General features: G+C 35.4%; 1 protein-coding gene across 1 annotated transcript; it reads right to left on the reverse strand.

Moving 5' to 3' along the window:
- Positions 1-5616: 5616 nt before the first annotated feature.
- On the reverse strand, positions 5617-57813 carry C2H14orf39 (chromosome 2 C14orf39 homolog). Its single transcript, XM_030854458.1, has 18 exons — positions 57765-57813; positions 57611-57667; positions 56486-56612; positions 52635-52724; positions 35209-35396; positions 35074-35116; positions 33263-33383; positions 32229-32320; positions 30648-30781; positions 29297-29373; positions 24722-24807; positions 24577-24632; positions 21477-21538; positions 20245-20417; positions 18840-18845; positions 18413-18551; positions 14471-14528; positions 5617-5816 (listed from the first exon to the last, which is right to left on the reverse strand). The coding sequence occupies exons 1-18, from the start codon at positions 57811-57813 to the stop codon at positions 5617-5619; spliced, it is 1758 nt and encodes a 585-aa protein (XP_030710318.1).
- Positions 57814-72089: the final 14276 nt, after the last annotated feature.

The following is a 72089-nucleotide window of genomic DNA, read 5'->3' on the forward strand; positions in this document are numbered from 1 at the left end:
TGTACCACAGACATAAATATAAATACAAAACTCTAAAACTTTTAAAAGAAAACATAGGAGAAAAATTTATGACCTTGGGTTTGGCAAAGAGCTTTTAAATATGACACCAAAAGCATGTTCCAATTATAGATTGGACTTTATCAAAATTAAAAATTTTTATTCTGTGAAAGACACTCTTAAGAGAATAAAAAGATAAGCCACAGATTGGGAGAAAATATTTGCAAATAAAGGACCTGTGTCCAGAATACATAAAGAATTTGCATAATTCAACAATAAGAAAACAAACAACCCAAATTTTTAATGAAAACAGATATTCAGATGGAAAATGAATATGGAAAATGATATTTCAGATGGAAAAAGCATATGAAAAGATGTTCAACATCATTAGACTTTCGGGAAATACAAATTAAAACTACAGCAATATACCACTTTATACCTATTAGAATGGCTAAAATCTTAAAAACTGATAATACCAAGTACTGAAAAAAATGTGAAGCAACTGGAACCCTCATGCACTGCTGGTGGGAATGCAAAATAGTACAGTCGCTTTGGAAAAAGTTTGGCAGTTTCTTATAAAGTTAAACATATACTTATTGTGCAACCCAAGAATGCCACTCCCAGGTACTGACTCAGGTGAAATAAAATTTATATTCACATAAAATCCCATACATAAATGTTTATAGCAGCTTTATTCATAATCACTAAAACGTACCAAAATGCCTCTCAACAGGTAAATGAATAAACAAACTGTAACTACATCCATACAATGTAATACTTAGCAATAAAAAGGAACAATCTATTGACTTATGCAACTACATGGATGAAGCTTAAATACATTTTGCTAAGTGAAAGAAGCCAGACCCCAAAGGCTACAAAGAATATATTTACACTTATATGACATTTTGGAAAAGACAAAACTATAGAAGCAGAAAACAGGTCCACTGTTTCCAGGCTTTGGAAGTAGAGAGAGGGGTTGACGACAAAGGGTCAACACTAGGGAACTCTAGGGGTGATGGAACTGTTCTGTATGGTTCTGTAATGCTGGATATATGAAACTCTATTTGTTAAAACCTGCACATCACTGCACACCACAAAGAAGTTTTACTTCTTAAAAATCAATCAGGAATTCAGATAAACTCAAGATGAAATGCAGATGACCACAAATGAATCTAACTGCTTTATAAATGAGTGACATAATCACAATCAAGGGGGTAGGGAAGACAGGAGCTATCCTAAGTAACTTTGGAAAACAGTGTTTTGACTGCATACTCTAATACTATATACTATATAATAGGCTAGAAAATATCTCCCCAAAGATACCCAGGTCCTATCCCCTGGAACCTCTGAATGTTACTTTATATGACAAGAAAAAGGGGGAGGGTCTTTCAGATGTTATTAAGATTTTGAAATGAGAAGATTATCTGAATTATCCAGGTGGACTCTAATACAACGACGTGTTCTTATAAAAGAAAGGAGAGGGAGATTTCACACAGAGAAAGCCTTGCGAAGGCAGGGCAGAGAGATTTGAAGATGCTGGCTGTGATGGTTAATTGCATGTGTCAACTTGGCTAGGATTTAGTATCCAGTTGTTAGGTCAAACACCATTCTAGATATTGTTGTGAAGGTATTTTTTAATGTGATTAACATTTAAATCAGTAGACTTTTCAGCAAAGCAGATTACTCTGGCTATGGCTTTATCCAATCAGCTGAAGGCCTTAGGAGCAATGACAGGTTTCCCAAAGAAGTTTTGGCCTCAAGACTGTAACATCGAAACCCTGCCTGAGTTTCTAGCCAGCCAGGTCTCCCTGCAGATTTCAGACCCAAATTGCAAAATCAACCCTTACCTAAATTTCCAGCCTGCCAACTTGTCCTACAGATTTCAGAAGTGCAACCTGAATAATCATGAAAAACAGTTCCTTAAAATAAATCAAGATGATAGATGAGAGACAGAAAAGGGAGGAAGGGAGGAAGGAAGAGGGGGAGGGAGGAAAAAGGATGGTGCTATTGGTTCTGTTTCTCTGAAAACCTAACATAATGACCTTGGAAAATTGGAGTGATGTGGACACAAGCCAAGGAATATCAGTAGCCACCAGAAGCTGAAACATGCAAGGAATGGATTCTCCCATAGCCTCAGGAGAAAGCATGGTCTTGCCTCGATTGTGGCCCAGTAAAACCGATTTTGGACTTCCAACTGTAAGAGAATAAATTCCTGTTGTTTCAAATCCACCAAGTTTGTGGTAATTTGCTACAGCAGCCATAGAAAACTATTATGACCTATAATAAATTTCTCACAAGGTCTGAGTTCACAATCCTGAAACTACATGTATCCTAGGGTTGAACAGAAAATAAATAAGTTGTAGATAATAAAAGCCAGATTTCTCACTGCCAGAGAAAGGAGTTATACAAATAAGCAAAAGGGTAATACTAAAATGAGCCTCATGTTGCTGAAGTTATCCGTATAAGCTCATGTTTGTTTTGTTTTGTTCTGAGCATTTAGTCAGTTAGATAGACACATGTATGTACAGATTAGTAAACATTCATCTGTTTCCTAGCTCTGTCTACTGAGAGATCCTGGCTTTGTCCACTGAGTAGATACCCCAGTAATTATTGTGTGCTCCTTTGAGGATAAATCAGAGTCTTGACTGATTTTGGAATATTCCTCTCATCTACTGAGAATACCTTTCATAATTGTAGAGAAAAAATTATTCTAAACATATTAAAATAGCTTTTTTCTTAAACATGATAAGATATGCAGTGTTAGTTGTTAACTAAATGAGAGAGGGTTCTGGAACTGGACCTCATATTTCTGAAATCTTGTTGAGTAGAAGTAGAGACAAATTGCTGTTCTGAAGATTACAGCAGATTTCATCTATCTTTAGGAGAATACCGCTCTTTAAAAAATTACCTTTAGGGCTTCCCTGGTGGCGCAGTGGTTGAGAGTCTGCCTGCTGTTGCAGGGGACACGGGTTCGTGCCCCGGTCTGGGAAGATCCCACATGCCGTGGAGCTGCTGGGCCCGTGAGCCATGGCCGCTGAGCCTGTGCATCTGGAGCCTGTGCTCCGCAACGGGAGAGGCCACAACAGTGAGAGGCCCGCGTACCGCAAAAAAAAAAAAAAAAAAAAAATTACCTTTAGAAGGCTATTTGATCATACAAAGTTATTTTTGTGATCTGTATTAGAAACACTGCACTTGCCTTCACCAGTTGGAGGACCTGTGACATTCAAACACAACCAAATAACTGATTCCTTCCTCCTCTTACCTTATACCTAGATGGTATTCAATCAAATGTACTTAAGGTATACTTTTCCAATTTTAGGTGTTAGGAGTATCAAACAACAAGACAATGTTATTATCACCTGGAACTTAACACTGCATAATGTCTCCTAATTGGTTTAACTCTAATTTCTCCCAACTCTAACTGTATTGTCTGTTTAATCTTTCTTAGCCATTTCTTTTTTCTTGCACCTCTGGCATTTAAGATTAAGTTCCTTATTGGCCTCAGAAATCAAGTCAAAACACTTGAAGATCCTCTACAAATCAGTACCATATCTATTAAACTCAATTTCCTACTACGTATTATTCTCCACTCCAATTAGGCCTATTCTTGAATTTCTTCCACATACATTAAATTTGTGATTGCATTTTTCTTCTGCTCATCATATTGTCTCCGTTACGTAGAAAGTGCTCCCTGCCTCCTTTACCAATTCAGTTCAACTCTATAAATTCAACAAGCATTTAATGAAATCCTACTAAACACTAGCCAGTGAAGTTAAGCAATAAAAAATGTAAACTAGAAAAGGCATCAACCTTATACTCAAGACTTTTATCATCTACATACTTTTAAAGTCCTAATTCAAGTCCTACCTCTTCAATGAATCCTTCCTAGGCTTTCCAGTCCATGATGGACTTTCTTTTCTAATTCTTAAAGCACTCAATCTCTTCTCTAGCAGAAACCAAGTTATAAGCTGTAGAATCTGATTATCAACTATTTTATTCGCATGTGCTTTTGTTTCCTAAGTTTTGTCTCCTCAACTAAATTATAAGTTCCTTGGGTATAAGACTGTATCTTTTGGCTCTTTTATATGCCCTCAAAATGTCACACACACTATAGATACTTTAAAAGCACTTATTTTATTTTACTTCTTTTATTGATACATGATAAATCTAACCATACTGGTTTGCTAGACATTTCTCTATTTAAGGTAAAAATAAACCACGGAATCAGTGGGTTTTCCAAGGCTAAAACCAGTTTTGAACCTCTTACTAAATAATAAGCCAGTTACAACATTTTTATCCTTTCTCATATATAGTAAATGTCTTTATTACATCAAAACTACCAATTAATTAAACCATAGGAACAATAAAATTAATAGTTGGTATAAAAAGAAAAATTCCAGGTTTTTAACTGAAATTTTCATCTTTCAACCAGCTGTTGAAGGTTTTTTAAAACACAATCCAAAGTTTCCTTAAATTCTTTCTATCATTAGTTACATTGACTTCTAAAAAGTTTGGGAAGGTTTACTTTAATACAATTGTGATATGTTATGGATACCCTGAAGAAGTAAGATTGATTCTCACCCAAAATTTGGTTTGGATATTGAGACTGATGACACCACACATTCCAATAGGGTATGAAAAAGTTATTACTCATACAATAACATTTTCTGGGGAGAGCAGACCAGGCCTCACAAGCTGGTCTGAAAATGGCTTGATAGAGCAGAGAAGGGAGACTGGTTTTGGGTTTTTATGGTGGTTAGGGGTGAGCCATGGCAAAAGTTCCTATACATGGTTTGAACTTCCCACTGATGCCAAAGAAGGAAACACCTGTGCTTTCTTACCAGCTTGACCAGATGTGGGGCAGAAGGGGAAGAAAACAGGGTGAGGCTCAAAATCTTTCAGCAGTCACACATCAAGATATGGATCAGACTCTTTATTTCTTGATAACTCAATACAACTAATTTTAAAAAGCACAAATACAAAGATATTGAGCAATTATGTTTATATAATTTCATCAAATTTTAATTATCTTCATTTAAGCTATATAATTGACAAGCAAATACTACACATAAAACATAAAGGTGAATTTTTTGTTGAAGACAGGAAACAAAATTTTAAATGTTCTTCAAAAAAGTTTAAGCAAAAATATTAATGGTATCACAATTAATGCAACCAACCAATTTTCAGAAATTACTCTAGCCTTTCACATTTAATTTCCTTCTACTAAAGCTATTAGAATAAATGATAATATTTTAATTTTTGTTGTATTAGAAGAAAATAACACATTTTATTCACTATCAATAACATAAATTCTTTGAGATCATTATTAAAGTACCACTCTTTTACTGCAGCAGTGAAGCATAGGTTCTGTATGAATATAACTTGCAAAATCAAAACCAAAATAAATAATGATAGTTAATGCTGCAAATAAAAACAAAAGTAGATGACACAGTCTTAATTTCCTTCAATATTTAAATAAATATAATCAAATAATGTTACTATGGTAACCATTTCTTTAATCAACAAAAGAAAGTGGTCTTCATAGTTTAAGTAATAATGTAAATTTCTGCCCTAGATGATTACAGAGTAGTAAAATAATTCAATAAATTAGTAACTAGTTCAAAATAAAGTAAATTGTGTGGTATTTTGTGAGGAGGATGAAAACTCTTTTTCAGAAGAAGGTGTTGAGTTTTGATCCTGTTCAAATGGAAACGCAAAACTAAAATCATCTCTTCTAGCTCCCAATGTATGAGTTGAAGAGTCCAATGGAAAAGAAAAAGTAAAGGTATCTTCTCCTTCTGGTTTCCCAAATAAGTTTCCTGAGGAAGATAAATATTACAATATCATGCTATTCATGTTACATAATATGATTAATTTGGTTATAATCTACCAAATTACAGTATACTGCACACAATAAATAGGGTAACATTGAATCATATACTTAACTGTTTTTCTCTTATGTGTAAAGCATTGTCCTTTGTACTGTGGAAGGTTAAACAGGTCCAAACTTAAACCCCACTTACATGTAATTTGAATTCAAGTATATAAAGAACTAGTATATAAGGTAGAAAGAGGAGTAATAAATGTCAAAAGGAGAGAATAACACAGAGGAACAGAAATAGGTGTACATAGGAAATATAAGGGTAACAGAAGTCAATTCAGCTTATCAGAACCATTGAGAAATAACAAAGAGTTATTAAAATGGAATTAATAAAGATGAGCTTGTAAAGACTGCTGAACTTCCAGCTATAGGATCTGGACTTTATTTGATAGATAAGATGAACTCATTAAAAGTTTAAAAGCAGAAGGGCTTCCCTGGCGGCGCAGTGGTTGAGAGTCCACCTGCCGATGCAGGGGACACGGGTTCGTGCCCTGGTCCGGGAAGATCCCACATGCCGTGGAGCGGCTGGGCCCGTGAGCCATGGCCGCTGAGCCTGCGCGTCCGGAGCCTGTGCTCCGCACGGAAGAGGCCACAACAGTGAAAGGCCCGCGTACCGCAAAAAAAAAAAAAAAGTTTACAAGCAGAGATATGACAAGATTTGAACTGCTTTATAAGGATTACTCAGGAGAGAATGTGTAGAAAGCCTGGAACAGGAAAATGTTTAGAAATGGGGCTAACAGGAAAGAGATGATGAAAGCTTGGCATTACCTACAATCATAGAAAAGGGAATGGAGAAAGAAATGCTAGATTTGAGACATACTGTATAAGTCAAATTTATTCAACTATTACTTATTGCATAACTACAACATACTGTTTATGGCATTGTTCAAGGAAATTGACAGAACAGTGAAAAGGATTTTACAGTTTTAAAAGGAATTTTTGAAATCAACTTTACATAAAGAATTACTTGGTTAATGATCCCCAGAATTGCCTTTAAGGAAAAATATTGTTTTTCATTCATTATATTATTTAAGACTACAATTATAAAAATATATTTTCAACATCTTAATTAGAATTTTTAATTACTATTAAACAATTTCAAATGTACGGTAATCCAAAGACTTACTTGAAATAAGTCTTTTAAAGCATCTATATTTTTTCCACAGAGAACCAATTCAATTAATATGTTAAGCAAAACAATTTACTTTGTGCCACTTTGAAATTTCATATATTTTCAAATATCTCAGTTATTTTACCCTAAATAAAGCTGAGCCAACCAGCAATAGGGTGGGTGGGTAGATGGATGGCTGGAGGGATGGACAGATCAGGATGGACTGATCCTTGGGTTCTTCCTCTCTCCCTTTCTCACTTCAGTACATATCCATAAGACTTAAACAAAGGAAAACAGCTATAACATAGCTATAGATCCAGAAAGAACTAAAAATCTTGAATCTCCCTTTGAAAAATGAATTTGACATTATTTTAATTTCAGAACAAAAGAAGTTCATATGAAGTCTTCATAAAACTCCTGTGATCACCTTAAATAAAATAATAGATTACTGTACAAGATTACTGTGTAGTCTAGGTGCTGTGGAGAATTCAAAGGTAAACAAGAGTCCCTGTCCTCAAAGAACCTATGATTAGAAAAGATTTTATATATATTCATAAATAATGACAGTATAATAATGGTATAGATACAAAAAAGTATTTTAAAAAAGACATTCAGGAAAGTGAAAGAGCTTTTTTTTTCAAAATAGAAAATAAATTTTATTTCTATGATAACGATGACTAAAAATTCAGAAAAATATCTTAAAAATTTATAATTTGTGATAGTATGTGCAGAAGTCATATACCTAGAAATAACCTAATTAAATATGGCTACTTTACTTTTACCATGTTTTAAAAATGACTAATGGAAAGTCAATTCCAATTGCTGTCTGTCTGTTGTTGATCTGGGAAGTTTTCATAGACTCAGTTACTTAGTCTTCAGATAATATCCTCTTTACTTTCTGTTAGGCAACCAGAGCCCCAAGTTGTACAGCTTGGGGAATAGTCTTCATCTAGGCCCTTTTAGGGAGAGCGCTTTTTGGAATGGAATGTCAAAGGGGAAAAATAAAAGGTTCTGTGGAAGAGAACTTGGTCTTGAAAAGATGGTTAGAAAGTGATAGAAGTTGAGGATTTCAGGAAGAAAAAGTGGGTAAGAAAGTGTGGGCAGATTTGGGATGCAGTGAGTTCTTCAGTATGGCTAAAGCACAGATTATTTTTATAGGAGAAAAGGTTTAGGAGCTAGGTTAGAAAACTGGGAGCATAATTTGCTACTCCAGGGGAGCCACTAAAGGTACTTATTTAACCAGGGCAATGAGATGGCCAACATTATGCATAAGGAGAGTAACTGGGGTATGATCTATAAGTAAGCTAAAAGGATGAAAAGACCAATCACAATGTTACTGCAATAGCCCAGGTGAATGGTAATAAGACTTTGAAATATAATGATTTCCATATAATGAAAATAGAAAAGAAAATAAATATTTCAGAGAGAGAACTAATAAAACTTGATGACTAGCTGAATGTAGTCACAGGCACAGAAAGAAGTTAAAATTAACCCTGATGTTCTGAGTCTTGGCAACTAGAATAATGGAGAGACCATTAGGTATATCAGAAAGAGAACAAGTTTGATTTCAGATATACTGAGTTTTTAATGTCAACAGATGCCTTAGGTATAAAGAGATATCAATTATACAATTATAAATAAGGTCCTACCAGACGACTTCACTGGTGAATTTTACCAAACATTTAAAGAAGAATTAATTGTCAATCTTTCTCAAGCTCTTCAAAGAAATCAAAGAGGGAACATTTCCAAACTCATTTTATGAGGCCAGCATTACCTTCGTACCAAAGCCAGAAAAGGACACCACCAGAAAAAAAACTACAGACCAATATCTCTGATGAATATAGATGCAAAAATTCTCACTAAAATACTTGCAAACTGAATTAAGCAGCATGTTAAAAGGATCATTCATCATGCTCAAGTGGGATTTATACCTGGGATGCAAGGATGGTTTGATGTATGCAAATCAATCAACATGATACATCACATTAATAGAATGAAAGAAAAAATCATATGATCATCTCAATAGTTGCAGAGACAGCATTTGACAAATTCAACTCATTCATGATAAAACTCTTAAAAAATTACATATAGAAGAAACTCACCTCAACATAATAAGTATAATAAAGGCTATATACGATAAGCCCATAGCTAACATGATACACAATAATAAAAGATTGAAAGCTTTTCCTCTAAGATCAGGAGCAAGACAAGAGTGTCCACTCCCATTCAACATAGTATTGAGAGTCCATGTCAGAGCATTCAGGCAAGAAAAAGAAATAAAAAGCCTCAAAATTGGAAAGTATGAGGTAAAATTATTTCTATTTGCAGATGGCATGATTTTATATATAGAAAATCCTAAAGACTCCACCAAAAACTTGTTACATCTAAACAACAAATTCACTAAAGTTGCAAGATACATAATAAACATCCAAAAATCAGCAGCATTTCTGTACGCTAACAAATTATCTGAAAAAGGAATAAAGGAAATGATCCCATTTACACCAAAACAATTAAATACTTAGGAATAAACTTAACCAGAGAGGTAAAAGACCTCTACTCAGAAAACTACAAGACACTGGTGAAAAAAACTGAAGACAGAAATAAATGGAAAGGTATCCCATGTTCACAGAAAAAATTGAACACAGAAATAAATGGAAAGGTATCCCATGTTCACAGATTGGAAGAATTAATATTGCTAAAATGCCAATACTACCAAAAGCCATCTATAGATTCAGGATGATCTCTATCAAGATTCTAATGATATTTTTTACAGAAGTAGAAAAAAAATCCAAAAATTTATATGGAACCACAAAAGAAAAGCCAAAGCAATCCTGAGAAAGAACAAGGAGGGAGGCATCACACTCCTGATTTCAAGCTATAGTAATCAAAACAGAATGGTACTGATATAAAAACAGACAAATAGATCAATGGACTAGAACTGAGAGCCCAGAAATAAACCCAAGCACACACAATTAACTGATATTTGACAGGGGAGCCAAGAATACTCAATGGAGAAAAGATAGTCTCTTCAATAAATGGTGCTGGGAAAATAGGATATTCATATGTAAAAGAACGAAACTAGACCCACTACCTTACATCACTCACAAAAATTAACTCAAAACAGAGTAAAGACTTAAAGGTAAGACCTGACACCATGAAACTCCTAGAAGAAACTATAGGAAAAAAGATCCTTGATATGAGTCTTGGCAACAATATTGGATATGACACCTAAAGCACAAGCAACAGAATGAAAAATAAATGGGATTGCATCAAACTAAGAAGCTTCTGCACAACAAAAGAAACAATCAACAATGTGAAAAGACAACTTACAAAATGGGAAAATATATTTGTAAACCATATATCCAATAAAGGGTTAACATCCAAAATATATGAAGAACTTATACAACACAACAGCAAACAAACAAATAATTCAATTAAAAAATGGGCAGGGCTTCCCTGGTGGCACAGCGGTTGAGAGTCCGCCTGCCGATGCAGGGGACACGGGTTCATGCCCCGGTCTGGGAAGATCCCACATGCCACGGAGCGGCTGGGCCCGTGAGCCATGGCCGCTGAGGCTGCGTGTCTGGAGCCTGTTGCTCCGCAACGGGAGAGGCCACAACAGTGAGAGGCTCGCGTACCGCAAAAAAAAAAAAAAAAAAAAAAAGCAAACAATCTGAATGGGCATTTTTCCAAAGAAGATATACAAATGGCCAACAGGTACATGAAAATATGCTCAATGTCACTAGTCACTAGGAAAATGCAAATTAAAAACACAATGAGGGACTTCCCTGGTGGTCCAGTGGTTAAGAATCCGCCTGTCAATGCAGGGGACATGGGTTCGATCCCTTGTCCAGGAAGATCTCACATGCTGTGGGGCAACTAAGCCTGTTCACCACAACTACCGAAGCCCGTGCACTCTAGAGCCCGCGCACCACAACTACTGAGCCCATGGGCCACAACTACTGAAGCCCGCGCACCTAGAGCCCATGTTCCACAACAAGAAAAGCCACTGCAATGAGAAGCCCGCACACCGCAACAAATAGCCCTCGCTTGCCACAACTAGAGAAAGCCTGTGTGCTTTCTCTGTGGTCTTTCTTCAACGAAGACCTAGTGCAGCCAAAAAGAAAAAAACAACAACAGAAACGCAATGAGATATCTTCTCATACCTGTTAGAATGACCATCATCAAAAAGACAAGAAATAAAAAATGTTGGAGAGGATGTACAGAAAAAGGAACTCTTGGGCTTCCCTAGTGGCACAGTGGTTGCGAGTCTGCCTGCAGGTGTGGGGGACACGGGTTCAAGCCCTGGTCTGGGAAGGTCCCACATGTTGCGGAGCAACTATGCCCATGAGCCACAACTACTGAGCCTGCGCGTCTGGAGCTTGTGCTCTGCAACAAGAGAGGCCGCGACAGTGAGAGGCCCACGCACTGCGATAAAGAGTGGCCCCCACTTGCTGCAACTAGAGAAAGCCCTCGCACAGAAACGAAGACCCAACACAGCCAAAAATAAATAAATAAAATTTAAAAAAAGAAAAAGAAAAAGGAACTCTTGTGCACTATTGGTGGGATTATAGACTGCTAAAGCCACTATGGAAAACAGTATGGAAGTTCCTCAAAAAATTAAAAATAGAACCACTATATGATCCAGCAATTCCACTTCTGGGAATATATCCAAAAGAAATGAAACACTAACTTGAAAAGATATCTGCGCCCCTATGTTCATAGCAGCATTATTTATAATAACCAAGATATGGAAATAACCTGTGTGTGAAATGATGGATGAATGGATAAAGAAGTTGTGAGATATCTAAATATGTATACATGCATATACAAATATTATTCAGCCATAAAAAAGGAGAAAATCCTGTCATTTACAACCACATGGATGGACCTTGAGGGCATTATGCTAAGTGAAATAAGTCAGACCTGTATGATCTCACTTATAAGTAGAAACTAAAAAATTAGAAAAGAAAGAAACCAAACTCCCAGAAAAAGAGATCAGATTTGTGGTTACCAGAGGTGAGGGTATGGAGAGGGGAAATTGGGAGAAGGTGGTCAAAAGGTACAAACTTCCAGTTATAAGATAAATAAGTACTAGGGATGTAATGTAAAACATGATGCCATAGTTAACATTACTGTGTTATACATATGAAAATTGTTAAGGGATTAAATCCTAAAAGTTCTCATAACAAAGAAGAAAAAAATTTTTTAATTGTATCTATATTTGATGATAGATGCTAACTAAACTTACTGCAGGAATCATTTCACAATATAAGTACTTCAAACCATTATGTAACGCACCTTAAATTTATACAGTGGTGTATGACAATTTTATCTCAGTAAAATAAAACGTGGGGAGAGCCTAAGAAAAGTAAGGTCCAGGAGTTTAAGAGAGTTAGGAGAAGTCAGGGAGGGAAGATATGTATTATAATATTTGAAAATGCTGAAGTGAATGAGTGTCAAATGAGAGTGTCAAAGGGGAGAATGTAAATAGATTTAATATTTTAGATAGTCGCATTTAAAGAATGTCTACAATTGCTGGATTCATTCTGGTCTTATGGCATTTAATAACCATTTATGACAATTCCAAAATTTATGTCTCACCCCAATGAATTCCAGGTTCATATATAAAATTTCCTACTTACTTTCACTCAGATATCTAATATAGGCTTTTCAGTGATAACACTTCTAAAATTAAACTCCTGTCAATCTCAAATCAACTTCTACAGCCTTCTATATTTCAACAGATGTTAATTCCATTCTTAAAATTATTCAGGTCAAAATCTTGGCATCATCCTTCTTTCTCTTAATCCTTACATCCAGTCCATAAGCAGATCCTTACAACTCTACCTTCAGAAAACTTAATAACCAAAATCTGATCTTTCTCACCACTTCCACTGACATCATCCGCACTATTATCAGTTCTCACCTGTACTATTTCAATAGCTCCCTGATCAATCTCCCTGATCTCCCCCACGTTTCCATATGGTCTGTTCTCCGTATAGGAGCCAAACAATTCTTTTAAAACCTGTCAGATCATTTCAGTCCTTGCTGAAAACTCTCCAATAGCTTCCCATCTCAAACAGAGAAAAAAACACCCCAAAGTCCTTAAATGGTCTAAGTGTCCCCTATAGTTTGCTCTCCCTCCAACTTCTCTGATTTAATTTCTTACCAGTTCTTCCTTCCTTATTTTATTCCAATCATATCAATTAAGCTGCTGTTCAATGAACACGCTGAGCACACTCCCATCTCAAGGCCTTTGAACCCTCTGCCTAGAACAGTTATCCCAGTAGCTTGTACCTGCACCTCCTTCAGGTCTCTGCTCAAATTGCTGCCTTTTAGTGATGCCTTCTCTGATTCCCTTGGAACACAGCAACTATCTTCCCAATCCAAATACTCCCTATTTCCCTTACTCTGCTTTAGTTTTCTTCATAATATTTAACCCCACAAGTGAGTAGAGTTAACATCAGGCCTGTGCTGATCCAGGCCCACCTGGAAGAATGACCTTGGAGTCTGACTCCTCACAGCACTGTTTTCTTAGAAAATAAGAATTAAGGTAAATGTATAATGATGTATTTGACTAGTCTACTGGGTGGGACTACACCTGAATTAGAGGACCTGTGACTTGGTATATAGTCCTTCCTAGCTTTCAGGTGGGAAACCAAGCCTGCAGCTTTTGTGTGTCAAGGTGATTTACCTGCATCATGCCTTTTGTCCTAGCAGCTTTACATATCCCATGTAGACGAGGTAGCAAAAGAAAGCTTATTATTTGGGTTGCCGGTGGGCCTCTCAATAAGATAAAGACGCTGTACATGCTGTTATCTCCTATCCTGTATCTTTCTATAAAGTTAAGTAAATCTAAGACTAGAAATTGTGACAGTGAGTCTGACTGCCAATTCAAATCCATATCAACTGTTTTTTAGTGCATTACCTTACATATAATCATTGTCTATTTTCAGTTTATCCCACTAGAACATAAACCCTATGAGAATTTTGCATTCTTGTCCACTATTCTATCACCAGAGCCAGAAGTGGTACCTGATATAAAATATACTATATATAAATACATTTATTTTTATATGTTGAATAAATGAACTAATCAACGGATAAATGAAGAAAGAAGGTCCAATAAAAAGTAAGCCCCAGCGAGACAAGACAAAATCCAAAAACTCCAGAAGGGAGATGGGAATAGTCAACAATATCAAATGCTGCAAAGTGACCGAATATGATAATAAAAATAAAATACTCATAATGTTTGATAATTAGTAAGTCATTAGTAATATTGGAAAAAGCAAGTTTTGGTAGAGTAGTGAGAGAAGAAGCTAAATTGCTAAAAAATAATAATAATAATTAGTGAATGGTGCAGAAGTAACGGATATTTTTAAAGAATAAACTGAGTGCCTAAGAAAATCAGAGACAAACTAAACACAAATGGTGAAAGTTAACATGGTTTTATATATAGCAAACTTCAAATCACTTACCAATTTCTTGTTGTGATGAGAGAAGATTTAAATTTCCTGCAGAATAATGTTCATGAAACTGAAAAAAAATTTCCATTAAATATTACTCATGAAATCAGTAGAACAGTAGGTATAGCATTTATATTAGACTCTAAAGCCTAGTTTGTCTAATAAGCATAATTAGAGTAGACAAAATTGCAACATTCTTTATAGCACATTATTGTAATTAAAAAGAGATCTATCTTCAAAACTATCATTGACTTATATTAAAATAAGGTTTATTGACTCTGGCAATAGATAAAATATTAATAGGCTATATATATATATATTATACCAAGGATACTTCCCACTTTGGAATATTAATATAACCTAAAATTCTAATTAACTTTGTTTTATTCTGAAGGCCTTTTACAAATCAGGTTGTTGTTACTGCTTTCCTGACTATAAAAATAATACAAAGTATTACAGCTTCATGTCAGTTCAAATAAAGTTTTGCTGCCAAAAGAGTCCATTTTCTCTGTAAAACAGGGTTTTCAAAAAATGGGATCATGAAACATAGTTTTCTCTCCTCTTTTTTTTCCTTTTAACATTGCATTATGAGCATTTTTCCACATAACTATTCTTCCAAAACCTTATTTTATGGCATTTTATTATTCCTCTAATATGGACATACAATATAGTTTCAATCATGCTTTTGTTTAAAACATTTATGTTGTTTCTATTTTTTTCTAATATAAATCACACTTGAATATATACTATTATGCACAGATTTATACTTCTTTGACAATTAATAAGGAAAGCTGATTTTCCCAGAGATTTTATAAGGCACTTGAATTTCTTTTTCGGTGAATTATCTATTCACCAAATAGACTCTGTCCATAACTCTATTGAGGCAGTAATTTTCTTGCTGGTACATATAAGCTCTTTATACAATAAAGACCTTAACTGTTTGTGATATTATTGCAAATATTTTATAACACATTATCATTTTGCCTTTAAATTTTTTTAACATATAAAATTTTGTATGTAACCAAACCAAAACCGTCTTTATTTTCTTTTGGCTCTTCTTCCACTGTTTTCATGCTTAGAGAATACTTCCTTCTCTTAAGATCTGGTAAATATTCATGTATATTTCTTCTGAAATATTTTATGGTTAACATTTTAAAATGTAATACATCTATAATATCTATTGGTGTACAGTGTAAGACAAATGCCTAATTTATCCTCACTAATTTGTGGTCCTATCTATATTGCATTCTAAATTCTTTTGTTTCAAGACATTTCCCATGCCATTGATCAATCAATCAATCCTTGTACCTTTACCACACTATTTTGATTGCTCTAGGCTTATAGGATATTTTAATATGTAAAAGTGAAGTTCCCCCTTATCAGTCTTCTATTTCATACTATTCTCTTATTATTAAAATCAGTAGGAGCCATAATAATATCCTCTCTTTCATTCCTAATACAGGTAAATCTTATCTTTTTATTTGTCAATCTAGTAAGTTTATAAATTTTGTCAATTTTTTTCAACCAACCAACTCTGGCTTTGCTAATTTTCTCTATTGTTTGTTTTCTATTTCATTGACTTCTTATTCTTCGTAGTTTTTCATTCTACTTACTTTGGGTTTACTTTCTTCTTTTTTTAGCTTTTCAAGGTGGAACTTTAGGTCACCGATTACAGACCTTTCTTCTTTTCTATTAATTTAATTATTTAAATGGTTAATTAAATTATTTAAAGTTATTTTGCTCTCGTTTTGGCAGCAACCTACAGTTTCTGATATGCTGAATTTTCATAACCATTCATTTCAAAATCTTTTCTAATTTCTTCTTTGATCCATGGCCTAAATATTTAGGACTTTCCTAATATCTTATTGATTTCTAATTTAATTCCATTATGATCAGATAACATACTCCGTATAATTTCTATCCTTTTAAATTTATTAGGAACCATTTAATGGCCCAGAATATGGTCTATCTTGGTGAAAGTACCATCAGTGCTTGAAAAGAATAAATATGCTGCAGTTGTTAGATGTGGTATTCTATAAATGTCTGTTAGGTCAAGGGGGTCGATGGGGTTGTTCAGATTTTATATGAGATCTTTCTTGATTGTGTTGCCTAATTCTATCAATTGCTGAGAAAGGAGTATTAAAAACCTCCAACTAAGTTTGTGTTTTTGTCTATTTCTCCCTTTAATCCTGTCAATTTTTGTTTCTACATACACATGTAGTTGAAAAGACCAACTACCTACCTGAAAATTTTTTCACACTGAGAATATATGAAGTTTGTTTAGAATTACAAAGCCAAATTAATTTTTAAACTGCCTTTAACTGCAATTTAAATCATTGCTATCCTGAGATTCTGTTTTATGAACTGATGTCAATTTGAGCCACCTGAGGTTGAAAACATAAAGATAATGGGGGAACATTGTTATGCTATCAATACTCAGAATCTTTTAAAAACTGCCTCTGCAAGTGGTATTGGGAAAGTTGGAGAACTACATGTAAATCAACGAAGTTAGAACACACCTTCATGCCATACACAAAAATAAACTCAAAATGGCTTAAAGACTTAAATATGAAACAAAACACCATAAAACTCCTAGAAGAGAACATAGGCAAAACATTCTCTGACATAAATCATACCAATGTTTTCTTAGGTCAGGTTCCCAATGTAATAGAAATAAAAGCAAAAATAAACAAATAGAACCTAATCAAACTTACAAGCTTTTGCACAGCAAAAGAAACCTTAAACAAAATGAAAAGACAACCTACAGACTGGGAGAAAATATTTGCAAATGATGTGACCAACAGGGCTTAATTTCCAAAACATACAAACAGCTCATACAACTCAACAACAACAACAAAACAAACAAGCCAATCAAAAAATGGGCAGAAGAATTAAACAGACATTTCTCCAAAGAAGACATACAGATGGCCAATAGGCACACGAAAAGATGCTTAATATCGCTAGTCATTAGAGAAATGCAAATCAAAAGTACAATGAGATACCACCTCACACCAGTCAGAGTGGCCATAATTTAAAAGTTGACAAATTACAAATGCTGGAGAGGCTGTGGAGAAAAGGGAACCCTCCTACACTGTTGGTGGGAATGTAAATTGGTGCAGCCACAATGGAAAACAGTATGGAGGTTCCTCAAAAAACTAAAAATAGAGTTGTCATACGATCCAGCAATCCCAGTCCTGGACATATATCCAGACAAAATTATAATTCTAAAAAATACATACACCCCTGTGTTCACAGCAGCACTACTTATAATAGCCAAGATGTGGAAACAACCTAAATGTCTATCGACAGATGAATGGATAAAGAAGATGCGGCATATATATATATATACAATGGAATACTACTCAGTCATTAAAAAGAATGAAATGATGCCATGTTGCAGCAACATGGATGTACCTAGAAATTATCATACTAAGCGAAGTAAGTCAGAAAGAGAAATACAAATACCATACGATATCACTTACATGTGGAATCTAAAATATGACACAAGTCAACATACCTACAAAACAAAAACAGACTCACAGATATAGAGAACGGACTTGTGGTTGCCAAGGAGGCGGGAGGGGAGGGAAGGATTGGGAGTCTAGGATTAGCAAAGGCAGACTTTGTATATAGGATGGATAAACAACAAGTTCTGACTGTCCAGCACAGGGAACTATATTCAATATCCTGTGGCAAACCATAATGGAAAAGAATATGAAAAAGAATATGTATATATATATATACAAAAATATATATATAACTGACTCACTTTGCTGTACAGCAGAAATGAACACAACATTGTGAATCAAATATACATCAATAAAAAATTTTTTAAATAAAATAAATTGCCTCTGTTTTGTACTGTGCTCCAAGGAAGTTTAGTTAAAGAATTAAACTTTTTGAGGTTTCAGCATACAATTTTTTTAGAAATAAAACTTTAGCTTCTCATATTACCTGATGTGATGAGATTTCTGAATCAAATACAGAAGAATCAAATAAATTCAATCCAGGAGATCTAGAAGTATAACTCATAAGAAAAGAAAATCCAGGGGATTCCTTTTGTGTTTGACATTCAGTAGCTGTATTTCTATTTCTGATACAGAGAAATAAATCATCAAAATGTTAAATACATATTATTAAATATTGCAGACTGGTAAGCACCATAGGCAATGGCATAGAGGTAAGAATTAGCATAGCAGGAAAAGGGAGGAAGTAGTTATTGAAGTGACAAACCTATGGAGAAAAAAACAAACCTATGGTTTTGGGTGGAGAATAATATTAACTAAAGTAGAATAATCAATTATGAAATGATAATAAAGAATTCCTACTAAGAATATACTGTCAGGCTCTATTCTATGTATTTTCATTATCATTAATTTACTTATTCCTCACAATAACCCTATGAGATATCTACCATTATTATCATCTCCATTTCAGAGAAGAGGATTTTGAAGCATAGGAAGATTAAATGATTTGCTCAAAAGAATGTAAGTGCCAGAGTTGGGATTTGAATGTAGCAACAAAGATTCAAAGTCTAAGCTCTTAAGTCTGATGCTATACTGTCCCCAAGATCTTGAAAGCAGTCACAAAATTTTAGTCTTAATGAGAAGCCAGCCATGACAGATTGCTTCATAAGGGAGTTAAGTTATAAAATGATTTGGGAAAAATAATTAGACAAGACAGTATATAACACGTGGTTAAAACATGAATTCTGGAGGCAGAACTGCCTGGGTTTAAATCTCAACTCTGCCACCAATGAGTTGTATCACCTGTGATTCTATTTCCTCATCTATAAAATAAGGATAATAATGTACTTGCATCTCATAAAGCCGTTGTGAATATGAAAGGAGCAATATTTATTAAATGCTTACACATAGTGTTATTAAGTGCGTGTTAAATAATAGAAGTCTGAAGATACTTCTATAACTCTCTCCATGACCATTAATGAGTCACTTTACAGATTGGTTTTCTCATCCATAAAGAGAGGTTTTAGTATACAATTGCCACATACTTTTACAGTTCTCAGATTTGATGATGAGTTCCACTTTGAACATGCTGTGTTTGAGTCAACAGCATGACATTCATATATAAAAATCTTAGTAGCAATTTAAAAGACAGAGAAGAACACAGGTGAGAGATTCCTGATGAAGTGAAATCTGTTTGACATACATTTTAGAAGAATCTCAGGGTTCAGATTTAAGAAAAGATTGAACTAAACAGAGAGCTTGAATGCAGCACTATTTTCTTGGCTGTAAACTACAAATCTATATTTTCCAAAGTTAAATAATGATGTTACAGATATTTATGCCTACTAAGGTTACTTAAAAGAATGGTAACTCTTGTTTTAGACACTATAACATTAAGGAAAAATGACTGCTGGAACATTATTCAATGATGTACACAACCTACCAAATGTGATAGTAACTTTTTAGCTCGACGTTTAAAATTTTTCCATACATTTTTTATTCTTCTGAAAATCTTAAATCTTATACTATTGAACTTGATAAGTACTCATGATCTAGTCCACCTTCAGCTAAATGTTTCAGGGAAAATGGGGAAGAGGATCTATGAAACGAGATGGCAGAATGTTTATAACTGTTCCAATAGAGTGATAGGTACATGAGAGTTCATTATACTTTCTCTCTCTCTCTCCTTTGTATATTTGAAATATTCCATAATAAAAACTTTTAAAAGTTACAGGTATTAGGCATTTTACTATTCCTATCAATTACTTACATAACTCAATATGTAGATTCTTTCATTATAATTACTAATTAAAATCTTACATTTCAAATGAGGGGGTTTTAGGTAATTTCTCCACAGAGTCAGGTGTTCTTACAGCTTCAGGAGTCCTTAAAAATAAAGGAATTTCAGGAGTTCGTGGAAAAATCTCAGCCCTTTCTTCTACTTCATCACTATTACTTTCTATTGGCTTTCCCAAATGTTCGGCATATGTAACCTGCAAATTCAAAGTAACAGAAAACTATAAAAATGAATGTTATTGCATTAATAAACTCATATATGTAAAAATATGAGGTTAAAAACATCCTATTAACATACGATGTTATCATTTCATAGACAAAATAAGTAAAATAATAATAATTGGTGAAAGTGATATCAAAATATATCTGTTCAAAAAACAGGAAAATAATTATTTTTGATTTTCCAATTTTTCTTTTCTTCCCAGCTCTATCTCACCTACCCCTACCTGAAAAAGTAACTCATAACCAGGACATACTCAGATTGATGAAGAAAAATGGTTAGGAATGATTTTTCTTTTAAAATTTCCACATCATGCTCTGGGTCAAGATTTGTATACGATATCCCCTTGAAAGAAAAGAGCAATCTTGCTCTCACTTCTTATGTTCTTTGCACTTTTTGCCCTAATAAATTCATTATACTACTTTCCCTGCAAAGATTGAGAACTTGAATACTAATTTTCCTTTATATCATTTTTGTAGGCTTAGGAATATGATTTCTCAAATATTTTGTTAACAAATCCCATTACGGAAACAGTTTGGGTCCCTCCAGCAAAAAAATGAAAATGTGCTTTTTACCTGTATTTCTTTACAGCAGAATACTACTCTTGTTTCTCCTGTCTTATCCCTTAGTAGCTACGGTACATTGCCTACACCTATCATCACTAAAGCTTTCCACTATTAAAAAATATTTTGAAGATACTTTTGTGGCAGCCTGGGCAAATAATTCAATCTTACCAAACAAAATTGTTTTCTTCAGTTATGATTTAGTTGTTGTGGTATCAATTATATATAGTCAATTATTAATGACAATTTTTTTGTGTAAATTTTCATGTAAACTTTTTGTGGCTTCATTTTTAAATCTATAACTCCTCCAAGGGATAGAATCTGTAACATCACAGCAACTTGATTACCAAACTAATAAGATCTAGACCTCACATAAATAATCTTCATTATACCAAATTGAAATTAAAATGGAAACAGAATACTTTAAATTGTAATATTTTGCTTAGAAATTAGAAACCAAACATTTGACTTACTTGTGAAGTACATTTTGATTCTCTCAATTGTTTTACCGTCTCTTTATCTCCACACTCAGCATCTGTTTGTTATATGAGAACAAAATATATTTTCTGTTTGTAATTTAATTGTAAATAAAACATATTAGCCAAACCATATGAAATTGCCAATATTTAACTATTTTGGGTCTATAAAAATGGAAATTTTAGGGCTTCCCTGGTGGCACAGTGGTTGAGACTCTGCCTGCCAATGCAGGGGACATGGGTTCGAGCCCTGGTCTGGGAAGTTCCCACATGCCGCGGAGCAACTAGGCCCGTGAGCCACAAATACTGAGCCTGCGCATCTGGAGCTTGTGCTCCGCAACAAGAGAGGCCGCGACAGTGAGAGGCCCGTGCACCGCGATGAAGAGTGGCCCCCGCTCGCCACAACTAGAGAAAGCCCTCGCACAGAAACGAAGACCCAACACAGCCAAAAATAAAATAAATAAATAAAATTTTTTTTAAAAATGGAGATTTTAGATAGTTCAACCCAATACATAAAGAGAATAAAACCTATATGAACAGTTTAACGAACGAAATTATAAAGAGAACACCCCATGTAACCACCACCTAGGTAAAGAAATAGAACATTATGAGTTCTCCATAAGGCCCCATATTCCACATATCTTCCTCCTCATCAGTAAACACTAACCTGACTTCTGTAATAATCAATACTCTGATTTGCTTTATACAGTTTTATCACCTAAGCAATATAGTTTTTTTTCCTGTTTTAAAATGTTATATGATGAAATAATAATACATTTGTCGTGCTTTTTTGTTTAGTATAGATTCGTTATGTATTGTTGCATATAGACATAGTTTGCTTCCTTTTACGGATGTATTCCATTGTACAAACACAATATATCTATCTATCCATTCTATTGCAAATGGACATTTGGGGTGTTTCTGCTTTGAGGCTATTACAAACAATGTTGTTAACATTCTTCTATATATATACTTGTATATATGTACTTGTATTTCTCTAGGTATATACCTAGGAGTGGAATTACAAAATATAGGGTAGTGTATCTTTCATTTTACCAGATGTTAAACTATTTTCCAAACTTTAGTTTTGAAACTATTCACCAATTTTTGTTGTGGCAGCTAGCCATCCTGAGCTATCCTAGGAAATCATTCGATTTCACCAGACAAAATTACTAGTTCCAATTATAATTTAGTTATATGACAATATATTTCATTTATAAATGACAGTCCCTACCAATAGTTATGAGAGTTCTAACTGTCCTACATTCTCATCAACATCTACTATTGTCAGACTTTCCGAATTTTGCTCATCTGATGGGTGTATAATATCTCACTGTGGGTTTATTTTTCAGTTTCCTGATTTGTTGAACATCTTTTCATGTTTATCTGCCACAAAAGTTTCTCTATTTGAAGTGCCTATTCATTTATTTTGCACATATTTCTTACTGGGTTGTCCATATTTTTATTCTTGGTTTGTAGAAGTTTTTTATACATTTTTGGAAACTAGTCCTTTGACAGTTTTATGTATTGGAAATATATTCTCTTGCCTCCCATTCTTTTCATAGTGTCTTTTGATGAACAGAAATTCTTAATTTTAATATAGCCAAATTTATCAATTTTTCTTTTATGATTTGGCTTTTTAATTCTTTTTAAGAAATTCTTTCCTATCTTGAATAAATGTTTCCCTATTTGGTCATCTGAATGTTTTATAGTTTTGTCTCTTGAGTTCAGTCACAGTACTATTTTCACAACATATTAACTTCTTCAAAAGATAGGGTTGGAGATTGTTGAAGAGTCTTTTCTTCTTGGAAGATAATTATATGCCTTCTTGGGTGTGAAGCCTCACCATACATGCTCAATGGCAACTAGGACTATGCCAGATACATGCATTTCCCCATATATCTGTATTAGGGGGTACATTGTTCCTAGAGATTATCTGTTCCTCCCTTGTCTAACACTCTGTCAGCTTAGCATATATAGAGGATTATAAACAGGTGAAATATATCACCTGGGCAGATAAGATATAATTCTTTTCTCCAGAAGAAAGCAGGAAGACTATCCATCTGCATTAAATAAGCATATTGTCTTGGTTGAATCCTATATTGAGAGTGAGAGGAATAGACTCATAGTATATTATATGACCATTCTGAATGTGCATATATTTGCAGAAAACTACACTGTCAGAATAAGCCATTTTTTAAATTTCAAAATAAGTCAGTAATCCACATGCTATAGACAAGAAGAGGTAAAGACTAACCTCAATGTTGTTAATGCCTAATGAATAGAATAATTACTATGCATTATTGGGCTACCAAAAAAATATATATATATACATATCTATGTGTCTCTATGATATATTATATATTTTATATATACATATACATATATGTATACATATACATATACATATATACATAGAGACAGAGAATGAGTCTTTGTCTCTCAAGGGTGCATCAAAGTTCCAATAGCTAGTTGATTCTAGGATAAAAAACTCATACATATATATTCTGTGACCTTTCTATGATTTTATTCAAAGAAAATAATCCAAGATAATAAAATATTTATATAAAAGAATATAGTAGCATTATTTATAACAGCAAAAAACCTGGAAATAACAAAATATTCACTGTGAGAGAATGGCTAAATAAATTACAGCATACCGATGCAAAGACCTATTATAAGTCATCACAAATAAAATCTATTTAATGGCATGGAAAAATATCCTTAACAGTACATCAAGTGGAAAGAAAAGGATACACAATAATATACATAGTATGCTTCAAATTTGGAGGAATAAACTAAAAGAACAAAACACAGATATGCATAGAAAAAAATATAAGAATATACAACAGTATTATGTAGTGTCAGTTATATCTGGGTGGTCATATTTTTGTTTCTTTTATATTTTTCTCCATTTTCCAAATTTTCTACAATAAAATGTATTTGTTTTATATTTAAGAAAAATGTATTTAAAAACCAGGCATGCATGGTCAGTTAACCAGAGATGCAACCAATACAAATAATTTATTTGACTAGTATAAAAACCTGATATAACTTGTTACTCCCATTTCTTAGGAAAAATATAAACAGCAAATACCTGTATCTCCCTTTTCCAACCATTGATTGCAATCTGATTGTTTCGGTGGAGTTAATCTAAAATACAATAAACAAAATTTTTATATTATTTACTGAGCAATAAATTATTTCAGAAAATAAAGCATTTTCTTATTTTTAAAGGTTACCTGAACTGCATAAAATTTTGTGAACTTTTAGAAGCCGTAACATGTGAACACTTTGAATGGTTATTCACAGCAGAGTCATTCAATACCTGAACAAAAGAAATTAAGCATTAGAATTGACTACACAAAACAACAGAATGTTTTGCTTGCCATGGATACTCAGGGCTCTCCAAGAACACTGTCATCTTCCTCATCCTCACTGTTATTATCAACATCAACAACAACTACAAACAAAACATTAAATTAAATGAAACAACTACATAGAAAACATTAAGTCAAACACTGGGAAACAAAAAAGGTTTAACTCTCAAGGAATTTGATGTTTTTGACAAGTATAATAACTATGCCTGATAGTATTTCTTCATTTAAGGTAAACTTTAAAATTTTTCTTCCTTATTCATGATTAATCAAGTGAATCTTACCATTTTCTCAACTAATAACCTGATGTCTGTGTCTCTCCATCCCCTATAATCTCACAAATTGACTATAGGAAAGGAAAGCAGTAGGTTAAAAGATTAAAGCCTGAAACTTTCTTTTTAAAATATGTATGACAAAGCTAATATTTCATTTTTAACTTTATTTAATACTAACATTATTTATTTATTTTAACATCTTTATTGCAGTATAATTGCTTTACAATGGTGTGTTAGTTTCTGCTTTATAACAAAGTGAATCAGTTATACATATACATATGTTCCCATATCTCTTCCCTCTTGCGTCTCCCTCCCTCCCACCCTCCCTATCCCACCCCTCTAGGTAGTCACAAAGCACTAATACTAATATTTAAATCGCTACTTTACTAATGTTTGTATTGTCTGTTTCAAGTCTTTCATTCTCCCTGAGTCACTCATTTTGAAGAGTCACTGATTTTTCTTATTTGACCTGAAATTAAAATACCTTTAATAGGAAAGTTTATCCATTTATATTTGTTATAACAGCCACTGGTCTTAATTCTGTCATCTTATGTGCCTTTAGATCATAAGAAAAAGAACTTGTCCCTCAAAGAACACTTGGCCCTTAAAGAACAAGTGTTGTTACAGTTTTGATGTATGTTTTTTTGTTTGGTTTTTTTTTTTTTGCTGTACGCGGGCCTCTTGTGGCCTCTTCCGTTGTGGAGCACAGGCTCCGGACACGCAGGCTCAGCGGCCGTGGCTCTCGGGTCCAGCCGCTCCACGACATGTGGGATCTTCCCGGACCGGGGCACAAACCCATGTCCCCTGCATCGGCAGGCAGACTCTCAACCACTGCGTCACCAGGGAAGCCCTTGATGTATGTTTTAAACAATATACATGTTTGTATATTCCTCCTGGTACAAGTATTTGTACAAGTATTTCAAGTAATTGTTTAGAGTAGGTGCCAAGAAGTGAAATTGCTGAGTATGTGCATTTTTATTTTTAATGAGTACTGTGAACCAGTCCTCTAAAGCAGTTGTCCCAAATTATACTCCCACTGGTGTTGACTTCACTAGACATTATCAAATGTTTTAATGTGTGCAAATCTGACAGGTGAAACCAGGTATCTCATTGGTTTAATTTGCATTTCCCTGTTCTCCTGAGGTCAGGCATCTTGTTATGTTGAGTGACCCTTAGTCTTTCCTTTTATGTAAGCTGACTTATCCTCTGACCATTTTTATAGTTTTTTAAATTAATTTTTAAGAATTATTATGTATTTCTTTGTATATTATACATTACAGATACCAATCCCCTAAGTGACAATTCTGTCGCTCTTTTAACTCTGTTAGTGTCTTTCACCATACAAAAGCTTTTTTATTTTGATATACTCCATTGATCAATTTGTCTTTTATTGTACCACACTGTTATAATAACTGCATTTTGATAATGTTTAAAAATGTTTGGGAATGATGAAAATGTTCTGAAATTACAGTGATGATGGTTACACTATCTTGTGAATATACTAAAAACCACTGAATCGTACACTTTAAAACAATCAATTTTATATGTGAATTATATCTCAGTAATGAAAGTTTAAAAATAAACATTTTAGGACTTCCCTGGTGGCGCAGTGGTTAAGAATCTGCCTGCCAATGCAGGGGACACTGGTTCAAGCCCTGGTCCGGGAAGATCCCACATGCCACGGAGCAACTAAGCCCGTGTGCCACAACTACTGAGCTTGTGCTCTAGAGCCTGCGAGCCACAACTACTGAGCCCACGTGCCACAACTACTGAAGCCTGCGCGCCTAGAGCCCGTGCTCCACAACAAGAGAAGCCACTGCAACGAGAAGCCTGCGCACCGCAACGAAGAGTAGCCCCCGCTCGCCCCAACTAGAGAAAGCCCTCGCGCAGCAACGAAGACCCAATGCAGCCAAAAATAAATAAGTTATTTAAAAATTAATTAATTAAAAAATAAAAAAAAACATTTTAATATCTGGTAGTAAGAGTCTCCCTAACATTCTTTTAAAAATCTTTATTTAAAATCATTTATTAAACTATTAATATAGGAAATCATATTGTTAGATTTTTCTTAATGCTAAACAATCATTGTATTCTTTGGGAAAACCAAGGTTAGTCACAATATATTACTCTTTCAATGTTACATTGCAAAATTTGGTTTGCTAGTAACTTATTTAGGATTTTTACATCTATGTTCATTCTTGAGACTTACATACCATAATTTTTCTTTTCTTTCACTATCCTTGTCCTTGCTATCTAATGGATTATTCATTTATAATTTGTTGGATAGTTTCCGACTCTTTTTATACTCTGGAATTGTTTGTATAAAAAGATTATTTAATCCAATGGTTCTCAACTGGGGGCAATTTTGCCTCTTAGGAGACATTTGACAATGTCTGGAGATATTTTTGATTGTCATAATTTGGGGATGAGGTGCTACTGGACTCTAGTGGGTCACAAGATGACCCCACAACAAAGAATTATCTGACCCAAAATGTCAACAGTGCCACTATTGAGAAACTCTGATCTAATCCTTAACAGTTTGGTAGAATTCAGCTGAAAAATTGAGTCTGGCGTGTTCTGAAGGGCATGTGTGGTGGAGGGAAAAGGGAGGGAAATAAGGGAGAAAAGAGGGAAATTGGTATTTATATACACTTCCATTTCACTTACATCAGTTTCTTCTAAGTTATTGATCTATTCATGTTTTTCTTTTTCAGTCTATTTAGCAATTTATATTGTGCTAAAAACCTGTCCATCTTACCTAAATTTTCAAATTTATGGGTATTTGGTTTTATAGTATCCTTTTAGGACTTAGAAAAGATGTCTTACATAAGTGTAGAGATATGCACCTTTCCCCCTTTTTATTATTTTCTTTTGTTGGGGGGGTATTCTCTTTTTTCTCTACACTTGCTGAAACTTATTAGCTTTTGGCTATATTAATTAACCCAACTTTCAAATTTCATTAATTTCTACTTTCTTTGCATTTATTATTTTATTTCTGTATTTTGAGTTAAGCTTTTCATACTTTGAGTGCAACTTTTCATACTTAAAGTTCAGCTAATTTTAATCTTTCTTATTTTCTAGTATATTTGTTTTCAAATATAAATGTCTCTCTGAGGACCAATTTGGCTACTTTTCACAGGTTTGGGTTTATAGTATTCTTTTAAGTAGTTTTTAAATTCTATTTTGATTTCTTCTATAACCCAAAAGTAATTTCAAAGTATGTGAATTTCTTTTTTCTCAGCCAGATAGTTTTTTGAGGAGAGGGCTATGTTTTCGTTTAACTTGTATTTTTTTATGCTGTGGTTAGTGAAGAGAGCAGCTTTTTAGAATTGGTTGAGATATCCTTTTTGTTCTAGTAAATAGTCAATTTTGGTGAATACTGCAAACAAAATTTAACTGAATTTTGTGTATGTTGGGTAAAAAGTTTGCTAATTGTGCTACTCAGATCCTCTACATCCTTACTTATTTTTCATCTATTTGATTTGTTCTTATGACAGAAACTGCCAGTTTTCTATCCTATCCAATATCTACATTTCCTTTGTGTTGTGATTTTAAAAGCAAACAAACAAAAAACCCATCATATTTCTCAACCTTTCTGCAGATAGAGGTAGCCATGTTACAAAGTTCTGGCCAATGAAACATTAACATAAATTGTTTAAGAAGCTTCCATAAAAGATCCCTAAAATGAGGCTGACTCAACTAGCCTTTCTCCCCTTCTTCTTTCCTGCCTAGAAGGAAGATATGATGACAAGTTGTAATGGTTAGCTTCTGACCATGAAATAACCTTGAGGTGAAAGCTTAGCATTAAGGATAGCAGGGAAAGAAAACACCAATGGAGCTTGAGAAATAATGACATTGTGGAGATGGTGCCACAATTTCCCTCTTCAATATAATTCCTTTAGAAATGTCTTACCGTTTTTGGTCTACTGGGTACAGAGATTGGTATTTTCAAGTATCTTTTATTTTTAGAAGTAAGGGAGAAGGCTACAGTATGTGCTCAGGCTGCCATATTGAAACTCTTAAGTCTTTTAGATCCTGAGATTGAACTAATGGCTACTTTAATATATTTATAACACACACACACACACACGTCCTAAATGCAATACATTCACTATCTCATTTAATGCAAGCACTTAATTTGTACTATTAAAAAAGAAATACCTACCTGAGTATCACTTTCTTTTTGTCTGAAGTCAATACTGGCAAGTTTTGACTGCTTCACAGAACTTTCTTCTTTTTTATCTAGGTTATTAAATGGTACTACTTCAAATCAATTCCAGAAATAGAATCAAATAGCATGCCCAATATTTAACCTAATCTTGTAATTTTAAAAAATCAAGTTACATTAATATTTAATTTAAATTAAAATAAAGAATTATGAATCACTACATATTCTTAATTCCTCAATATATATAATAGCTATTACAATAACCATGAACGTAAAATGAAAAACAGCTGACAAAAATAAATAAATTAAATTTAAAAAAACAGCTGACAGGGCTTCCCTGGTGGCGCAGTGGTTGAGAGTCCGCCTGCCGATGCAGGGGACACGGGTTCGTGCCCCGGGCCAGGAAGATCCCACATGCCGCGGAGCGGCTAGGCCTGTGAGCCATGGCCGCTGAGCCTGCGCATCTGGAGCCTGTGCTCCACAACGGGAGAGGCCACAACAGTGAGAGGCCCCACGTACCGCAAAAAAAAAAAAAAAACAGCTGACAGGGCTTCCCTGGTGGTGCAGTGGTTGACAGTCCGCCTGCCGATGCAGGGGACACGGGTTCCTGCCCTGGTCCGGGAGGATCCCAAATGCCGCGCAGCAGCTGGGCCCGTGAGCCATGGCCGCTGAGACTGCACGTCCGGAGCCTGTGCTCCTCAACGGGAGAGGCCACAACAGTGAGAGGCCCGCGTACCGCAAAAAAAAAAAAAAAAAAAAAAAGGGAAAAAAAATAAAATAAAAAAACAGCTGACAAAACTACATCTTTATAATGGGACTACATCTTTATAATGGGGAACCAAAGAACAAAGAGTGGTGATATTAATGACTGGGGGACTAAAACAGCCAATACAGTTAACCTAACACAATGTAGTTAATCTATCCATTGAATGAAACATTCAAATATCTCAGTGACTAAGTCATAAATATCATTATCACAAGTCTGCCACTCACTTTAATCATACATACTGATAATACAACCTCTCAAATGAAAAATATATAATTATTCATCCTCCCCTGACAGCTGGAAACCAGGCTGAAACACTTTTTTAAAAAATATCAAAAAAAAAAAAAGAAAATAAAATATCGTATGAGTGATTTCTTTCTCAAAGAGAAAAATGTTATGTATAGAAGGCACATCTTGTTTGCTCTCAGAAAAAATCAAAGTGGCACTTTACTGAGTCTATAGGTCTCCAGTATTGTTTGCTCTTGCTTACACCAAATGATAACTAAAGTTGCTCCTTTCTATTTCTTCTTTTAAGTGTTTTCAAAGAAAACTAAGTTTTTGAATAATAAACAGATACTGTACCTTTAACTCTTGGTTCTGAAGGATGCATCTTTATTGGTTTGACTAATTTCTGAGATTCATATGGAAGAAATAATTGACTGCTTTGAGGGGTTTTATTCAACACAAGTACATGCTGTTCATCTTTTTCAAAAATTCTAAAGAGTGAATTATAAATATTAGCTAAGTAAAAAATTAACATATTTTAAAGCTAGAAGAGATACTTAGATATTATATAGTTAAAACTCCTCAATTTGCAGATAATGAAAAGAAGTTCCAGAGAATTTAACAAACCTGCCCAATATTATTAAATTACTTACTAGTGTCACAACTAAAATACACATTTCCTGATTAAGTCCAGTGCTCTTCTCAATGTACGACACCCTCATTTTTAAAACATAATCATTTTAAAAGACTTTCTAAACCTGTGAAAAACATTTTAAACCAAAACTGTATTTGCAAATAGCATGCTTTAGATTTTGAAGTACTACTTCAAACTTTAAAAAGATTTATTCAGAAAAAAATCAACTAGCATGAACACAGACATCATTAAAGCAATATTACAATCATAAATGGATCTCTTAAATATTTTACTGGAAGAATAATTCCATTGAATTTTTCCTAAATTAGAGAAATAATTTATATTATTGATAGTTAAATAATAATGTAAATACTGGTATTATTTGATAATAACTATGAAAATATAAGTAAAAATAACTAAAGTTATATAAGTTTCTCTCAACAGAGAATTTTTATATTAAAAAGTTATCAATAAAGTGAAATTCTGTACATTTCTGTATTTTTCTAATCAATTTCATTATAAAATTAAAGACACATTACCATGGATGTGAGACGTGGGAGTGGGAAAATCAATAAAAATAACAGATCCAAGGAAATAAGATAAGGGAAATTAACTTGGGAGAAGAGTGTGTTGAAAAATCAGATTAAGAGCAATATAGCCTGAGAAGAGGAATTTAAGATTTTAAAAGGGTATAGGCAGAAAGAGAAAAAGTAGAAAGTTTATCAAAAACAGCAACAGTAATACATCTATTTTTCTGTCACACAATTACAGACAAAATCAATCTTTTCTTTTTAAGTGCCTCCACCACTGATGTCTATTTTATCACCATTAGGATGAAAGACAAGGAAACATATGATGCCACAGATTCAGTAACATTTTGATTCATCTTCACTCTCTGTGGCAAAGGAGAACTGGTCAAGCTGGTGACAGGATGATAAAAAGGCAAATACATTGCTGTTCCCATCATTTTTCCTCTTGTTTTACTCCTTTTGGTGACCCATAATGGAAAACTGGATGAAATGTACAACTGACAGGTTACAGAACAGCAAACGGGCTGCTGCTACCCTATTTCCCTCTACACATTATCCTTTACCTTACTAAATAATAAGCAATTTTGAATATTAGTCCATAATATTTAAAGGTATAAATTAATATTTTTTGTAAGAAATGAATAGAAAACAGCCTGCACAATAAATGTTTATAGATACTATGTAAATATTAGTGGCTTGGGCTAGAATATGTAATCAAATTTTAAATGCAGAATAACTGTTCATATAAAATCCCATTTTAAAGTTTACTTATACCTTTCTTTCGATTCCTTTCTCTTTTCTATATTTTTATTTTTTTCTTCCCGAGTTTCTGAAAGATTCTTCATTTCATAAAGTCTTGTAATCTGCTAAAAGGAAAAATGATAAAGCAAAACAAAATAATTACCTGCAAAGCATTAAGGATAAACATATGGTTTATCCTAACTAATGAATATGATTTTTTCTACATAATCACAAGACATATTTTTGGTAGTATTAGCAATCTTTTAGTGAAAAGAGTCAAAATTAACAATAAATCATACTCCTTTTTTCTTACAACTCCATTAACAAACCTATTAGATTTCAATGAACTTTCATCTTCTTTTTTAAAAAGGACAGTCAGAAGCAAAGTAGACATTGATTACCTACATAGAGATGTAGTTACCATATATTTTAAAGAAAGTAGCATCCACTTTCTTCTCATTACTAAAATGATATTAATACTACTTGGAACCTCATGCCTATGAATGATAAATATACCATCTTTACACAGTTTTCAGAAAATTTAGAAAATCAGCTATTCAACTTTTTTTCAAGATTTGGAAGTGACTTTGATGGGTTCTCATATCCACCAATGAAAGCCACATTTCAATACAATACTAAAAATGTATTCATGAAGATATCATGCACCATCAATCTTAAAGGCTAAACTAGCTTTATAAAGATTATAGTCATAAATTTTCTAGATTAAGTCTTTTAAATTATTTACTGCCTTGTTCTCTTTTTTGACAACACTGTTGTAAGCTCTGCTAATGCCTTTAAATACCTATTATTAAGCTCCATCTTGTTCCTTCCTATCTTCTTTCCTTAGCACCCAAAGAAAGTTAAACTATTTCCCAAAACTCAGAGCTGAATACACTCAATACCTAAAACACATTTTGGCTTCAATGGTAATCTGAGGCAAATAAATTATTATAAGCTTTTCTCCATATCGAGGCTCTTTAGAAACAGTTCTTCTTAGACATTCATCTAACACACCATTACACTTATACATTAACACATATATTAGAAACATATAATAAAATTAATACCTGGTTTAAATAATTAATTTCTATTTCCACATCATTTACTTCTTTCTTCAATTCATATGATCTTTTGGAAAATTTGTTGGCATGTTTAAGAGTATCTTGTGTCTTACATCTCAAATTAACCCTTTTATGTTAAGGAACTATGTTATACAAGTAACTCTCACACTTACATACACTATATAAAAATAATTAGTATTATGTAACATTATTTGTATATGTACCATATAAGCAATATTAATAACAATATCTGAAAATAGCTGTAAGACTAGTACAAACATTTGGCAAACTGACAAAGACAATTTATTGTTCATCTATGTTATATATTTAGCTTAAAAATAACATTTCTTCAAAAATATGTGTCAGGATTTTTTCTTTCAGTTAAATATTTCCACAGGGTGGTTTTTTTACTTTTGGTTTTTACCCAACTTTATCATGTCATTTGGCATGATGAACATAATCAATTCAGGTCCAAACTTAACATCTTGTGTTTCTATAATTTATTTGTTCCAAAGTTAACATTAAAAATCCACTCAATTTTCCTTTTCTTGCTGTTTAAGGTCCATCAGTGCACCCTGCAGAACTCAAAAGAGAGCTGCATCTTCTATCTGAACTTTCTGCTTGAACTGGATTTATACCCAATTTCAAGTAGAGAATTTCTCAGCTGTTAATAGACACCCTGCATGGTTATTAGCTACTACCATTTCCTAAGTTACTCTACAATCCATTTAGGAGAATTTAAAAATGAATAAAACAGTGTCAATGAACAAGAATTCCAGAGAAAATCTTTATCAGACCTTTCCTATTTCGCTAAAACTTATGATTTATATGCTAGCACATGAAATTTCAGATGAACATTATTTATAATGCTATGCTGTTATCAAAAGTATCAATTTAAAATTTCAGATATAGACATTTAAATCCTAATCTTCAATTCTCCCTACCTCCATCACCTCTTCATGTCATGTAATCTTATGTCTCATCCGTTTCTACATCCAACTCCCTAAACCCCTGCTGTGCCTTATGCATCTACCAACCTCTGCCTCTTCCTAAACACAGAAGGGCAGCAAATGAACAACTAAGTACAGAATAAGCTAAAACCCAAACATGGAGAGAGCAAGCAGCAAAGGAGTTAAAAGGATGATTTGGGATGAAGTAGAATGAAGCAAGGTAGAATGCAGGGATAAAGAAGACTTAGTACAAACAGTGGAGTTATAATCTGATAGGAAAGCATATGAAGGATTGTGGAGGTTGGAAGAGGATTAAAGTTCCAAGTTCATCATCAGGGAAGGTCTCCTTGACAAACAGATGAGACTTAGACCAATTAAGAATTACTTAAGCATCTAATACAATGTCACTGTATTACTTGTTTACATGTCTGTTTCCTCTACTAAACTGTGAGCTCCTTATAAGAAAGTTCTGTATCTTCTTGAGTATTGCCTGGCACAAAGTAGGTACCCAATGAATTGTGACTCACCTCCTTACCATCTTCCATCTTAACAAGTAATAATCAATTGATTTAATTGGAACTCTTTGGTAAGACAGAGCAAGATGACTTTTTCATTGGTTTGGGTGATAAGATATGCCACTTAAAGACAGATACATATACCACTTATTGGCATTAAAATTTCTTGCTTCTGATGACATGCACATGTATGAAAACTAATCCCAAATGATCTTTAAAGTAATCTCTAAATTTTTTAATTAAACAAAATACCAAATCAATGTGATTCTCACAAGGAAATGCAATAACAATTAAAATACAGAAATAATACTTATCCAATAAAAATTCTAAGTAGAAATACTACTGTGGATACATATGTAATGTCCAACTGGTAAGTGATGGAAAGGGAGCAGGCACTGAAAAACAAAGTCATATTTTAGACTAATTTATTATATTTTTATTACAAAAGTAATGTTATTAAAACAGTATGTAACAAAACCATTAATACCTAAAAATTCCATAAAAATAGTTTCATTCATTTTTAGTTGTTCAGTACATGCCAACACTCTGTTTTGAATTTCTTCATGTTCTCTTTTCTTCTCATAATATTCATGTGAAAGAGGTGTTTCTGAGTATTTTTGTTGGTATTGCTTTAAAACATCTTTATACTGACATATATAACTGTGGTACATTTTTCTGTTAAAATTAAAAGAAATGATGTCAATATAACAAAAGTATATCTAAAATCACTTGTTAAAGTCTACTAAATTAAGCATAACAGACAAGTTAAAAATCTACTTATTCTGCTTCCCTCAATACTGTCTGTCCTTCAAACTTTTTTCTTAACTCTATTACACTTTTCAATTCTCTACTCTTTTTCTCCACTACCTGAGTTACTCACTCCTTAATCATTTTCAATTAAACTTCCACTTCCACCAGTTTAATGAAACTACCCTTCCCAAGGTTATCAATGACCTAATTTGTCCACCTTAGTGATCTCTTTTCACTTTTCATCCTAAATGACACTGCAGAACCTGGTTCTTTTGATGACTTCTTGAATCTCTATCCTCCCTGAGTTCTGAATCTCTATTCTTCCCAGTTCAGCTACCTCTATAACTATGCTATTAAATCTCTTCAGTTTTCTAAGCTAAAGTTATCATGTTCTAGGTGATAGAACTCTGGGGTCACAAACATTCTTGTATACTCCAGAACTATTTTATAAGAAAATTTCAGCACTGTTTGGAGGAACTCCTTCAAGTACAACTAAGGTAGAGGTGCCTGGTCATCTATTTCGGAACCAGTCTTGAATGAGATGGTCAATTCTTGCAAAAGGATATTAACTCTTCCTTCTCATTTGAATTTTGCTTGATCTACAATAGGGGTCAGTTACTATGATCAATGGGCCACATCTAATCTGCCACCTGTTTTTGTACAGCCTATGAGCTAAGAACAATTTTTACATTTTTAAATGATTAAAAAAACAAAAGAATAATAATGTTTCATGGCATATTAAAATTATATGAAAATCAAACTGTAATGTCCATAAATAAAGTTTTATTAGAACACAGTCAATCACTTATGTACTGCCTAAAGTTGCTCTTGTACCACAGTATCAGACTTGAGTAGCTGTGACAAAGACTGTATATTTCCACAAAGCCTGGAACGTTTACTATATGGCCCTTTACAAAAAAAAGTTTGTCAGTCCTCATCTACAACACTGAACATGTTCAATCCAGGTTCATTGCAAAAAACATATTCTTGGGAGGAGAAAAAGATGGCAGAGTAGAGGGACGTGGAGCTTACCTCCTCCACAAACACATCAAAACTACATCTACAAGTGGAACAATTCTCACAGAATACCTACTGAAAACTTGCAGAAGATCTCACACAACCAAAGCTACAAGAAAAATTCCCATGTAACCACTGCTCCTGCAGAAGGGCTGAATCTGAGCCAATTACCTGCACTTCCGCTTTGGCATGGGGGTGAGGCTCGGGCAGGTTCTTGTGCAGGCAGATTTGCGAGCACACGTGCATGCCTAAAGGACCTCTGAGCTCATTATGAGCACTTCAGCAGTGGATGTGGCCCCTCGAGGGCAGCGCTAACAACAGATTTCTTTGTGGGCGTGCACACCAAGTAGCAGGTGGCATCACAGAGTTGCATGTCCCAGTGGACAGCTCCTACGGAAGAACACGCAGTGCCTCCTTTCTCAGAGGGAGAGCTCCCAGTCCCACCTACCTCACATCACAGCTTAGAATCGGATCTGGGGGCTTCTATTCCAACAACTGGGGAGCAGACCCTGACCCTGACAGGGCTGTGACAACCACCAGAGCAAAGAGGAGGCCCCACCGAACATCCAGTGCAGGCTCTGGTCACCACAACACCAAACACATCCCCTATCAAGGGGACAAGGGCCAGCACAACCTGAGGAAAGTCTTGGCAAGCATCCATACCACAAACAGCCCTCGCACCGAAAATACTGCACTCACACAGTCTACACAAGGGTCACTCCCACATAAAAACAGACCTTCAAGACCACAGTAAATAACTGTTTCTCCAAAATTCATAGAGTTGGAGAAATATAAGTAAAATGAAAAAAGCAGAGGAACTACTCTGAATTAAAAGAACCAGAGAAATTCCCTGAAAGAACAATGAAACAGACCTCTCCAATCTACCAGACGCTGAGTTCAAAACGGAGGTAATAAAAATGTTGAAGGAACTACGAAAGACTATCAATAGAAATGCAGATCACTGTAACAAGGAATTAGAAACTATAAAAAGAAGCCAATCGAAATTAGACAACTCAATTTCCAAAATGAAAACTGAGCAAAAGGCATAAATAGTAAACTAAATAATGCAGAATAAGAAGTGATCTGGAAGACAGAATAACTGAAATCACCCAAGCAAAACAGCAGACAGAAAGACAAATGAAAAAATGAAACAAAGCAACATACGAGATCTATGGAATAATAAGAGCAAGCCAATCTACACATAATAGGAATCCCAGGAAAAAAAGAAGAGAAAGGGGGATCAAAAATGTTTTCAAAGAAATTATGGCTGAAAACTTCCCAAACCTAAAGAAGGAAACAGCAATACAGGTACAGGAAGCACAGAGGTTGCCAAACAAGATGAACCCAAACAGTCCAAATCCAAGACATATCATAATTAAAATGGCAAAAGTGAAAGATAAAGAGAAGATTCTAAAGGCAGCAAAAGAAAAAACAAAGAGTCAGTTACAAGGGAACCCCCATAAGGCTACCAGCTAATTTCTCTAAAGAAACTTTGCAGGCCATAAAGGAGGGGCAAGATATATCCAAAGTCCTGAAGAACAACAACCTGCAACCTAGGATACTCTACCCGGCCAGACTGTCATTTAGAATAGAAGGCGAGATAAACAATTTCTCAGACAAGCAAAAACTAAAAGAAGACAGCAATACTAAATCTATCCTAAAAGAAATATTGAGAGATCTTCTCTAAATAGAAAAGAAGCAGGAATCAATAAAAAAGGTAAACTCACGATAGGAAAGGCAAATATATAAAAGGATTGAATATCACTTAAATAAGCCAGTACATGGATTAAAAAACAATCAAAAAAATTCTGTGAAAGCAATTATAAATACAATGAAGAGCAAAAAGATAAACATGAAGATGTAAAACAGGACATTAAAATCACAAAATATGGGGGAGGGGAGTAAGAAAATGCAAATCTTTTAGAATGTGTTTGAGCTTATATGACTATGATTCTAAAGGAAGTAGATACAGTTATGAGATAACATACTTGAAAACCAGGATAATCACAAATCAAAAACATAAAATAAATTCACAAAAAACAAAAATAAAGGAACTCAAGCATAATACAAACCACAAACGGAAAAACAGAAAGGGGAGAAAGGAACAAAGATGTGCAAAATGAACCAGAAAACAAGGTTTAAAATGGCAATAAATACATACTATCAGTAATTACTTTATATATAAATGGACTAAATGCACCAATCAAATACACAGAGTGGCAGGTTAGATAATAAAACAAGAATCTACAATATGCTGCCTACAAGAGACCCACTTCTGGGTGAAAGACACATATAGATTGAAAGTGAGGGGATGGAAAAAGATATTTCATGCAAAAGGAAATGACAAGAAAGTGGGGGTAGCAATACTCACATCAGACAAAATAGACTTTAAAACGAAGGCCACAAAGAAAGACAATGAAGGTCAACATATAATAAGATGATCAATACAAGAAGAGGATATCAGACTCATTAACACATATGCACCCAATACAGGAGGACCAAAATAGTTGAAAGGATAAATGAAATTGACAAGCCTCTAGCCAAGCTCACCAAGAAGAAAAGAGACAGGATACAAATAAATAAGAAATGGAAGAGGAGAAATAACCAATATTGTTACGGGGATGAACAAATCTGACTACATGTTGGATCTGTTTCTCTTACTTTAACCTTTGCTTCCTGCTGCTTTTGTTCACTAAAAGGTTACTGTCTATACATAATGGTCTGCTTCAGGGAACCTGCCCCTCTGCCTGAATGTTAAACCAAAGTGCCTTTGTTCAGGGAAACATCCTGACCCTGTCCACCTATGAATGGCTGCAAGAAAGAAGAAATTAATACATCCCCTTCCCAAGGCTGGCTATTCCAGGAGATATCTGCAAGACTTATGGCCTTTTTACTTTACTTCCTCACCTCTGTCCCCTCTCTGTTCTATAGAAGAAACTGGCATCCAGACCCCAATAAGATGGTTCTTCTAAGACACTAGTCTGCCATCTTCTTGGTCTGCTGGCTTTCCGAATAAAGTCACTATTCCTTGCCTCAACACCTCTTCTCCCGATTTACTGGCCTGCCATGTGGCAAGCAGAGTGAGCTTGGACTCAGTAACAACACCATAGAAATACAAAAAATTACTAAGAAAATATTGTGAACAGTTATATGCCAACAAATTTGACAACCTAGAAGAAATGGACAAGTTGCTAGAAACATACAGCCTGCAAAACTGAATCAAGAAGAAACAGATAAGTTGAACAGACTGATCACTAGAAGTGAAATAGAATCTGTAATAAAAAAGGCTCCCTGCAAACAAAAGTCCAGGACTGGATGGCTTCACTGGGTTATTCTACCAAACATACAAAGAACTTATATCTATCCTTCTCAAACTCTTCCAAAAGACTGAAGAGGAGAGAACACTCCCAAAGTCATTCTATGAAGTCACCATCACCCTGATACCAAAACCAGAAAAAGACACTACCAAAAAAGAAAATTACAGGCCAATATCTTTGATGAATGTAGACGCAAAAATCCTCAACAAAATATTAGCAAACCAAGTCCAACAACACATAAAAAGGGCCATACACCATAATCAAATTGGATTCATCCCAGAGTCACAAGGATGGTTCAACAAACACAAATCAATCAATGTGATACACCACAACAACAAAAGAAAATACAAAAACCACATGATCATCTCAACAGAGGCAGAAAAAGCATTTGATAAAATTCAACATTTATTCATGATAAAAACTCTCACCAAAGTGGGTATAAAGGGAACATAACATAATAAAAGCCATCTATGACAAATCCACACCTTACATGATACTAAATGGTGGAAAGCTGAAAGTCTTCCTGCTAAGTGCTGGAATAAGACAAGGATGCCCACTCTCATCACTTTAATTCAACATACTATTGGAAGTCCTAGGCACAGCAATCAGGCAAGAAAAAGAAATGAAAGGCATCCAGATTAGAAGGGAAGAGGTAAAATTGTCATTATATGCAGATAACATGATACTCTACAGAAAACCCTTAAGACTCCAAACAGAAACTACCAGAACTGACAAACGAATTCAGCAAGGTATCAGGATACAAGATTAATATACAGAAATCTGTTGCACTTCTTTACACTAACAATGAAGTATCAGAAAGAGAAAGTAAAAAAGCAATCTTGTTTAAAATCACATTGCATCAAAAAAAAAAAAAAACTAGGAATAAACCTAACCAAGGAAGTGAAAGATTTATATGCTGAGAACTATAAAACACTGATGAAGGAAACTGAAGATGATTCAAAGAAATGAAAAGATATCCCATGGTCTTGGGTTGGAAGAATTAATATAGTGAAAATTGCCATACTACCCAAACAAATCTACAGATTTAATGCAATCCCTATCAAATTACCCATGACATTTTTCACAGAACTAGAACAAATAATTCTAAAATTTATATGGAACCACAAAAGACCCAGAATTGCCAAAGCAATCCTGAGGGAAAAGAACAAAGCTGGGGGCATAACCCTTCTAGACTTCAGGCAATATTACAAAGCTACAGTAATCAAAACAGGGTGGTACTGGCACAAAAACAGACATATAGAGATGGAACAGAATAGAGGACCCAGAAATAAACCCCCACACCTATGGCCAATTAATCTTCGACCAAGGAGGCAAGAATATACAATAGAGAAAAGACAGTCTCTTCAGCAAGTGGTGTTGGGAAAGCTGGACAGACTCATGTAAATCAATGAAGTCAGAACACTCCCTCATACCACACACAAAAATAAATTCAAAATGGCTTAAAGACTTAAATATAAAACATGACACCATAAAACTCCTAGAAGAGAACATAGGTAAAACATTCTCTGACATAAATCGTACCAATGTTTCCTTGGGTCAGTCTCTCAAGGCAAAATAAAAGCAAAAATAAACAAATGGGACCTAATCAAACTTAACAGCTTTCACACAGTAAAGGAAACCATAAACAAAACAAAAAGACAACCCACGGACTGGGAGAAGATATTTGCAAAGAATGCAGCTGACAGGGGCTTAATTTCCAAAACATACAAAGAGCTCATACAACTCAATATCAGAGAAACAAACAACCCAATCAAAAAACGGGCAGAAGACTAAATAGACATTTCTCGAAAGAAGACATACAGATGGCCAACAGACACATGAAAAGATGCTCAACACTGCTAATTATTAGAGAAATGCAAAGCAAAACTACAAGGAGGTATCACCTCACAGTCTACAAATAATAAATGCTGGATAGGGTATGGAGAAAAGGGTACCCTCCTACACTGTTGGTGGGAATGTAAATTAGTGCAGCCACTATGGAAAACAATATGGAGGTTCCTTAAAAAACTAAAAATGGAGTTACCACTACTGGGCGTATATCTGTAAAAGATGAAAACTCTAATTTGAAAAGATACATGCACTCCAATGATCATAGCAGCACTGTTTACAATAGGCAAGATATAGAAGCAATCTAAGTGTCCATCAACAGATGAATGGATAAAGAAGACGTGGCATATATATATAATAGAATATTACTCCGACATAAAAAACAATGAAATAATGCCTTTTGCGGCAATAGGGATGGACCTAGAGATTATCATGCTAAGTGAAGTAAGTCAGACAGAGAAAGACAAATACCATATGATATCACGTATATGTGGAATCTAAAAAAAAAAATAGTACAAATGAATTTATTTACAAAACAGAAACAGACTCATAGACATAGAAAGCAAACTTATGGTTACCAAAGAGGGGGAGGAATAAATAAGAAGTATGGGATTAACAGATATGCACTACCATATATAAAACAGATAAACAACAAGGCTTTACTGTATAGCACAGAGAACTGTATTCAATATCTTATAATAACCTATAATGGAAAACAATCGGAAAATGTGTATATGTATATATAAATATATGTATTTATATATATAAAACTGATCACTTTGCTGTACACTGAAACTAACACAATATTGTAAATATTGTAAATCAACCATACTTCAATTTAAAAAAAGAAAATATATTCTTGGATCCTTTTTTTACCCAGTTATTAACAAATACATACTTTCAAAAAATAACATTCATAGAAAATTTTCTAAAAATATATAGTCCTTATATTCCTCAAAAGTTTATAAATTTTCTAAATCAAGCCATACTATATGGGGGAATTTCTTAAAAGATACTTCAATGATTATCTTGCCTTAGCAGATGAGAAAAGAAGTATTCATAAACTGCTTGTATAGTAAGAAGAAAAGGATAACAGCCTTCTACTGGTCAGCAGGTCTGAATCTTAATAATGTTTTAATTTCTTAATATTACTAAACTCTGTCCCCTTATGCAAAAATAAAGTAGTTTAGCCTAAAACAAGTTTCTTCCTATTCTTCTAAATGCATATTTGCTAATTAAGCCTTCACTTTTTGGGAAAATAGTCCAAAAGGAGGGAAATACCTATAAGAAAACTGAGTCTGGGACACCAGTTTCAGATGAGATTAGCACACCCCATCTACCCTGTTCAGACTGCATATTCACGGCAATTCTTCTAATATACTCCATACAAGAACCTTGCCACCCCAAGCCATGATTCAAGAAGAGCCATTACTATCTCATCTCAGCAATGCTAGTCTTCGTGAATGCCTGGGACAGGGATGGGAGATTAGGAGAAATAAGTAGCTGGTGCCTCTACTTCCTTCATTACCCATGATACCAACAAATGGACTCTTTTCCTCTTATAAATAATAGTATTGAGTCATCAAGTCAATCAACCTATATGGCTGGTTTAAGAAAGAAAGAGATAGCTGTTTTCACTTCCATACCTCTGGCTAGCTAAGAGAAGTCATCACAACAAACACTATCAGAGAGGTACTTATTGGACTGGTTTGCTTTAGCCCCTCATAGAATCATTTTAAATAATATTTTATAGCTATAGCTTGCACTGAGAGATGTTATAAAAAGCAGTAATACATATTGTGTTTATTTGAGGGAGGCCACTGAAGATACTGACTACCATATCGCACAATTTCCCCTTTATGAGAATCCAGGGAACAAATTTCTCTCAAGTCTGAGTACTAGGGAAAAAACCTCTGCTTATCCTAAGCAACTGAACTGTTTTTTTGTTTGTTTGTTTGTTTGTTTTTGCGGTACGCAGGCCTCTCACTGTTGTGGCCTCTCCCGCTGCGGAGCACAGGCTCCAGATGCGCAGGCTCAGCGGCCATGGCTCACAGGCCCAGCCGCTCCGTGGCATGTGGGATCTTCCCGGACCGGGGCACGAACCCGTGTCCCCTGCATCAGCAGGCGGACTCTCAACCACTGCGCCACCAGGGAAGCCCTGAACTGTTTTTTAAACGAATATTCTGAATTCCAAATTGATCACACTTCCACAATGCTTTGGCTACTATTAGGAATTTCAAAGCCTAATTTTGCCTATATCTAACAAATGTGTAAGACCATATCGTATGAATTTCTATCCAGATCAAAGGCTTCATCTTCCTATATTACCCTAACTTCCCTATAGCCTCAATTTGTATGTCTAACTTTATTTTAACACTATGGTATTATTTATATAAATCATTTCAAATTCTTTTTGAATTGAAGTGGGGCCTATAAATAACAAAGTAAGTCTCCTTTGTTAATTCTACCCTCTGCCTATTTCTTGGATGATCATGTACTCCAGCTTTCTCTTCTTTTTGCTTTATACTTTCCCTGGGCAATCTCATCTATTTTCATGATTTCAAATGCCAATGAAGTCCAAATCTATACCTCAGTCCCTACCTTAAGACCCAGTTTTTAATATGAAATGTACTGCATTCTAGATTTTGTGTGGGTGTTTTTAATTAGAATATTAGAATAGGAGTGACATCGGCAAGATGGCAAAATAAAATGCCCCTTGCGCATATCACCCCCCTCAGCAATAAAAGTTTGCCATCAAACCACGGACAAAAGTGCCTTTGTGGAAGCTTTGGAATCCAGGTAGGAGACTGTGAAATCCTGGTGCAGTCCAAGACTGAGGAAAGCCATTTTGATAAAACGGACTCACATCTTGGTGGTTTAACTTGCTGACTGTGGTCCTGGCTACAGACCCAGAAAACATCTCTGTACCCCTGAGAACTCAGCTACAGGCCTATCTAGCATTGGGTCTGTAACCAGCCCCATAAACCAAGGGACCTGGGAGAAGTCACACCTACCTGTGTGTCAGGCAATAGGCATACAGACCCTGGTCCTGGCTGTGGTCTCAGAAGTAGCAGGTGAACCAGTTCCAGCCCTTCATGGCCACAGTCTGGGAATACCAGGAGATAAACCTGCCAAGCTCAGTGAGACTGTAGATTCTGAAAGGGCCCTGTAACTAGATTCTAACCTGTCCCAGCCACAGTCACTGAAGAATCCTGCTGGCACACAGACCCAGCAGGAGACACTCCTGTCTATGCCCCTAAAGATCCTAAAGCACCCTATAGTTGGTTCCAGCCCTCTCACAGCACAGTTTTTCCACAGTACTGCGGGTCCAGGGTTCAAGCAAGAGACACTCCTGTCTGCACCCCATAGATCATGAAAGGACTCATACTTGATTCTAGATCTCAAGCAGTCTAGCACTAACAGAACTTCTGGCCCAGGGACCCAAAGAGATACTGCTATATGCTCCACTGGAGATCTTGAAAGGGCCCTATACTTGGCTCCAGCCCCTCTAGCCACAATCAGGGAGCAGTCCAGCCCACGGAGAGAGCTGGTTGGAGACATGCCTATCTGTGCCTTGAGAAACCAGGACTGTAGACCTCAGTTTTGTTTGCAGAATCTGAAACAGCCCTGAGACTCAGTTCTAGCCCCTCTCAGCCACAGTCCAGGGCCAGTCCTGACCACCCATGAATCCATTCAGTGACTAGGCATGAACTCTCCCAGGGACTTGCTGGGAGACAAACTTGTCTACACACTTGGTAACATGCCTGCTGACTAAGGACCCAACTGTGGAACCTGAATCAGACCTTTGTCCCAGTACTATTCTACTGAACAAAGTACTGGAGGAAGTCTCACCCACCCAGGGACCAGACAGGATCCATACCTGCCTGAGCCCCTGGTAACAAGCACACCAACCATGGATCCCACTACAAACTCAATGACAGCTTCAAAATCAGCTCCAACCCAGCACAACTGCAGTTCTATAGGTAACCCCATCAGCCCAGGAAACCAACAGGAGAAGGTCTTTACCTCCCAAAACCAGACTGTAAAGACTGGAAGAAGTGTTTGTTTGTTCAAGTGCACAGACACCAATGCAAGGCTAAGCATATCACAAAGAATTAGGCAAACATGACACCATCAAAAGAAAAGTAATAAATCTTCAGTAACTGACCCCAAAGAAATGGAGATCTACAGTTTGCCTTGAAAAGAATTCAAAGTAATCATCTTAAAGAAACTCAATAAAATACAAGAGAACACAGACAACTAAACGAAATCAGGAAAACAATGCATGTACAAAATGAGAAGTTTAATAAAGAAATAGAAACCATAAAATAGAACCAAACAGAAACTGTGGAGCTAAAGAACACAATAGCAGGACTGAAATATTCAATAGAGAGCATCAATAATAGACTTGATCATATAAAAGAAAGAATCGGCAAACTCAAAGGCTATTCATTTGAAATTAGCTACTTAGAGGAACAAAAAGAAAAAGAATGAAAAACAGTGAAGAAAATCTACATAAATTATGGAACACTGCAAAGCAAACAAATATTTGCATCACGGAAGTCCCAGAAGGAGAAAAGAGAGACAGAAAGAGGCAGAAAGCTTATTTAAAGAAATAATAGCTGATTACTCAGCTATAAAAAAGAACAAAATAATGCCATTTGCAGCAACATGGATGGACCTAGAGATTCTCATACTGAGTCAAGTAAGTCATACAGAGAAAGACAAATATCATATGATATCACTTATATGTGGAATCTTAAAAAAGGCTACAAATGAACTTATCTACAAAACAGAAATAGAGTTACCGATGTAGAAAATAAACTTATGTTACCAGAGGTTGGGGGAGGAGAGATAAAGTGGAAGATTGGAATTGACACATACACACTACTATATATAAAACAGATAACTAGGGCTTCCCTGGGGGCACGGTGGTTAAGAATCCACCTGCATGGGGACATGGGTTCGAGCCCTGGTCCGGGAAGATCTCACATGCCACAGAGCAACTAAGCCCATGCACCACAACTACTGAGAGCGCACTCTAGAGCACGCAAGCCACAACTGCTGAGCCCATGTGCCACAATTACTGAAGCCCACACGCCTAGAGTTTATGCTCCACAACAAGAGAAGCCACCACAATAAGAAGCCCGCACACCACAACGAAGAGTAGCCCCTGCTCGCTGCAACTAGAGAAAGCCTGTGCGCAGCAACGCAGACCCAATGCAGCCAAAGATAAACATATAAATAAATAAATTTATTTTAAAAAAAACAGATAACTAATAAGGACCTACTGTATAGCACAAGGAACTCTACTCAATACTCTGTAATGGCCTATATGGGAAAAGAATCTAAAAAAGAGTAGATATCTGTATTTGTATAACAGATTCACTTTGCTGTGTACCTGAAACTAACACAACATTGTAAATTGATTATACTCCAACAAAAATTTTTTAAAAAGAAAAGAAATAATAGCTGAAAACTTCCCAAATATTAGGAAAGAGATAGACATCTGGGTACAGGAAGCCCAAAAGACCCCAAGCAAGATCAACCCAAAGAAGATTACTCCAAGACACATTATAATCAAAATGTTAAAATGCAAAGACAAAAAGAATTTTGAAAGCATCAAGAGAAAAATAACTCATCACTAGGGAACCCCTGTAATGTCATCAGGAGATTTCTCTGCACAAACCTTCCAGGCCAGAAGAGAATGGGATCACATATTCAAAGTACTGAAAGAAAAAACTGCCAACACCCAGAAAAACTCTCCTTTAGAAATGAAGGAAAAATAAGGACATTCCCAGACAGACAAAAGCTAAGGGAGTTCATTACCACTAAAGGAGTTCATTACTACTACCTTTTAGAAAATATTAAGGGGAGTTTTTCAAGCTGAAATAAAAGGATGCTAAGTAACAACATGAAAACATATAAAAGAATAAAACTTAATGGTAAAGGTGAATATATACTCAAATTCAGAATACCATAATACTGTAATGATAGTATGCAAATCACTTTAATCTCTAGTATGAAAGTTTAAAATATTATTAAAATTATAGCTACAATAATTTGTTAATGGATGCACAATATAAAGTATGACATCAATAGCATTAAATGTGGGGGGAGGAGAAGTAAAAGTGCAGTCTTTGTATGCAATTGAAGGTTACTTGTTATCAATAAGTCTGTTATATCTATAAGATGTTTTATGTAAGCGTCACGGTAACCACAGAGAAAAAATTTATAGTAGATACACAAAAAAGAAAGAGAAAGGAATTAAAGCATACCACTACAAAAAAAAAATCGCAAAGGAAGACAGCAAGAGAGGAAGAAAGGAACAAAGGGACTAAAAATACACTCAGAAAACAATTAATTAAATGGCAATAGTAAGTCCATACCTATCAATAATTACTTTAAATGTAAATAGACTAAATTCAAAAGACAAAGAGTGGCTGAGTGGATTAAAAAAAACAAGACCCAACAATATGCTGCCTGCAAGAAACTTACTTTAGCTTTAATGAAACACATGAGCTGAAAGTGAAGGGATAGAAAAAGATATTCCATACAAATGTAACCAAAGGAAATCAGAAGTGCTTATACTTATATCAGATAAGATAGACTTTCAGTCAAAATCAGTCACAAGAGACAAAGAAGGTCACTTCCCAAGGAATTAGAAAAAGAAGAACAATCTAACCATAAAGATAGCAGAAAGAAGGAAATAACAAAGGTTAGAGCAGAAATAAATGGACTAGAGACATGAAGGACAACAGGAAAACATCAATGAAACAAAAAGTTGCTTTTTTTTAAAAAAAAAAAGATGCTTTTTTGAAAAGATAAACAAAATTTACAAACCTTTTGCTAGACTAGCCAAGGGAAAGAGAGAGGACTCAAAGTTATAAATGAAAGAGGAGATAATATACCTGACACCAAAGAAATACAAAAGCTCTTAAGAGGCTACTATTAACAATTATAGGACAACAAATTAGATAACCTAAAAGAAATGGATAAATTTCTAGAAACATACAACCTACCAAGATTGAATTATGAAAAAAATTTAAAAATCTGAACAGGTCAATTCCTAGTAAGGAGATAGAAGCAGTAATCAAAACCCTCCCAACAGAGAAAAGCCCAGGACCAGATGGTTTCACTGGTAAACTGTACCAGACATTTAAAGAAGAATTAACATCAATCCTTCTCAAACTCTTCCCAAAAAATGGAAGAGGAGAAAACACTCTCCAATTCATTTTATGAGGCCAGCATTACCCTGATAAAAAGCCAAATAAGGGGCTTCCCTGGTGGCGCAGTGGTTGAGAGTCCGCCTGCCGATGCAGGGGACGCGGGTTCGTGCCCCGGTCTGGGAGGATCCCACATGCCACGGAGAGGCTGGGCCCGTGAGCCATGGCCGCTGGGCCTGCACGTCCGGAGCCTGTGCTCCACAACGGGAGAGGCCACAGCAGTGAGAGGCCCGCGTACCGCAAAAAAAAAAAAAAAGCCAAATAAGGACACTACAAGAAAAGAAAACTAGAAGCCAATATTCCTGATGAATATGGATGAAAAAATTCTCAAAAAAAAATACTAGCAAACAAATTCAACAGCACTCTAAAAGAATCATACACGAATACGAAATGGGATTTATCCTTGGATGCAAGGATGGTTCAATATACACAAATAATTAAACATGAAATACCACATTAATAGAGTGAAGGATAAAAATTATATGATCTCAGTAGATGCAGAAAAAGTATTTGGCAAAATCTGACACCCTTTCATGATAAAAACTTTCAATAAATTGGGTATACCTCAACATAATAAAGGCTATATATGACAAGTCCATAACTAATATCATACTCAATGGTAAATAGCTAAAAGCTTTTCCTCCAAAATCAGAAACAAGACAAAGGTGCCATTCTCACCACTCTTATTCAATATAATACTGGAAGAGCTAGCTAAAGCAATTAGGCAAGAAAAAGAAATAAAAGGCATCCAAATAGGAAAGGAAAAAGTGAAATGGTCTGTTTGTAAATAGTATATCCTTATATCAATATATAGAAAATTCTAAGACTCCACCAAAAACCTATTAGAACTAATCAACAAATTCAATAAAGTTTCAGGATACAAAATCAACATACAAAAATCAGTTGCACTTCTATACACAAACAAGGAACTACCTGAAAAAAAAATAAAGAAAACAATCCCATTTACAGTAGCATCAAACACATTTAAAAACTTAGGAATAAATTTAACCAAGAAGGTGAAAGATTTGTACACTGAGAACTATAAGACACTATGAAAGAAACTGAAGAAGACATAAATATGGAAAGATATTCTGTGCTCACAGATCATAAGAATTAATACTGTTATAATATCCATACTACCCAAAGCTATCTAAAACTTCAATGCAATCTCATCAAAATTACAATGGCATTTTTCACAGAAATAGAAAAAAAATCCTAAAATTTGTATGGAACCACAAAAGGCCCCAAATAGTCAATTTCTGGAAATCTCAAAAAAAAACAAAGGTGGAAGCATCACACTTCCTCATTTCAAACTATGCTACAAAGATATAGTAATCAAAATAGAATCGGGCTTCCCTGGTGGCCCAGTGGTTGAGAGTCCGCCTGCCGATGCAGGGGACATGGGTTCGTGCCCCGGTCTGGGAAGATCACACATGCCGCGGAGCGGCTGGGCCCGTGAGCCATGGCCGCTGAGCCTGCGCATCCGGAGCCTGTGCTCCGCAGCGGGAGAGGCCACAACAGTGAGAGGCCGGCGTACCGCCAAAACAAACAAACAAACAAACAAAAAAAGCATAGTATTGGCATAAAAACAGACAGGTAAACCAATGGAACAGAATCAAGAGTCCAGAAATAAATCCATGCATATACAGTCAATCAATATTTGGAAAGGAAGCCAAAAATACTCAATGGGGAAAGGATAGTCTGCAATAAACAATGCTGGGAAAACTGGATAGCCACATGCAAAAGAATGGAACTGGACCCCTATCTTATACCACTCATAAAGATGAACTCAAAATGGATTAAAGACTTAAATTAAATGTAAGACCTGAAATCATAAAACTCCTAGGGAAAAAATCTCCTTGATGTTGGTTTTGGCAATGATTTTTGGGGATATGATACCAAAAGCACAAGCAACAAAAGCAAAAATAAACAAGTGGGACTACATCAAACTATAAAAGCTTCTGCACAGCAAAAGAATCAATCAACAAAATGAAGAGGCAGACTATAGAATGGGAGAAAATGTTTGCAAACCATATATCCAATAAGGGGTTAATATCCAAAATACATAAGGAACTCACACAACTGAATAGCAAAAAGACTAATAATCCAAGTTAAAAATGGGCAAAGGGCTGAGAGACATTTTTCCAAAGAAGACAAATAGTCAATAGGTACATGAAAAGATGCTCAATACCACCAATTATCAGAGAAATGCAAATCAAAACCACAATGAGATAGTACCTCATATGTGTAGAATGGCTATTACCGAAAGACAAAAGATAGGTGTTGGCAAGGATGTAGAGAAAAGGGAACCCTTGTATACCAGTGGTGGGAATGTAAATTGATACAGCCACCATGGAAAACAGTATGGAGGCACCTCAAAAAATTAAAAATAGAAAAGCCATATGATCCAGTAATCCCACTTCTAGTTACATATTCAAAGGAAATAAAATCACTATCCCAAAGAGATATCTGCACCATGTTCATTGAAGCATTATTCACAATGGCCAAGACATGGAAACAACCTAAGTGTCCACTGACAGATGAATAGATTTTTTGAATGTGATATATATAAAAATGGAATGTTATTTAGCCACTAAAAAAGAAGGAAATCCTGCCATTTGTGACAACACAGATGGACCTTGAGAGTGTTATGCTAACTGAATAAGTCAGACAAAGACAAATACTGTTATGATCTCACTTATATGTAAAATCTTTTAAAAAAGCTGAATTCATAGAAGCAGAGAGTATAATGGTGGTTTCCAGGGGCTGACGGGTAGAGGAAATGAAAAGATGTTGGTCAGAGAGTACAAGCTTCCAGTTAAAAGCTGAATAAGTTCTGGGGATCTAATATAACGCATGGTGAATATAATAATACTGTATTATATACTTGAAAGTTGTTAAAAGAGTAAATCTTAAATATTCTCACTACAAAAAATATAATAGAGTGATAGATGTGTTACCTAACCTTATTGTGGTAATCATTTCACAATACACACATGTATTAAATCATGTTTTACACCTCAGACTTACTGCTATGTGTCAATTATACCTCAATAAAGCTAGGGGGAAAGTAGTAAGATAAATAAAAATTAAATCAACACTGCTCTTGTCCAATTATGTTAAAAATAAAAACATTTCAATTTTTTAAATTAAGTGAAATTATAATGCTATATAACGTGTTCAAAGTTCCTCACCTTGTTTCATTATATTCATTAATTACATTTACTCCCCCAAACCAGGTGATTTAACACATAATAAAATAAGCCCACACAAATATTATTGGGTTGGCCAAAAAGTTCATTCGGATTTCTCCGTAACATCTTAATTTTTGGCCAACCCAATAGTATTTCTCTGTCAGAATGTAACACCCCACTAAATCAGCACTCCGAAAAACAAGTTCAATATAAATATACCCTTCAAAAGTCAACACTCCAAATTTTTCATAAGCTAATTATACAGCTAACTACTCCCCCAGATGTTTGACTATAGCAATTCAGTCATAAAAAATATTAATTGAAGCACTCTGCCTTATAACTGCTACTGATAAATAGTTTCTAAGGATATATTTAAATATATCAAAGGTTGGATAGAGCTTTACAACAAATAGGTAGGCCAACAGTGACAACCAGAGTCCAAAACACTGAATTTGCTTTAAAAATAAATAAACTAAAAAAATTTTTCAATTAATATTTTTGCAAAGAATATTTTATTAATACTAAGTTATAGAATTGATAAGCTTAAATTAATATCTGTACCTGTCTTTTTCAACAGTTTCTTGATAAACAGTAAACTGGTCCTTCATATAGTCTTCATGTTTATGAAATATATCACATGTTGGCCTCCAGCTATGGAAAAAAAATACTGTAATTAGCATCTCAGAATGATAAACTAATTTAAGAAATAATAAAAATGAATGTAACCATTTAAAGATAAACAAATCTTTCCTTTCCTGGAAAAAACAAGCTTACATCAAGAAAAACATTCCCATCTCCGATCACCACCACTATGACCATTCATGCAATCATACATATGCTCAAATATCAATATCGATTAATTTTTACATAAAGCTTGTTTTGGAACCATGACTAGGGAAGGAACAAATGTGACATGGATGGACTGTGTATTACTATGGCATTTCTGGAATATACTCTGCAACGCTCCAACATCAGGCTTTGTTCCTCATCATACTTCTAAGATCTTAGCTAAGAAATTCTTTTGGAGTAAACATTTAAAGAGCTAGGATAAGGGATAAAGAGAGGCTTTTTTCTCCTTTGAAATTTAGAAAGTCAGGTTTTATACCCTCCTGAACTTGAAAGAAAGAAACTAGACCATAATGAATTATAAAATCAGATAGTAAGAATAAAATGAATATTCAACTTATACATTTGTTTTATTACATGACTCAAAAAATGTTGCCAGTGTGAAAAATCTAAAATTAAGTATACACCACGGCAGCTTACATTCTAAGTATTGTTCAAATATTTCCTCTAGCTCTTTTTCCTAATCTTTTTTATTTTTTCAGATTCAAGAAGTATGCATACCCATTTTGGAAGAACAGAAAAGTATACATAAGAAAATAATTATCATCTATATTCTCAACACTGAATAATAACTACTAATATTGATATTATTTTAATAAATTATTTCCAGATTTTACCATAAGTATATAGTTTAACATCTTTGAGATCATATTCACATATACAACATATCATCTTTTATCACTTACTTTTAAACTATCAATATATACATTTTCTTTGTCACTAAGAATTCATTGTAAAAGTTTTAATAAATACAACATATTACACAATTTATCTAACCATTCCAATATTGTTGGCCATTTTGGTTAGTCTAAGTTTCTCTTAAAAACTTGTACTTAAACACTTGTCTGAGTTTGCAACCATTTCCTTAGGCAATATTCCCCAAAATAGAATTATAAGGTCAAAGGTTATATATACACACATTCTGAATATTTTTTAAATTCCATAAGAAATACATGTTCACTAAAAAGATATTCATTGTAACCATTTTGATGTACATATTTCTAGACTTTTTAAATTACACATAAATACACAATTACTAAATTGAGTTTATTCTATGAATGTTGTTTTAATGTTTTGTTCAATTTGTAATATACTGTTAACACCTTTCCATGTCAATATTCACTTATATCATAAACTAATGGGCTGCCTACTGTTCATTCATATGGATATACCAAAATTCATCTAAACAATCACCTAATGTTGAACATTTGAGTTGCTTGCAATGTTTTCCTATTGTAAAAAAGTTGAAATAAATACCTTGTTGTACATCTTTGAGAAAATGCCTAATTATTTCCTTATGAAAAATTATCAGAAATGGAACTGTTTAATCAAAAGTCATGCTTATTTTTAAAGGCTTTGAAGTATACTTATATGTCATCCAAAAGGTATATACCAGTGTACATTCCTACAGTGTATGAGAGGGGTGATTTTCTTATTTCCTGGCCAACATTGGGTATTATCCTTCTTTAAATTTCTGCAAAACTTAAAGGCAAAAGAATATATAGTATTTTATTACTGCTTTAATTTGGATGTCTTTGATTATTAGTAAGATTGAGCATTTGTTCACATTTATTAGACATACATTTCTTCATTTTGGTATTTACCTGTTTACCTTCTTTGCTTATTTTTCTAATGGGACTTTGGCTCTTTCTTATTAATTTCTACAAGCACTTTATATTTTAAAAATTAACCCTTCTTTAACATTTTCCTACCTTATCCTTTTGCTTTTTGTATCATTTTGAGGTGTTTTTCTTTTTAATTTGCATGTGTCATATTTATCCATTGTTTCCTATGTGGTTTCTACCTTTGATGACATACTTAGGAAGGTCTTCCTCTCTCAAAGATTATAGTCACCTATATTTTCTTCTAATACTTTCATGAATTCATATTTCACATTTAAACCTCTTAACCAGCATGCTGAAATCATGAACTAGAGGTATTCATGCATTAAAATCAACAGATCCTAAAATCAACAGATCCTACTAACTGCCCTCAGAACCCAGCAGAGAATAATCTTGTTTAAAGTAAAGTACATCTTGGACACAGTAGGTTCTGCGGGGAAACTACCAGTACTTTTCCAGCACCCTTTGCAGCTACTTGAGGGAAACCACTGGTAAAACTTAACTACCATAAACCTAAATCAAACTAAAAGAAAAAGTTCAACAATATGTAGTTTTTTCGTTGATCAGATTGCCAAAAAATTTAAACATTGATAATTTCAGTGTTAGCAAGGGTGTGAGGAATAGAAACTCTCATATATTGTTGGTGAAAGTATAAATTAGTATAATTATTTTGGGAGAGCAGTTTGGCATTACTTATCAAATATTTAAACATGCATACTCTTCAACCTGGCAATTTCACTTCCAGGAGGTCATTCTATAGCAACTGGTCTAGAAATATGGAAGGATACCTGTACATGTTGTTTATAATAGGAAATAACTGGAAATAACCTAAATGTTATTAATAGGAGAATGGTTAAATAACTTAGGATACATCAATACTATAAAATACTATGGAGCTGTTAAAAAAAAAAGAATGAAATCCATACATAATCATTACATGTATAGTACCATTTACATTACATATTGTTAAATTTAAAAAACAAGTTGAAAAATAAGTATGGTATGATCACATTTTTTAAAAAAGGAAAGGCAGATATACAGGTAGATGTATATATAAGCATATGTAATAGTGATGTTGAATATATATTTTAAAAGGTCTGGAAGGGTACTCACTGTTAAGAGTGATCACCTGTAAGGAAGAGGACAGGGTGGGGATGGGGACTACAGGCAGGGAAAACCTTTTTACTCCATACATTTGTATAGTCTTTGAATTTTTATACTAGGCATGTGTTACTTTTATAAAATTTTAAAACCAATATAAAAAAAGTAATGAGGGAAAAAAAAGTTTATGAAAGTTTTAAATAACTTAAACTTAAACTTTAAATAATGAAAGTTTTAAATAACAAAATATTTTAAAACAAATATGATTCTTAATATAGTACTTATTACAAAGACAGTGATCAACATAAAATTAAATACAGAAAACTAAACATTTTATTTCTGTAAGTACCTGTCCATACAATTAAGTTCCATTAACAAGTCTTTGTTTCAAAATGTTTGTCTTATAATAGATGTAACTACTAGAATCCAGAACCTGAAGCTATATTGAAAGAATTCTTAACTTACTAAATAGTTTTATTTTGAAAAGTTACTAATTTTAGGCTAGGTTCCCTTAGACAAAAATAACATCTTGAAAATTCGAAGATGGAAATTATTTCAAATTTATTTATCTAATCGGAATTTTCTATACTGAGCCTAGATTATTCAACATACTGTATTTAGACTAACTGGATCTGAATTAGATCTTACAGCTCTTCTATTTTTCTTTTGAAACTTCTGTGATCCCTTTTACAGTGGCATGTAACAAGGAAATTTAAGACTTGCTTCATCATTTTCCTAATATAAAATACTACTTTAAAGCAACAGTGTCTTCAACTATAAACTCAAAAACCTCGAATAAGAGAATCTAATGACAACTATTGAAAATTTCTTTAAAATACTCACTTACTACAGTTGTCTTCGATCTCCTTACTATGTTTACAGTAATGACTGATTTCCTCATCTGTTGTATTTATAGTTTCATGTATCTTACAAATGGTCGCTTTGTTTTCTTTAATATCTTCAAAGCATTCTGGAAATCATAAATTCAAAATAAATACAGTAGAAAAAAAGGTATGGCAACTGACCTAGAAAAGGAGAACCAGAGAATGGAGAGGAAGTGAAGCTTGAGATGGGAAGGGCCCTATACTAAAAAGCACAGGACCAGAGTCAGGCTTGCTCCTAGACCCAGAAGCTAAGAATTTGTGTTTTAGATTGAAGAGAAATAAACGTCCCCTGTCCCACATCTTTAATGTAAGAGGGCTGGATTAAGTAATATCTAAGATCAATGGCATCTTATGATGCTATGAGTTCATGTAAACATTTACTCATATGATACTAACATAAGAGTTTTGTTTTTGACAAATGTGTAATTTCTATTCATCAGTTCCATGTCATTATTTAATGCACCTTCAACTCACTTATTTCTTTGTTATAGTGAGTAAACACAAGCTAAAAATAAAATGTAATTTCTTAAAAAGATTAAAATAAATTCTTAATATCCAATATCCTTTTTTGCTGCAGAAAAGATAACCAAATTCTATACCTTTCAGAACTATTAAGAAATTATTGAGTGTAGTTTCTTTTGATAGTTTTTATGTAGGATCTTAAAATACTATATTTATGTAATCTGCTTTGTCATTCCACTCATAATATTAATTTTCATAATTAGCATTCCTGAAAATGTGGCTTCCATTAATCCTGGCCACTGACTTTTGATGATTTCTAAAAATATTTTAAAATTTTCACTCAAATGTTTAAAATAACCTGTGTTACTTGAGAAAAATAACATTTTCAATTGTATTTCATTAAGGGTGATATCTACTTAAAACAAAATTCTTAAACACAAAATAATTAAACACTGAATACAGAAAATTATTGAAAAAATAGGGTAAATAGCTCATTATTAGTCACTAGATAGAACCAGGGGAAAAGTTCTAATGCCAACTATAAATTACCCTAAACAAGGCAACAGCATAATACCTTACATTCCATAAAAAAAAAAAATCTTTGTCATGCAAAACTACTTACTATTAATTCGTTGAATCATATCTTCTTTAGTACTTATATCTTGTTCATACTGGAAAACTAAAATAAATTACTCTTTTGTGACTTCATTTTATTGTTAAAATGTCCAATGATAATACAAATAGTTATCTACTTTTTATTTCCATTTTATACCTACCAAATTCTAGCAAAAGTCTGTCCAAACTGACAAATAGGCTGTCATTCATCTTGGATACTTTGCTAAAAAAAAATAATAATAAGGAAGGGTTTTCTAAAAACAACCTTTTGACATAGCATTATTACATAAAAATGTGGGTGGGGCACGAAGTGGGGAGGGAAGAGACACCTTCATCCCGGTACTGGGCAGAGCTCTAGCAGGTATTTAATAAATGAGTGTCGTTATATATATTAAAATAAATGTATACAGTTATCTATAATAAAATAAATTGAATGTCGTTGCATGACTGAAACTTCATAATTGTTTATACATGGTCGTGCCATAAGTTATTGGATATTCTGGAGTCCACGGACATCCAGATTTCTTAAAAGGATATGCCTTTAAAATAAATATCTCTGAATATGTCCTTTCTCGGCGTGCGTACTACTACACGCTGAAAAACTCTTAGAGAAAGTCAGTCACCAACAGCGAAGTAAAACCTACAGGAACCGTGCAATTTGACACTTGCGAATTTACCACCGAGAATCCAAAAGCGGAGGTATTCACTGGACTACCAAGACGCATTAAAAAAAAAAATACGCGTATGGCGGGGTTTGGATCACTCGCTACCCGCAGAGTCGAGGAGCTACTCTTCCCGCGCGTTTTGAAGCGGGGAGTTCGCTCGCCGACTACCTTCACAGCCTACTCGCTTCTCCTCACCCGAGTCCGCCCCCGAAACTCCGGCCACACGGCGGTCCCCGAAGCCTCGGGCGGCAGTGTGGCCAAGGGCGAGGCCACGCGCTGGGAAGCCCCCAAAACGCGACCTCCGGTCGTACATCGGGGACAGGGACCGCCAACCCCCCAAACCCCTCAGGGCCGCCTGCCTAAGGAATAACCGCCACACGCAGTTCTTTCCCACCCACCTCAGCCGCCCCTCTGGGACCCGAACGCCCACCCTTCCTTCCCGGATCCCAGACTCTAATCAGGGTCGCGAGCGCCGAGGACACTACAGCAGGTCGCGACACAGAACGACCCAAGCCCAACCTTGACCCCGCTCGGCCCCGCTCGGGCCCAACCAGCGCGACAAAGCCCACGGCCGGAGCTGCAGATCACGCTGAAGAGAAAGACGCAACTCCACGCGAGATCTGTGCGGCGGCGCCCCCTCCTCCCTCCCGCGGCGAAGCGACAACCCAGCATCCCACCGCCCCAGAAGGGTGTGCTGGGGTCAGAAGCCCTAAAACCAGGCTAGGGAACCTGTCAGGGGCTGGTTCTTTTTTTTTTTTAAGGCTATCCATTCCGCTTGTGAAATAACAGTTTAAAATATATTGTGGAGAACAGCACTAAAATTTATATTAACTTTTAACATGAAAACAAAAACCACTCCAATCGTCAAAATTCAATTTCGCATTCAGCATTCAAAACTTCTTGAAAAGCAAGTATAAGAATTCAAATACGTTTTCTTTCAACAAAATGTTTTGAGAGTGACTCATTTATTTAGTTTGAAATGAAATGCACATTAATATTTTCTGTCCAAAATGCTGTCTTTGGGTAATTTATGCTTAGACTTTGCATATACAAGGTGAAATAAAGAGTTCACTTTATTTATAATTTATAAATTATTTATGGTTTATAACTTGTTCACAATAATTAAACAAATAGTCCCCCAAACTGCCTTCATTATTGGTGTATTTCTGGTGAAAATATTCTTAATACTAAATGATGTAAATAGTTGCCTCAATTCCCAACAACCTGTTTCACAGATTATTAAAATGAAAAAGATACTTTCAGAGATTTGTTTGCTTAAGTACTTCAGATCATATATGCATAACCAATTTTATTATAATGTGATGTAATGCTGCTCATTAGTATTAATGATAGTCATCAAGGCTAATTTGATGACATAAGAGATTTAGAAGCTTTATTCTTATACTTGTTTATATTTATTAGCTATCCCTTTTTAGGAAGGTATGAGAGAATGGATATGAAGTCTCAGTTATCATTAGTCTTGCTAGCACTGCTTTGCTATGACTGTCAAGAAAATGTGACAGGTCAAAAGAGCTGATCCACTTCAACTTAATAGTAGATTCTCTTATGTAAAATTGTGGAAACCAAGAAACACCACCTTACTGAGACCTGAAAATCAATTTATTTGCATTTACATTCACATTTATGCATATCCTAATTACTCTCATAAAAATATACCTGAGTTCTACCAACTCCACTACCCCTTATTCCATTGTGAAAATTCCTTCTGGAAAAGCAATGAAGATGAAGATGTTCCATCTACTGGAGAGTTTTAAATAATAAATTTTATTCTCTCGTCTAAATCCCCTCAATGATATATAATGTTCTGTTTGAAAAATTGTAGAATGTTGACTCAGGTAAGCATTTATCCTAACAACTCATTAAAATCTCTCCCTACCTATTTTTAGCAACTTCCCCTCTTGCTCCACACATGTAAATCAGAATCTAAAGAAATTCTTAGTTTAAAACTGCTGCCCATTCTAATTGCACTGTATCACTGTTACATTTACCGCTAAATTTATCAATAGAAAGCACTTCTCCTACCTACAATTCCTTTCCACTCCTTTTTTCATTGACTTTTTCAACTCAACCACTGTACCCCATCACATTTAACTGCTTTCTCAGATAATCAATAAAATACTTTTATTCCAAATATAACGGTATTTTCTCAGACTTATCCTTCCCTCTTTTTTTCCTAACTCTCTTCCATACTTGGTCCCATTAAAATTCTCTGCAACCCTAACCCTGGCTTCCAAGACACTACTTTCTTAAAGTTCTCCCACTTCTCTTACCTGCCCTTCTGATTTTGGCTTCTACTTCTTTCCCTCTCACCATCACTACACAACTATAGACTCTTATCTAAGCTTTTTCTTTAACTATACTCCCTTCTATACATTCTTTGGATTATTCATTCAAAATGTGCTTAAAACTCCCAAATCTATATTCCCAGTTGTATCCTATTATCTGAGAGTTATCCAATATTTACATTTACGTGCCTTTCCATCAATCTGGGTTCAATCTGATCCAAATCCAAAGTCATCTCTTCCTCTCCCTCTGACATACCTGTCTCAGTGGCAGAGTAATTCTCCACAAAATCAATACATGAAGAGTTGGTATCTTACATGACTCATTACTCCCTCTTATAAATAATTATTCACAAAATCCTGTTGATTTTTTTCTTTAATATATCCCTTGTATACATCCAATCAACTCTGTAAATAGTCTTTGTAGTTAGATATGGATTCAACTTCTGGTTCTGTTATTTGTTAAGTCAAAACTTGGGGCAAGTTTCTAACCTAAACTTCAGTTTCCTCAAATGTAAAGTGAGAATTAATAATTCTACATCTTGGCTTCTAAGACACAGTATTTACTTGATTTTTCTTCTATCTCTAATAATTTTTCTATCTCCTCTTTCAGATTCATCCTCTTCTACTCAGTCATTAACTGTCATAAATTTCATAGGCTCAGTCCTAGCCCTTTTCTCTCGTTCTGTTCTCTATGTTTAAGTAATCTCATCACTGTCTATAGCTTACCGCTATACATATGACTCACAAATGTGTATCTCTAGCACAGACCTCTAGTATCAATTCAAGTCCTTAGTGGCAAATAACAGAAGTTGATTCTGGCTGATTTAAGCTAATATCAAATTTGTTAAAGAGGATATTGTGTAACACACAATCCCCAGAATAGCTTGAGATCCAAGCTCTAGCAAGGAAGCAGCAGAGCAAGGATCAGTGCCCAAACTCATACTACAGAACTGGTGGTCAAGATACCCAATCACAACCAAGAGCTACAGGCTGCAGCTCACACCACTACTACCGGCACAAGATGCTTCAGTACCACAACCGCCCTAAAAACTTGATCTTATTTCAACTGCCTCCACTGCCAGAGGGGGTTCTTCCTAGGGCATACTTCTTTGTGTCATTTATTCCCAATCCAAAATTTTGGATCGATACATTTGATTAGAGAAGCCTAGGCCCATACTCCACTTCTTTGTCCTTTCAGACTGTTAAGGTATGAACTCCAAACATAAGAAGTGGATTTAAATGCTGGGAAGTCAAAAACAAGAGGGACTTTCCATGATATTTAACCTCTGAATTCTAAACCCACATATCTAACTGCCTACATGATAAGTCAAAACACAACTCGTGTGTTCCCCCCCTAATCCTGGACCTTTTTTATCATCTCTCTTTTCATGAATGGGATCAGTATCCAGCTGTACATACCAGAAACCTAGGCATCATCCTTGACAGCCTTCCTCTCCTATCATCCCCCATATCTAATCCATCACAAATCCTACCAAATTTACCTTTTAAGTATCTTTCAAATCCACCCATTTCTCTCCATCTCAATTGCCACGATCTTAGGCCAAGTTACCACCGGTCTCTCATTTAGATTATTGTAATAGCTTCCAAAATGGTTTTAATGCATATCTACTCTGGCCCTCTTGTCCATTAATCATCCATCCTTCAACAGAGCAATTCTTAATTGCAAATTTTGTACTCTCTCTGACTCTCTCTCTGTCTCTGTCTCTCTCCTTCTTTCTCTCTCTCTCTCTCTCTCACATACACACACACACACACACACACATACACACACAACTTAAGACACATCAATGGCTTCCTATTCTTCTAAGAATAGGGGAGAAAATTCTTATCATGGCTTACAAGGCCGTTTATGATCCTGTCCCCATCTATCTCTGCTTCTTCATATTATACCAACTTTATCTTCCTCCTGAAATCCAGCATTAACATGCTTCTTTCCATCACAGGGACAATGCACTTGCTGGCTCCTCAGGCTGGAATGCTCTATCCTTCCTCATTTAATAACCTCCTACTCATTTTTCAAATCTCAACTAAAGTATCACAGCCTCAGCAATGCCCATTATCAACTCTCAAAGTTCTTGTACTTATCCTTCATAGCCTTTCACATGGTTATAATTTAAAGTATTTGTGCAGGTATTGTATAAATATCTATATCATCTACCATACTGTAGGCTCCATGAAAACAGGCCCCCCTTTTTCCCCTCCCCCAACACATACAAATATCTTGGCAGCCACAAGAATAGGTTACAGCAGTGTTTTGTTATAATGGCTATAGTCCTAATTCAATTCACAAGCAATTCCAAGGGAATAAATGCCACTTCATTCTAAGAACAGTTCTTATAGGGAAAATAGTCATAAAATAGGAAGTGAAGAAATGTGAATCTGCTAACACAAATTTATTTACATGAATAGAAATCAGGTCGGTGGGAAAAACAACAGGATTAAAGTGTGCCAGGATTTTCAAATATGTATGATTAAATTTACATTTTAATATTAAAACAAAAACCTCTCCTTTGTTTTCTCAGTTGATCCCCTGTGTTGAAATTAGTTGACTTTCCCGGTCAAATTAGGTCTATACCTTCATCACCTCCTTGAATTACCAAGTCAATAAAATATAGGTAGTTGTCTGACAACTCTGCTGACCTTTCTTGACAGTAATTCTAACACTAGTAGGTTTCCAAGTGTGTGCAAACCATATTAGGCAAATAAAAAAAAAAACAGCCGTTTTTGTTCTTGTAGATGCCATTTAACATTAATCTGACTCATCCATTGCTTTACTGTTCATGTACCTTTGATTTTATTCTTGTTGCAAGGCTATTTCCCTCAAATATGTCTACTTACTTCTAAAATCCTATTAAGTGGGATTTTAAATTTTAATTTACTCTTCACTATACTATCCTTTATGTCACATAATTCTTTAATTTTATTCTTTTTTTGCTCACCATTTATCCCCAGCACCTAGCAGAGTGCCTAACACATGATAGAAACTCAACAGATACCTTAAGGAATAAATGAATGAATGGTAAATGCTCAAAAAGTGGTTACATCATTTCACATCTGGGTTACTGTAACAGGCTGGGGACAACCCTTCCCCTTTGATCTATTCTATATTCTTCCTATTCCATCCTATAACAATACTGGTTTTTCTTACATGCATTTCATCATGATTCTCATATAATTCAAAGAAATTAATGATTATATTTTCCTCTGCTTCAAATTGGAATGCCTCTGCACTATTTTAAGATATTCTACAATTTGACCTCAACTTTATTTCTCAACAAAATCTCTCTATTTTAAGCTGTTCCCTCACTGATCCAAGAAGACATTATGTTTATTTAAGCCTCCATGGCTTTGTGTTCAATGTTCCTCCCAACTGGAAAGCTTCTTTCCTTGATCCAATCAAGATCTACGATTCTTCAGAGTTCAATTCCCAAGAAAGCCTTCCCTGACTATTATAGATATTCCTTTTCTCTGAAGTATATGGCACTGTGTGTACTACTTAACAAACACTGGTTTTATAAAGATGAACAAAGTCCTTGCTCTCAAAAACCTCACCATTTGACAGTGAAGACAGATATTGATAGTTATGACTACTATCATATAAATACACATATGTGATGGGATGATAGTTTGGGGATATTAAATCAGTGACTTCAGTGACCTTTAATTCAAAGTCAATCAGCAACTCTGTACCAGTCAGGGTTCCAGCAGGAAACAAAAATCGCCCCAGATGATTCAAGTGATAAGACTTTACTGAAGAGACTTCTTATAAATGTACAGGCAGAGGACAAGGTGTATGGTGTTTCACTCATAAAGGTAAATGTCTAGAAACCCAGATTCTAGCAACAGGTGGCTGTTCAACACTCCAAAAAGCCATATGGGGCCAATCCATACTGTAAAACCATCCATTCCAAAGCAGAGACCAGAAAGGATCCAAAGAAAACCAAATGTATCTGAAGCCCCATCTACCCCACAATGAAGTCACTTTTACTCCACTCCCCATACATTAAAATGCCATTTTAGAGAGGAAGGCAAAGGAAATCTAAAAGATTTAGCATACCTCTGAAGCAGACTGTTATCTAAAAGAAACTTTTAAACTGGCCATATCTATCAGAAGTTTAAAGTTGTCGCCCTGACTGCCCCTGGTATCCAGCAGGGTAGAAGCTCGCAAGAAAGATTTGATCAGTTATAAAGAGCTAAAGTCTCAGGACATCCAAGACTCCCTTATCAGACAACTGAACTCGTCTTTCATAACAGTAATCAGTAACACTACTATCTAGCTCCCACAGGGCTCTGATCTCAGAAATGGACATGTGACTAGGTAGGGAATGGCCTGGCCAATCACAGCACTCACCTCTGAGGCCAGTCTTTCCTTAACTGGTACATGTAGAATAATAGAAGAAAATTGTCTCTCTGAGCTGGTGAACTCCAAAAACCTTGTAAAGATGGAGCAGATGATAACTATCTTTCTCACCACATGGAAAAATCTGCTCTATAATGAAGGCAACACAGATGAACGCATAAGCAAGATATAGAAGAGTCAGCTAGTCAGTTCTGTAAGTCAAGAGATTCTCTTTTCATACAAGATAGCCTGAGTTGGGTTTATATTGCCTGCACCCTTGAAGTCTTTTTAAAGAAAGCAGAAAAGTAGAGATGATGAAATTTCATGTCACTACACATGCCATTTGAAATTTACTTGCATCAAATTTCCAAGCATTGGGACTTCCCTGGTGGTCCTGTGGTTAAGACTTCACCTTCCATTGCAGGGGGTGCGGGTTCAATTCCTGGTCAGGGAACTAGATCCCACATGCATGCCACAAGTAAGAGTTCGTGTGCCACAGCTAAGACCCAGTGCAACCAAATAAATAATAAATAACTAAATATTAAAAAATAAAATAAAACCAAAGTGTCACAAAATTTGTTTTAAAAAAATGGTCCACATCAAAAAAAATCTAAAAGTATAAAATTTCTAAGCATCAAAATCAATTAAATTTTCTTTGTTTAGTCTCCACCAATTGATTATAATCATGCCATATTTTCATTTGTTTCACATTTGATCCTTGATTTCTTATACAGATTTTGTTTTCCCCAGAGTTTCTAAGTGTACTTTTTCCCCCTGTATACAGAAGAACCATATGTCTTCTTCACCATATCACTAAATCCCTCAGGCTCCTTACTGATTTTTGAATGCACTAGCATAATTTCTAAGCCCTGAGTAAGCATAAATTCTCCACTTTGAAAGACCTATACCTTCCCAGGCTAACCACTCAATTTCATTAAAGACTATTTCTTAGGCTTCAGTCTGGGTGCTTTCACAGGAGTAGGGGGCAGATAGGAAAGGCCAATTATCAAGACCCTGCCCTAGACAATTCCTCAAGCTCTAACCTCATTTTCTGCTCCTCTTCCTGTTCCAATTATCTATATCTACCAACTCAGGGGGACTCAACGGAAAAACTTCCTCATTCATTTTAAACAATAGTAAATGTTAATTATTGTACCATGTTGTAATACAATGATGCCTTCAAAATCCACAGAGTTGTATAGGACTTAAGACCTTTATAATAATAACCTCAAACCATGATGCTTTTTCAATTCTCATGTCTGTTTTTCCTACATGAGGAAAGTATAAAATTTTATTGAAGGACATAAAAGAGTGTTTGAATAAATGAGAGCCAGTCTATGTACCTGAATGGGAGCATTCAACATTGTAAAGATGCAATTTATCCCAAATTAATCTATGTAATGAAACTTGTTGCAGGAGGTCATCAAGAGGACATGACCGCCAGTTGACCCAAGAGCTAGACCCAGGCAACTGGAAGCTCCTCACCCCCTCCTCTGTCCGTGGAATGTACACTTTGCTTACCATTCCAATAGTGGGGCTCATCTTCAAGGATGAAGCCTTAAGAGAGTGAGGTGTTGTTGAGACCATCTGGACTGTATATGTGACTGAACCCAGTTAAGGCCTCTATTATAAACTTTTAAGATTTGGTGGGTTGGTTCAGAGACCTACTCAAATTGCAGTCACTGAAGACAAGTCTTGTAAGCAAGTTCCCTTGCTTATTAAACCTACCAGCTATCAATCTGGAGTAGTCTGCCTCTTTCTTTGTTCTCTCCTTGCTGTCTGTGTTCAGGGGGCCAGTTTGCAAACCAACAACTGGTGAGCCAGCCAGGAGATAGAATAAATTGGCCTTGAGAAAGAGTAATCTGTGGGGGAAATCCTGAGTTGGCCATTGACCTCTATGTGAGGAGAGGTGGCCCATATGTCAGATGCATGTGGACCACCCCATGAGTATGAGGACACCCCAAAAATGTGGCTGTTTTAATGAGCTTGTTTGAGAAACTACACTTAAGAGAGAACTTAAGTAAAGAAGGAAAACAAATGGCTGCCACAGTGGGCTGGCCTGTACTGTGGGCAGTTTGGCTGACCATCGATGCCCAACTAGAGACTAACTCGAGTTAGAAAGTTGGAATAAGAGCTGAAGTTAGAAAAGGACATGCAGTTATCCACTACTCTGCTAGTTTCAGGAGCGGCAGACAATTTTGGAAGACCAGAATAATAAGCTGGAGACCTTAGAATGCTATTTTGGAAAGCTAGGAGATCACAAGCTGCCATTGATTAAAGTCCGTATGCTTGTGATAAAGCCTGATTAGGACAGTAAGAGGTAGAATCTTTGGGAAAGTGAGGAGAGCAAAGAGGAGGGTATTGTGGCGATTGACAATGAAATAGGCAGAGTAGGCCCATGCCATCCGACCTTTAATACAAAGAAAAATTTTAAATAGTAATTACCCTAGACTTTGATAATAGAGAAATACACCCCAAAACTCCCAGGAGAAAACTTGCATTCATTTTCTGTCCCTTCAAGTTCTAAATTTTATCTGAAATGTAAATACCTAAGGAGATAACTAAAACAGCCCATGATTGCCTGAGACTGAATAGAAAAAAGGAGGGAAAGAGACTATTTAAAATACAGATAACTACAGAAGCTCCCTTGCTCAAAATCTAGTCCACAGCTCCATAAGATTACCGGTAAAGGGCAAATACAAATTTTAATTTTAAAAGTCTTCTCCACAAATATTAGTAAAAAGCTTTAGCCATGTGAGTGGGTAAACTTAACTTGTTCCATCTACCAGAAACACATTTGGATTCAACTGGCTTATAAATTAGTGAGTTTTATATTGTTGTACCTGATTCTTGGCTAAAGTTTTAGAATGAAAACTATGGGGTCTCTGTGTCTGTCTGTATGTTGATGTATGTCTATGAATATATGTTACATATATGTGACATTTTTCTACCTCTGGAGGGTGTTGTCAAAATTAATCTGTAAATGAGCTCTATTTAATTGGCTTAAAGAAAAATAAGCTTTAATATCAATAGTGTACTTATGTAAAAATGAAACAATTTTTTTTGTCTGCTAAAAGGACAAAGTTGTTTTGGACTGTTGGTCTGTTCTTAGTGGGACTGTGAAAGGTTTTTCTTCACCTTTTAAGTAATCTGCCTAGAAAACAGAGATTCTGTGTTTTATCAAAATAATTTTCTGTGCTTCATGTTGTCTTTATCAGGCTTTGATTACTTAAGAAAACTGAGTCTTCTCTATTAAAAGAGGTACGTTGTGTTTTTGTTTTTACAACTACGTAACTTTATGTATTTGCCTTTGAAGTGTCTAATTATCACTTTGGTTAACTGGATAACTAGGTACTGTTTCACGGTGACCTATGGTCCTATTCAATCAAGTGTTTTAAACCTTTCGATATTTTTGACAAACTTACCCCAAATCAAATTCTTAACAAAGTCCTGTTGACCTTGAACTAACTGGGATTTTCTAGAGGGCCCTTGGAACATCTCAGAGATATGTAATCTCTCCTTATAAAAGAGAATTAAATTAATTAGGCTTATTTGATATATTAAATTACATGGGAAGCACTGTCAAATAAGAAGTGATGCTAAACTTTCTTTAGGTTATTTTGTATAAATATATGTTATTAATATAAATGTTCCTGCAAAAGTGCTTCATCTTCAAGGTGTTTTAAGGAAAAGACTCTGACAGTACAGGTTTCTAATAATTAAGATCAATTTGCTTTCATGTGGGAGGAACAACAATAGACCTTTCAAATATCTCAAGGCTACCTGCACAGCCCCACAGTATCTTATGGGATGGTAGCCCAATATCTGTCCCTGTTCTCCTTCCCCACTACAGTAAAATGGGCCCATTACACTGATATTATGTTAACATGTGAAGACTTGCCTCTGCTGTAGGACACTCTGCAGACTTTGCTGGAACATCTGTGAGGGAGAGGATGGGTGGTGAACCCACAGAAAATTCAAGGCCCAGGCATGGCCATAGAGTTTGGGGGAGTTATTTGGTTGGGTAAGATGTGCATTATCTTAGTAGCTGTGATTGAAAAGCTGCAAGCCTATCCAAGCCCTAAGAACATGAAAGAGGTCCAAGCTTTTGTAGGAATTTGGGGGTTTCGGTTTTATTCCCTACCTAGTACAGTGCCTCCATCCTTTATCTGCCTGCTGAAGAAAGGGCATGTGTGGGACTGGGAATGAGAGCAACAAGCTACCTCTGAAAAGACAAAAATATTAGTGAAGCAGATTAAAGCTCTGGGCATCTCTCATGCAGGGCTACCATTTGAGTTAGATGTATCTGTGACTCTGGAAGCTTTGCGTTGGGTGCTGTGGCAGGGGCAACAGAATGAGAAAGTATCCCTAGGATTTTGGTCCCAGTCCTGGAAGCGGGCAGAAACCCAATATACCCACCCCACCCCAACACACACATACAGCAACAGCTCCTGACAGTGTATACAGTGCTCCTCAGGGTGGATTCTCTTACTAAAGAACAGCATATCATGGTAAGAACTTCCCTTCCTATCAAAGGGTGGATGGAGAATATGTTTCATCAACCCACTTCTGTCATGGCTCAAATTCCCACTTTGACTAAGTGGCATGCCTATATGCAGCAGAAGAGCACCCTGTCTGCCAGCCCACTGTCTCTAGAAATACAGGTGCTACTAAGTCCTGTAGAATATGAAGATGCTCTAAATGCCTCCACCCCTATTCCTGTGGCAGCCCCTGCAGCCTATAGAGAGGGAGTGGAGGAAATTCCTGCTGATATCTGATAAACAAATGCCTGGAAACAGGAACAAACCACAGCAGCCAGTGGGCTGAACTCAGAGCAGTTTTGCTGGTGATCACTCATGAACCCTGGTCATTAACTCTTTGCAATGACAGTTGGGCTATTATAAAGGGATGAACCCTATGACTTGGACAATGGGAAGCTAAGGAGTGGATGATCATGAAAAAGCCTCTGTAGGGTCAGGATGTGTGGAAAGACTTTTAGGTTCACCTGGAAGAGCTTCAGGCTGTCCTTACTGTCTTCCACATGCTGGTTCACAAGGCACTGACACACCCTGGCAATCAAGAAGCTGATGCCCTAGCTCAGGTACAAGCCCTAGCAACTGACCCTTCGCTATATATGGCAGATTGGTTGCATAGAAAGAGTGACCACCCACAATAGCATATGGGTGGGATGGCATATTGTCAAGGATGCTGGATTGCCCTTGAAATACAGTGACTTGGTTAATGCAGTAACGACATGTCCTTTGTGTTCTAAACAACACCTAAGGCAATTATGAAAGGAGTCTGCGGCCATATACTGGAGTTCCCAAACAGTGAGGTATTGGCAATTGATTATATTGGTCCCCTCCCTCCAAGTAAGGCTTCTAAATATGCCTTGGTTTTCGTGAACACTGCATCTGGCCTAACCCAATCTTTCCCCTGCCACGGCTCAAACCAGGCTGCCACCATTAGGGGATTAGAGAAGCTGAGTACCATGTACAGATACCTTCATCAAATAGATAGTAATTGGAGGTCACATTTCAAGGGTTATGATATGCAGGACTGGGCAAAAGAACATGACATTGAATGGAGGTTTCATCGCCCCTATAATTGGCAAGCAGCAAGGTTGATAGAAAGGAAAAATAGGATATCAAAGCAGCAGATTAAAATACTAACAGGTAAAACCGCCTTGGCTTTAATACATTTGAACCATCAACCAGCAGGGCCTGTTGCCCCATATGACAGACTAGGGACCCCTGACGAGACACTCAATACCGTAAAGGTATGGAAGTTGTAGGAAACAGCCTGACTCTCACCATGGATCAATCTGCTATGCTGCTGAGAACACCAAAGGCCCTATCATGTCTGGGAAAGGTGTCATCTACTATAATTTGCAATGGTACATGTCACCCGGATGGCCAGATAGCTGCCAAACAAGCCACCGCCATGCTAGTGAAACCCCTTGCTGGTCGCTCAGGGCACACTGGGAAAGAGTGGCTGTGTAAGACCATAAGAGCCAGTCACAAGGGGTGGAGTGTTGGAGGAAGTCATCAAGAGGACATGACAACCAGCTGACCCATGCGCTAGACTCAGGCAATCAGAGGCTCCTCACCTCCTCCCCATCCTTGGAATGAATGTTCTGCCCACCATTCCCACGTCGGAGCCATTTTCATGGATGTAGCCTTAAGAGAGTAAGGTTCTGGTGAGGCCATCTGGACTAAACACATGACTGAACCCAGTTAAGGTCTCTATATAAACTTTAAGATTTGGCAGGCAGATGTAGAGATCTACTCATCTTGTGGTCAACCAAGACAAGTCTCATAAATAAGTTCCCTTGGTTATTAAACCTGCCACCTACCAATCTGGAGTGGTCTGCCTCTTTCTTCAGTCTCTCCCTGCCTCCATGTATGGGACCAGTTTGCAAAACAGCACAATTCCATGAAAACTCCACTGGAATCTGGGGTTGTGAAAAAGACTTGACAAAACTTACCTTAAAGTTGATCTGGAAGAAAATATTCACAAAACAGCCAAAGAATTTTTCTTTAAAAATACTGAAGAAGAACTTGCCCTATCAAATATTAAAATGTATTTGAATGACAGTAGGGGAACCATAGGAATAAATAGACATATCAGTGAAAGAGAAAAGAAAGTCCAAAAGAATACCTATGTACACATAGAAATTTAATATGTGATAAAAGTGGAGTTTCATATCTGTGGGAAAAGAATTATCAATCAATAAATAATGGCAGGATTCAGAGGTGGTAAAACTAAACTCTGGGAAATATACAACAGAGGCACTTTTTGGTCTAAAAAAATCTCTTAGAGCGCTGGTTTTAATCTCCAGACTGTCCCCAGACCACTTCATTATCTCCAACCTGAATCTCTGCTCATCCCAACAAGTCCTTAAGGCTCAGGTCAAGAGCTTCCCTCTCCCGCATGGTGACACACTCGCTCCTGTCTTCTTCCAGCCGCGCAAGTCTTCTTGGCACCTTAGGCACCCCACCTGCTTCCACCCTCTTAACATTCCGAGAACAAGCACAGTCTATCTAGACACACCCAGGCCAAGCAAGACTGCCAGAGAAAGAAGAGAACCCAGGCTGTCAGAAGACAAACCCAGGTCTGGAATGGAAGGAGGTTTCCAGGACATTCTGAGGCCTG

This window comes from Globicephala melas, chromosome 2 (assembly GCF_963455315.2).
Source record: "Globicephala melas chromosome 2, mGloMel1.2, whole genome shotgun sequence".
NCBI lineage: Eukaryota > Metazoa > Chordata > Mammalia > Artiodactyla > Delphinidae > Globicephala > Globicephala melas.

Bases quoted from the DNA above. Each gene is read 5' to 3' on its own strand.
- C2H14orf39 (XM_030854458.1), bottom strand. From the start codon at position 57,813: ATGAATGACAGCCTATTTGTCAGTTTGGACAGACTTTTGCTAGAATTT. The intron at 56,613-57,610 runs GTAAGTAGTTTT...TATGATTTCCAG, and splicing joins TATGATTCAACGAATTAATA to AATGCTTTGAAGATATTAAA. The intron at 32,321-33,262 runs GTATTAATTTTA...TTTTCCTTTTAG, and splicing joins AAATTAATTATTTAAACCAG to CAGATTACAAGACTTTATGA.